At 45.7% G+C, this 72,089-nt stretch overlaps 1 long non-coding RNA gene across 1 annotated transcript; it reads right to left on the reverse strand.

Moving 5' to 3' along the window:
* Positions 1 to 2,484: 2,484 nt before the first annotated feature.
* Positions 2,485 to 58,044, reverse strand: LOC146834760 (uncharacterized). The gene is made up of 3 exons (XR_014960651.1): positions 55,905 to 58,044; positions 55,722 to 55,786; positions 2,485 to 2,714 (listed from the first exon to the last, which is right to left on the reverse strand). It is a non-coding gene; the product is annotated as an uncharacterized LOC146834760 (long non-coding RNA).
* Positions 58,045 to 72,089: the final 14,045 nt, after the last annotated feature.

Raw genomic sequence — 72,089 nt, forward strand, 5'->3', positions numbered from 1 at the left:
ATCATCCCATCCCATACATGCCTCATATCGCTATAGAGGACGGAGACGCTCATTCTATTCCACTAAAAGCTATCCTTCCTCATCGGCGAGCCTGCATACATCCCAGCGCCATTAACACAATTGATTCGACAAATGCGGCCTGGCAAAAGATGGGGAAACTAGCCAATAAACTGCCACTTTATGCGCCGGTGATGCCACTACTGTGTCACCCAGAGTTATTGGTTACGCAAGAAAAAGTTGGAACAGACTTACTACAGCGGGCGGGTATTGATAAGATGGGAGACCCTATGCTAACGGCACATTTATAGAGCCTCAAGGGCTACAGTATACTAGTAACCAAACTCCTCTTTTTCGGTTCACCTACCACAGATTACAGGGTGCCATTAAGAAACTGTATCCCGGCTACCCTAGTGAGCCAAAGCCACTTCATACATTGCAAATGCTTATTACAACGTCAAGTAACTCCCATATGGTAACACATCTGTACACACACCTTCAAGAGGATATAGATGATAATACACACAAGGCATTGGCACAATGGAATAATACGCTTGATGTGCCTCTCACGGAAGAAGAATGGGCGATATGTTATAACATGACCAGCATGCTAACGCCAAATGGTAATCTACGTATCATTCCATTATAAATACCTGCACCAAACCTACTATACTCCAGCGCAGCTATATAAATATGGACTCCGTGCAGATTCTAGGTGCACAAGGTGTGGAGCAGAAGATGCTGGATTAATTCACTTAGCATGGGCCTGCCATTCTATTAGAGCATACTGGAACGAGGTTATACAAATCTTGAGTATAATGCTGGAGGTGCCTATTTACTGTTCAATTCGTACATGCTTACTAGGCCTAGTCACTACTGTTAAATCCATGAAACATAAATTATGTAACGTTGCACTCCTTCTGGCCAAACGCAGAATATCGTTATGTTGGGGCAGCAGGGGTACTCCACAGGTTAAATTATGGATTAAGGATATGGCTTACTGTAAAGACACTCTAAAGACATATGAGGAGGAGCTGCCAACGGGGTCTAAACCCAGAGACTACTGGATGTATCTGGTCAATTATCTCCGAACACACCCACCTGTATAGAAGGTGAGATTAACTATTTGTTGTTAATGTATGGTCACTACTACGATGGTTGTTGGAACTGCAATATGTGTCTATATTCTGTAAATGGAAGCTTGTACTTTTTTCTGTATTTTGTACATTGTATGACTTCAATAAAACCTTTATAAATAAAAACTAAAAGTGAGAAAAAAAACTGTGTGGAGATGGGAACATAGGGAGTATGTCAACTTACCTCAAATGCGGTTACTGAATTGGCTCTCAGTGGTGGGAATGAGATATAGATGTTCTGGCAACTGTTAGTTGTACTTTTAATTGGTGTTTCATAGTTAGCTAGGCAGACTTCATCCTAGCTTCCAGAGGGAAAAGCTCTCTCTCTGCTGGGCTTCTAAGAGTGTAAAGCTTTATGCTGAGCACTCTTTCCATTTCTTCGACTGAAGCTAAAACTCATGCTAGAACCTTTATATGCTCGCCCTTCAGACTTCTCCTTTTAGAGTTTTCCGCCTCAGCTTATGACTAGATTAGAAACTTAAAGTTTCTGTATGGAACACCTGATTGAGGCAATTTGTTTCCTCTGCATTGTGGCTATTGCTATCTTGTACCTCATTTTATTATGACTTAACTTACTGGTACACTTTGGTCTTCAGACTGTATTGCAATTTTTTGTATTCTGTTCCTGCTTTGCAAATATGCTGGCTGGATTGATGTTTTAAAATAAACCTTTATGGTTAAAATAACTGTTTCTTAGTCTTCATTGTGGAGTCATATTGGCTTCACAGAAATGGAAATGTATTTCTGAGATTTGCTCCCTTACAACGTTTCAAGTTGACTACTAAAGGTCCATATGACCAATGGGTAAATTTGATGATTTCACTAAGAGATTGATGTTCAGATATTCACACTCCATCGAGTGGTAGCAGTCGGATGGTTAATCACTGAAGGGTAGGGAGCTAAAATACTTTTGGATAAATCCAGAGTTGCACAAGCCCAGTTCAAGCCTTTAAAAGTTGATGACCCAGTTTGGAGGATCACAGCGTTCCAGCGGTTCGGAAGTAGTGGTGGTAGCTGAGGAGAGTGAGTATTAATAGGGTTGCGCATTGAAATTGTATCTGTACAGCTTGCAGGGGTGTTGTGCTGAGATTGTGTGTTGCAGTGTGATGGTGTTTTGAGTTGTTGTGCAGATGTAGGTGCGCTTATTGTTGAGCAGCTGAAGTTGTTATCGGGCTCGTCGAGGTCCAAGATCTCGGGATCGATAAGAATATGCTGTGGTGTCATTTATCTGATAATTTTTGTGGGGTCAGTCATGCGTACCATCGACCATACAATTGAGATAGAGAATGAAAAAATGTCCTAGCTATCATAACGTAAAGTTTCAGTTCGATTAAGGACATGGAGGTGAGGATTAGGCTTTACTTTCTCCGCTTTATTGTGCCAGCAGCCATCAATTTCAACTTTGTGTAAATCAACATCAAACTAAATTTCCCATAGTTCCTTGAGAATAGAAACAAAAAACATCCAATCTGGACACTGCAGGTCCTCTTTATATCCTCTGGAGACTCTCTATCCCCCTCTTTCTTCGTGCAAACACAGGCGCCTTTTACAAAGATCACTCCTCTTTGTTTGAATCTGTCCCTGAGGAGATAAAATCATAACGTAAGTCTTCTTTTCTCATGACTACGATATTGCAAGATCAGTTAATCAGGGAAACATTTACTTAGACATGTTCAACAGAATAAGGATTCTCCATCATTTATGTACATTATATACTTTAAATTGAACTACGTCACATTGGAACAGCATATGCCATTGGGAGGGTTTCCTAACACAGTTTAAGGAAAGGGTGGGCTAATCTTCACCTCCATGTCCTTAAAAGCATTGAAACTTTCTGTTATGATAGCCAGGACATTTTTCATTCTATGTCAGGACCTGGAGGCAAGGATTAGTCTAGTTTAAAGCTTTCCCACCAATAAGGATACCAGATTTGAGAGTGATTTAAAATAAAACTTTTTAAAAGTAGAGTTTGAGGACCAGTACGCTGCATTAAGATTGTCCTCCAATCTAGCCCCCAAAGAGAAAGCATTAGAAGCCATGGCCCCTCTCATAGAATGAGCCCCAAACCGGGAAATATCAATACCAGCCTCTTGCATAGCCCATCTGACCCATCTGGCAATGGTAGGGGAAGAAACTGATTTGTGAGGTTTCGTGACAGCAATCAACAGTTAGCTTTCATCATGAGGGCGAAGATCTTCTGTCATAGACTCATAGGCTTTTATCGCTCTAACAGCACATAGTTTTGGAATATCCGGAAATGCTGGATATGACACCATTTTTTTTATTTCTTTTTGACTGTCTAGAAATATGAAAAGTTACCCCCTCCGGGGTGAATACCCTGCCTATTACATCCAGTGCTCTGACATCCGAGACTCTTCGGCAAGAGACCAAGATGGCTAATTTTGCCAACATCTGTTTTCCACGACAGGTGCTGATTCGAGGGCCAGGACTTGAACAGACCAAGAACTTTGTTGACATCCCATCATGTAGAGTATCTATGTTTGGGTGGAAGCGATAACCTAATGTCTCGTAGTAGTTTGCAAACCAAAGAATGTTCCGCAACCGGGTGCCCATCTAATGGCAAATGACGAGCTGAATAAGCGAACAAAGGGCCAGATGTACGACGCTTACATTTTGCGACTTGCAAATTGCGTTGCTTTGCGACTCGCAAAATGCAATGTACAACTTTGTCTCACACACTGTTTGCGATTCCCAATGGGGTAGCAAATTGCATGCCTCATCAATATTCATGGGGCAAGCGCAATTTGCGACCCTGTTGGGAATGGCTAGCACTCATAGGGATGGTGGCCTGCTGGGGTCAGCAGACCACCATATCTGTGACTGCTTTTTCAATAAAGCAGTTTTTTTAAAAAAATGCAGCCAGTTTTCCTTAAAGGAAAATGTGATGCATTTAAAAAAGAAAAATGAAACTTTTCAGTTTCATTTTTTAAGGGGAGGCAGTGGTCCCTGAGACCACTGCCTGCTCTTAGAAAATATTTTCGCACCCATTCACAAAGGAGAAGGGGTCCCCTGGGGATCCCTTCCCGTTTGCTAATGGTTTATCACCTACTTGAAGTAGATGATAAACTGCAAATGTTTTGCAAACGCAAATGGCACTGCAAAACAATAGTACATGGCAGAGAGTCTCGCTATTAGTCAGTGACTTGCAAAATAGCGTTTGTACATGCCATGACCCTTTTTTGTGGTCGCAAAAAGGCCGATCTCCTGTTTGCAAGCACAAAAAAGGGTCGTACATCTGGACCAAAATGTATTAATTGACCTATAAGTCAGATCTTCAGAGGCTAGGGCCACCAGGAAATTCAAGACGTGGATAATGTCTGCCTCCAAGAGAGCCAATTGGCGTTAGAGGCACCAACTCAACCATCGAGACCAGGCGGAACGGTATTGTTTATTTGTGCTGTCTGCCCAGTCTCTAGCAAGTAGTGAGGCAGCCTCCCTGAAATGCCTGGAACTTTCCACATCCCATTAATCCTCCATGCCATGAGGTAATGAAAAGCCTGCTAGGACCAGGTGGTAAGGATTCCCTTGGGGATCCTGGAGGAGACCCGGAAACAGGGGTAGAGGGATTTGAAAATCCCCAAAAAGCTCCATCAGAGTTGGAACCCAGGCTTGAAACTCCAAACTGGGTGATCACCTCCAGATCTGCCCGCTGTCTCCAAACTTGTGTGGACAATCTCGTGATCATCGTGAATGGTGGAAACGCATACCCTCTCTCTGTACTCCAATCCCGGAGAAACGCATCAGTTGATACCGCACTGGGACATCAACTGCAGTATATGTCCATCTGGAAGTCCAACCAAGAGGCAAACAGATCTATCGTGAAGGGATTCAGCTATCCTGAATCTGTTGAAACATCCGTGGATGTAGTTTCCAGAAACTGACATTCTTCCAATGTTGGGAATGTCAATCTGCCACCTGATTGGATTTCCCCTGAAGATGTTCTGCTTACACTGAAATTTGGTTGACCAGGCAATAGTTCCAAAAGACTCGTCCCGGATGGTTTACGCAACAAACTGCCGCCAATTGTCCATCTTGAGAAGGACACAGCATTGGACCTTGTCCTTGATCCAGCATTTGACTTCGAAGGAACATGCCATTAGTTCCAGGCAGTTTATGTGCAGGGCCTGTTCTGCGAAAGATCATTGTCCTCCTGTGGAGAAGTTTCCACAGCGTGCCCCTTAACCCGAGCCGCTGGCATCCAACTCTGTTACGAGATCGGGTTGAAAATCGAAGATTGCTCGGCCATTCCAGGCATTCATATGGGAAACCCACCATTGTAGTCGCTCCTTTGCCTTTACCAAGAAAGGAACGTGATGCGAATAGGTAAGACCCCTTTGAAGATGGGAACTTTTTAGGCATTGTAATGCCCGATAATGTAGAGGGCCTGGTAAAATGGCCTGTATGGATGAGGAGAGAAGACACACGATGCATGCTAACTGGCGCAGCGACACCAAAGGTTTGGCCAGCGTCTTCCTGAGCTTGTGTTTTATCTTGGTAAGTGTGCGAGATGGAAGACTCAGGGTGACCTTGACCGAGTCCACCACAAATCCCAGGAATTGCAGAGTTTGGATGGGAGTGAGCGAAGACTTCTTCTCGCTGACCACAAGCCAGAGGAATCCAGCAGTTCAATAGTCATCTGCAGATAATTGGACAGACTGACCTGTGCACTGATTCATAAGACTGTTGTCCAAGTAGACGATCAGTCTGACACCCCGACCTCTCAAATGCTTGACCACCGGTTTCAACATCTTGGTGATACACAACGGAGAGGATGATAGACCGAAAGGAAGTGAAGTGAATTTGAATATTTGTGATTTCAATTGGAAATGCAAGAAACGTCTGCCAGGGGGAAGATGGATATTGCAAGGTAGGCATCCTTCAAGTCCAGGTGGAACATCCAGTCCCCTACCTGTAACAAGTCCCTGAGAAGATGGATACCCTCCATCTTAAAAGTGGCGGTAAACAAGCCACTCGTTGAATTCTTTGAGATTGAGAACTGGGCGTTGACCACCATCCCTCTTTTCTACCAGGAAAATGTTGCTGAGGAAACCATTGGGATGTAACATTGTTGGGATGACTGCGCCTTTCTCTAAGAGTTGTGCAATTTCAAGATCCGCCAACTCTAACGGAGGTCTTGGTCTTGCTGATTGAGAGGGCATCACATTGAATTCTATCCAAAATCTGAAGAACCCAAACATTTAAGGAAAGAGCCTCCCAATTGTGCAAAAATCCCCTAACCGGCCCCCAAGTTTTAGCCTATTGAAATCTGTACGCTCACCTTGGGAATTACCATAGGTGCTGTTATCTCTGGAACTGCTTGTAACACCTAAGTGATATCTAGAAAATTAAACTTGTTTACAAACTTTGCCCCGGTCTTGAATGAATGGGCCCCCTAAGAGGCTTCCCTGGACTATGGAATCTGCCACTGAAGTAGATAGCTCCCCCAGCTTCACGTCTATCTTTATCAGCAGAGATCAACGCTGTTCTGTTGAAATTGTGCAGTTGGCATTTCCATGGAAAATTATGGCTCTTTGGGCCTAGCTAGATAGGGCATCCAAGGAGACTATGGAGCCGGATGCCTTAGCATCCTCTGACATATCTAGTATTTTGGATAGGGATCCTGCCATGTCCAGTAGTTTCTCCAGGCATGAACTCCAAGAATAATTTAACCCCTTCTTGGAGTTGCGGACAAACTTTGCTAGTAACGTTCCCATCTTGGCATCTATCTCAGAGCTGAGGGCCACTTTACCCTCCAATGGAAGGCCTAGAGCACTCTGCCCAGAGGCAACTGCATCCCTCTTTGTCCAGAGGTTTTTGCAGTCTGCCTACTATATAGGAGGCTACCTTGGGTGCTGGGACCCATTCCACAGAATGCAGATGCAAAAGGTGGTCTGGATCCAACATATCAGAGTCTGGGGCTTGGGGAGCAGTATCCAGCTTAGGGTCACTCTCAGAGGGGAAGGGGTTGCCAGACGGATGCCGTTGTCTGCCGGGGTCCCCATCCCCATCAAAGGTGTTTGGAGAATATTCTCCATCTCCCGGATCAGTGGGGAATGGGGGAAAGGAGGAATCTTCCGAGATACTTGGGATCTCATTGTCCGTAGGGAGGGGCTGAGAATCCATGAAGGCCTTTTTAAGGTGCACAAAGGCATTGAGATCAACTCCTGCCTTTGTGCTTGTTGTCTGTGGTTAGTTTTGACGGCTGCCCTTGAGGTACTGAGGCCAGGGGACAACAGATGTCTTCCCGCTGCACGAGGAGTCTTTGGCTTTGAGCCTGGAGCTGCATAATTTTCTTCTCCAAGGGCGCCACATCCTGGGAGACTTCTTTAGATATGCAGGTCTCCATGACCTGGCAAAATTGGTCATCAATACAAAGGTAGATAATGCCTTCCTCCTCCATATATTCCTCAGAGTCCTCCTTGATATCCATAAAGATGAGGATAGCCTGCAATAAGGGAAGCAAGTATTATTGTAGGGCAAGGCCTGTGAATGATTCACAAATTCTTTAAATGAATCAAGAATTTAGGTTTCAAAGAGGTCTTGGGACAGTACACCCTTTGGTATATATAAGGCCAATATCTGATTCAGTGCTGCCTGCGACATGTCCCAACATATCTCTCCAACTGAGGTCACTCTTAACCGCAACACGGGTGTTTTTCTCCAGGTGGTGGCTCTGTTAAATTATACTGTGCCGATATTTTGAAAGAGTCAGACCCCGTACAAATAATGCAGTCAGATACACTTCGCTCTTGACAGGTAATGAGTGAAATTGACGTGCCGGCTGTCGAGAGGTAAAGCGCGCTGAGCGTGAATGCAAAATGTGCGTGTATCCTCTGGCTGACAACACCATGCACCAGAGCCTGGTACCACTGAGGCAGGCGTGCAGGAGCAACAACGTTCCCACAGCCACGCTGGAAAGAATAATGTAGTTAAAATGCTCAAGCATACAGCAATTCAATCACTACTTGGCACACTTCCCAGCAGGAATTTAACATTCCACCGTCGTAACAGCTGCAAATTTACACTATACAGGTTAGAAGTGTACGGAGAACAAAAATTTCTTATCTGAGGCTGCTGGAGCAGAGATGTAAAAAGAGGATAGAACGTCTCCAGAGGATATAGCCAGATTCTGCAGCGTCTGGATTGGATGGGCTGTGGGAAATGTAGTTTGATGTTGATTTACACAAAGTTAAAGTTAATGGCTGCTGATACAATAAAGTGGGCAAAGTAAAGCCTAATCTTCCCCTCTGGGTCCAGTCGTATAATTATAACTCTGTTGTGAGAGTGATAACAGTGATTGGTGGATATGTAACAGTTCCTGTTCAAAAAGGTGAGGAGGCACCACTGGAAGGCACAGCAGGTCATTGTATGGCCCTAAATGTGGGGCTCCATGCATTTATTTGGTTGAGCCTTTGGCATAAGATCATAAAGAATGATGGTGCATTGAGATTTCCTCAATATGGTACATTTAACTTGAAAATTATTGAGAATTTGAGAAGGGTGTTGTATGAGACGAAGCCATCATCAAGACCCGCACAATATAAAGTACTTAATGCTTAGGAGCATGCTGCCCTTCCTGCAGATAGAGAGAAATATCCAGCTAAACTAAGAAAGCAGTACCTAGCTACGCTGATGCTAAGTGATATGCAGAGCAACAAAAGTGGCAAACAGAAATAATTGAGGGAACTAGGCTGCACCCTGTATTGACAGATGAGGAACCACAGAAGAAGAAGAAAAAAAAGCAAAAGCAAAGGAAAAAACATGAAGCTGAGGGTTCTGGAGATAATAGTGCTTTTAGTGATGACTTTTTGGACATATTGCTGTCATCTAGTCCTTATAATGTTGCACCATCTGACAGTTTGAATGGTGCTGGTATGGATGGAAGCCCTGAAGATGCCACAGCCTCTATGAATCCAAATCAGACAGGAGAAATTTCAGGCATTCGTGCCCCTAGGAATCCCTCAGTTGAGAGCGCTCCAGATTTAATAACTGTCCATGTAACTATTGATCCTGCCGTTCTTGTGAATAACTCTTCTGGGGGAACAACGTATTGTTTGACAGTACCTACCGGAGTGTTTGCTCCAAACAAAGTCCCTGAGCAACTGACTTGGGAAGTGAAGGGAAAAACTCCTTTAGTCCCGGCTAACACAGCCCCACTGTGTAATACCTCTGTGTCTTCAACGTAGGTAGATCAGGACTCACTCCTATGGAGGATTCTGCTCCAGTACCTCAAACATCTCCTGTGTCCATTTAGAACTCACCACAGCATATTTCAAGCAGTAACCCAAGAGACGGAATAACATTTAATACACCTGGAACCAAAACGGTACTAGCACACAGAAAACAGGTGATTTGGTCCTATTCTTTAATGGATCCCCTGGAGTTTGTGATATTTTGGGATTGCGAGGGAAAATTCAACTATCGGAGAAAGAGAAACCTATAGATGTGGTCTGATGGATGTTGGAATTAGACAAATAGATTTCAAGAAATCTTGATTTGTCCTGCATAGACACTTATCAAGAGAATGAACTTGTGTATCTATGTAAAGACATTACATGACGTCCAGGACAAGCTTAATACAAACTCTCCGAATTAGCCTGAGTCCATGACATAGACCTTAACAAGGTTAAGTCCCTACAAAGGAGTTACCATGTGTATTTTGATGATGAAGCCATAATGAGAATGAGAGTCTCGGGGATGAAACTGCAAATCAGAGAACTGATAGGCAGTATACAGAAATGGAGTGAGTTGAAAAAGGAAGTTCAGAAGAAATTGAAGGTAGTACCAACTCTAGGGTAAAAAGGAGAATCAACCCCAGTTTTCCAAGACAAAGAGGGAATGCAGAATTTCCCATTGAGGGAAGTGCCAGGTGGAGGTTATGCACATGAGCTTTGGAGTTGGAGTGATCTTGCATCAATTAGGAATGATATCCCAGAGTTAAGAAAGAATTCTGTTCAGTGGTACACTCAGGTTGAAAGGTTTGTTAAAATCTCACAGGTGTTTTGGGTTAATTTGAATACCTTTTTTGACATTGTGGTACCATGTGATCTATGTGCCGAATGTAAAGTGGCTATTCAGAGGCCGGAAAAGGAGCCTCACCGGATTCTGATATCTCACACCCATCACCTGAGGCGATGAAAAAGTATCAACAGGTGATTACGTTTCTGAAAGGAAAAGTGCCAGTGAAGGATATTGATTGAGAAATGATCGACAGAACCACACAGGAACCTAAGGAAACAGTGCATGCTCACTATGAATGGCTGTTGCAAGAGTTTAAGCAGCACAGGGGGATGGACAACCCAGAAGGGAAAAACATGCAAGGGGTTGTGTCTAGGTTCATGATGGGACTTGTAGCTAGAACAAGTCTATTGATGAAATATTTAGTTATGCTATATATTGCAGCAATGACTTGAACATAAAACAGAAGCAATTGAAAGAAAAGTTAATGTTGGGCCAGATGAAGGTGGCACAAAGGGGAGGTCAAAATCAGCCGTATGTAGGGAATGTGAGTGGAATGCAAGTAGTTGCATACCTACAGGGAGGATCTATGATGAAATAGGGAAATTGTGTTTCATAGGGTACAGGTCGTGGTATTGCGACACTAATCCTTGACATTATTTTAACAAGTTGGGGAATTGGAAGCATGATTGTCATCTAAATCCTACTAGGGGAAAGAATGAAAATCAGTTCAGAACTTGATGTTTGTACAGACTCAAAATGGTAATTCAGCTACAGAATGTGCCAATGCAGAGTGCAAGGTCCTAACATGCCACAAGTTTCGGAAATGCAAGTTCCTCAAGCCTCAATGCCTCAGTAGAATATGAATGGTCCTAGGTTATAACATTGAATCAGAACTCTTTCCAGAGTCAAAACCCATTCCAGCAGTTCCCCATGTTTGACTCATTAGATGGCTGCAGCTCTTTACTCACAAGTGGCTGAGGTGGATATTGGGCAGATCAATAGTATGAATTATTAGTTAATGCAGAAATGTGGGGCATTTAACCTCATATTGAAATTCAGGATTATGAATTGCTAAATTTTAAGTTCTTTAAGTTAATTGGTGAATAAAGCTTTGAGAAAGCATTGGATTCTTGTAAAAGTAGTATATAGAGTCTTTTTATAATCAGCTTGTTTTGGAAGGATTAATGAGATGGTGGAACTTAAAGAGTACTTTTGCAGTTTTGGAAGGGTATTCCTAATCTATTAGCTTGTGAGGAGATTTGATTAAGTCCTAGTTCATTTTAAGCCGCAAAACATTTGTTGGCTGTACAACATCAAAGAAACCAATTATTGCACTTGATATGATTGGAACGTGACTCTTTTGAAATTTGAAGTTGTTTGGCTTTAGCACATCAATAACATTTATACAAGCAAAACTGAAATTTTGGAAGTATTGTTACACGAGTAAAGATATGAATTTGTAAAATGAAAATGAAGAACGAATTACATTAATATTGTATTGATATGGTCAAGAAATAATTAAATTGTTTCTTGATTTAAAAAGTCTTATTAGGTGTTTCTTTTTTGGACTGTCCACCAATTTGTAACATTTATTGTTACAGTAGTGCGTGAAGTTCTGGCTCTGACCAGTCACAATGATGGTGCCTGAGAAGGAGGAACATTGAGTACTTGGTGCAGTGTTAGAGGTAGCTCATAGTGGTCCATTTGTTGAAGGTGAGGTTAATGGCCATCCCGTGTCATTCTTGATTGACGCATACGCTACCTATTCCACTGTTAGAACAGTGAAAGTTCCAAAACTACCCATCTTGGGAAAAAGAATCCAAGTTGTAAAGGTTGCTAATAAACAAATGACAAACCCTGTTACAAAAACAATAGAATAAGGTCATTTGAAGAGAGCCATCAGTTCATGGCGTATGATTTCTATCCCATAAATCTCTTGGGATGCGATCTGTTGTGTAATTTAAACTGCATTATTTATTGCCTGGTCAGAATTTTAGGATCATTATGAAGATGTTGACTTCAAATTGGCAAGCCAAGGAATAGCCGCTGGACTGTACACCTTGATGACTACAGATGATCTACCACCAGATCTTAAGAATGCAGTAAAGCCTGAAGTCTGGAATTTTTCAGGAAAGGAGATAGGTCTTATGAAAGGAGATGAACCTGTCTGAATAAGAGTGAAAACTAACGCTGAGTACCCTAGAATGACTCACTATAATTTAACACCTGAAACGATAGCTGGGATTACCCAGTGATTGAGTTAATGATACAGCAAGGCATTTTGCAAGAGATAATGGTGAGTTCATGTAACTCACTCATTATGTGCCTGCAGAAACCATGCAGTAAATACCAGAGCGTGCAGGACCTTAAAAACATTAGGAACATTGTTATCTCTTGTTGTCCTGTGATACCAAATCCAGCTGTGATACTGTTTCAAATTCCATTTAAGGCCGAGTGGTTCACTTTGGTCAATTTGTGTCATGCCTCCTTCCCTATACCCATGTATGAGGACAGTTAGTACCTTTTCACCTTCTGATTCCAAAGCTGTGTGTTTGGCATGGTGCCGAGTCCCACACAGGTATACGGAAAGCCCCTCAATCTTTAATGAGTTTGTCAAAAACAATCTTGAGTCCCTGCTAATGCATTATAATTCTGTCCTAGTCCGATACGTCGCTGATTTTTATTTTTTAATGACAATATTTTATTGAGTTTTGCACAGTTGATACTCAGACATACCATACAGGATCACATGTAACAACAGAAAAGTAACTAACAGAGCCCACAATTGTACATTACAAATTAGCGAGGATCTCCATGTTTGCGGGCCCATTGCAGCACCCCATCTCAATCCTTATAATTAAGAGGCTTTGCAATGATCACTCTCAGGGGAGCACCAAGAGGAAGGAGTAGGATCAGCGCCAGGTGGACTCGCTCAGTCCTAAAAAAAAGGGCGATAAGGGTTGCGGGTCTACTACCTCCTTAAGCCATGTCTCCAAGAAAGCCAATGGCCTGTCACCCTTCTTTCACTCTGGGAAGCCCATAAATCGGAGGTTACAACTCCTCGCCCAGCCCTCTGCATCCTCTAAGTGGGTGTCCAGGAATTGCACCTTCTCCAACAGCATATGAAATGTAGTCTGTAAGTCACACACCTCTTTAGTGAGGTTCTCCACCTTTTCCTCCATCTCCAGTGATCACCCACAACTTTCCCCAAGTCTGTTTGCAGCAGATTCACCTCAATTGAAATGGAATCCATTTTGTGCTCCAGCGCCTGCTTTGAGCTTTCAATAGCAGCCAAGATCTGTGCACCAGATGGTTCCAGTTGAGTTCGTGTTGAACAATCATTCCCCTGCTCAGTCTGCCGGGCCACGCCCTTAACTGCCCTTGTAAATTGGTCCAAGTGGGTCTGCTGCGGGTGCTTGCCGCTCCTATCAAACCCTATTCTGTTCCAAACACCCTTCTACCAGTCTGACTGCAGCCCGCCAGGGTGGGAATCTCCACTCTAGCGAGATGTCCAGCAGGCCTTGCGTTGCTCTCCACCAGGCTTAGTTAATCTGCCCTCACTGGGCAACAATGTTAATACTCCACAATCCCCAAAGCAAGGAAATGCGGGGGTACCTCTCGGGTGCACAACAGGGGGAGGACCCTCCAGCACAACACTTAAGTTGACCTCAGAGCTTCCTCCACCCAAGTACCAGGCCCTTCACCACGCCACTAACCGTTCTGTGTAGAGTAGGAACACAGTTCGCAAGGTGGGGCTCAGAAACAAGAATACCCAGTTGCCCCCCCTGCAGCAGTTTCCACTTACTTTGGCTCTCTCAATCAGGGGCCCGTGGGCCGCTCCTCCCCAGCCCCCAAGGAGATCCAGCTAAGTGAGGATCTTCACTGGGGGGGCAGTCACCACACTGGGCGAGAGCCTCGATCCAGGCAGCTCCCACCGTTTCAGGCCAGAGGGCACCTTCCCAGTCAGCAAGCTTTGAAGCCCCAGCAGCCGGCTGCTTCACCCACAACACTCATCATGAAGGAGCCAGGCTGCTCTGTGCCGCCTGCCCTCTGGCGGCTCCAGTGCTCAGGTCAGCCTCAGTTCGGTCTGGACTGTTCCCATGGGGCACAGGGTCAAGACTGATGTGCATGTGGCTGGGTCCAAACTGGGGTGGCGTAGTGGGCAAAAGAACGATGGATTTAACCCAGATCTTTTGACTGGGGGAGAATGTTTGCATTGTCAGCATTCCGTCCATCATTTGTGTGCTGTAACACTTTTCGCCCTAAGTGGGATGGGTATGCCCAGACATGGGTCCCTTGCTCACTGTGCCACTGGATTCAAGCTAGCCTGGCTGAAGAAGGGTGACATACCCTGAAACCGGTCCAAAGATGCTTGTTTCCGGTCCAGGGAGGACCTGGCCTGGCAGTTCAGTCTGGATTGTTCCCATGGGGAACAGGGTCAAGACTGATTTGAATATGGCTGGGTCCAAACTGGGATGGTGTAGTGGGCAAAAGAACAATGGATTTAACCCAGATCTTTTGACTGGGGGAGAATGTTTGCATTGTCAGCATTCCGAATAGGTAAAGGGAGGGAAAGGATGATTAAAACAAAGTGTGCAAAAATATATAGACTCTAGATAATATACCACTGATATATTATTGAACTTCAAAATACATGTAAAAGCATAAAAGAAGCTACCAATTTAACTTTAAAAAATATTTTTTCTTTTTATTTGTAGTATTTGCTATAGATAAATAAATGTTCTTATTATCTCTTTCTTTGTTGATACAAAAATATGTACAAGAACAATAAAGATTACAAAAATGACTGAATTATCTAAAGATTAAACAAAATTATATACATGTACTGGCAAGTAACAATGACACATGACACATGCATATATGTGCATGGAACAAGACAACACCCTATTGATGATAACTTTCTTGTCAGCATTCCGTCCATCATTTGTTTGCTGTAACACAGGTCAGCCTCTATGGCACCAGCCACCAGCCGTCAGCACGCTGCCCATCGCTCGCAGTCAAGGACTCCGACGGGCTCCTCCATGTGCTCGGGCATGGCTCGTGGCTCACTTCATCTCATAACAGCGCCCGTGCCCCACTCCGTCATCTTTTTGTCACTTCACAAGTCTCAGGCGGAGCTCCCTTGACCCCCTCTGGCCGCCAGCTTGCAGTAGGGGACCAGGATGATGACGGGGGAACTGCTGGGCTCTCCCCTAAAGCGTGTGGTTGGCCATCTTGCATGGCCATGTCCCTAACTGTGCAGACTACAGGGCGACTATGTCTATCAAAAATAAATGCGTGCATGGCACATTCTCGCATTAGGGGAAAACATGTGCAAACCACCATTAGAGAAAGATAAGAAGGTAAAAAGGAAAGCTAAAATGGAGACTAGCTGAAATCTCTACAATACCAGATAGCTGAGCGTATAGTGATGTGTAGTAGGTGGCAGTCCACTGGGTAATGGCTGTATCCCCGGCGTAGTTGACTCCCTACCCATCGGTAATGTATGCAATATGTGTATGATGTGCTGTAACAAAGCAGGACCAGTGCAGGGTCTTATAGTCTTATCACCCCAATGATAGATGTGCCTGTGTGTAGGGAGACAGGCCATTCTGGCCTGGTCCAGAAGCAATTGCTGCTGTACCTCATGTTGATGTAGGGAGTATCAAAGTACAGTGGAAGAGCTGGCTGCCTCTAAATCTAAGATGTGGGTCTCCAAGTCGGTCATTTCTGTCTGTGCCTCTTATGCCTGCCTGAGGCATAGCCAATAATGTCACCCACTGGTGGCCTTTAAGGCCTACCAGAGGGTCTCTGGGGACTCCACTGTGTCAGTGTTTGTGTCCACATATATTTTATGGTTGTGTGAATAGGTACTGGCCTTGGCATCCTGCTGCCACCAGGCATTTAGGAGCCAGCCCAACCGTGAATGCCATGGGCTAATTTGCAGCCATAGTTTCAAGGGAGAGTGGCCAGAGAGACCACGAGCATGAATGTGAGTGTCCTGCTGTCTATGGGATTCTGAGACAGGTTTGAGGAAATGGTCCAGCCAGGAGAGGACCTTGTGATCCCGAAGTAAAAGGTATAGCCCAGTTCGCCTGGGAGTAAAGGTCGTCACCTGTCAATCAAGCCCATGGCTTTGAGATATCAGGCAAGGGGGTACAGCTGCAGTTCGGCATTCCCTGCTGAGGAGGTCTGGTCCATTCCCCAGTCCACCACCCCATTGAAATCTACCCCATGAGTCCAGGGTGCCTTCAGAAATTGTGTCACCGGGGCCCCCAAGAGTCTGCAAAAACTCACCTGTAAGTGGTGGAAGGATGTAGATGCTATCTTGAGCAATGGGGTGTCCATGGATGGGATCGGTATACCCTGGTTGTCATTCCAAATCTAGTCGACTATTAGAACAATGTCGATATATCAAAATGGCGGTCCCGGTGACCCCCGGACGAAGCCTGCGTGCAACACCTGCATGTACCCCATATGGGCAAGGAAAGGGCATCTAGTACCCACCAAGTGGGTCTCTTGCAGAAGGAGCACGTCAGCTAAGTATTGTTCGGCTCATTTCAACACTGCGCCTCACTTGACGGGTTCCAGTTCCCATTAACATTTCAGGTCAAGAGACGAACAGTGCCCGGAGCATTGGCGTCAACCTGCTTGGTCATTGAGTATGCCAGGATCATATCAGTAATCAAGTAGAAGAGGCAATCTGGGCTCAAAGTCAGACCTATCCAAGTGAAGCAATGGCTGGTGTAAGTCTGCAGAAAACAAAGAAACAAAACTGTAACCAAAACCTCCCACACACCTCCTCAAACATCGTAATCATAAAGTACCTGTTCTGGAATAAACTAGGAACCGTCGCCAACTGGGCAACCATACTCTAATATTGTTCCTCTGTACTGTTCCCCTAACCACCCTAAAAACCACCCACAAAAGAAAGAAGCGAACAACCAAGAAAGAGAGGGTCCATGTGATCAGCAGCATGCCCATCCGCTCTAACAAGGTAATAGTTCCAGGGTAATCCCAAGTACGAAAATAGTATGTCATGGGTCCAGGACTCCCACTGCCATCACTGAGAGAGAAGCACTTTCATGTGTTAAATCTGGATCCAAGGACCTAGAGCTGCGGGGCTATAGGGCATCCGCCGAACCAGCAACAGGGTGATGTCTTCTCCACGTGCGCTGAGATCAACACGGCGGCTGTCTCCATCCCTGGCACGGCCCGCAGCATCAGGATGTGTGGGTGAGGAAAGCATGGCATGGTACGGCACATCGGGAGGCGGTCTCTCTTCTAGCCATATCCCAGCTGCTTCTGGTGTGTCGAAGAAAAGTGTCTTGTCCTGATATATCACTTTCAGCCGTGCAGGAAAGAGCAACATGTATAGAATCTGATGCGCTAGTAGCTTCTGCTTAACTGACAGGATTTGATTTGATTTGATTTATTTCTATAAAGCTTTACGTATGCCTGAAGGCGTATCCTCTGCAACTGTTTTGACATCCCTCGCTGCAAGCCCAACTAAAGGGCATTGCAATAATCCTGTTTCGAAGAAACCAAAGCAATAATGACTGTTTTCCTAAGATCATAGAGTATAAAGGGCAGAATTCTCTTTTGTGTTTTTAGCAGCAAAAAGCAAGCCGACATAAGCTGATTGGTCTGATCAAGGAAGGTGAGTTTGAAATCAAAAATGAGTTCAAAATGTCTCACTTTCATCACAGGAGAAGGCAGAGGGCCCAAAGACTGAGGACACCATACATTATTCCAAAAGGAAATATAATTTACATGATAAGCACCTCTGTCTTTTCAGAATTTGGCTTCAGACAGTGGTTGTTCATCCAATTCACTATGGCTCTCATGCAATTATTAAATCGATCAGCCACTTCCTCTATGCCATTAGTAATAGATACCACTAGTTGAGTATCATCAGTATCATCAGCATATGCTGACGATACTCAACATTTGATAAGACAAATGTTCTTATCAGTTTTGCTAATGGAGCCAGTTTAGGTTGAATAATGTGGGACTTATCGATGACCATTGCTTGACACCACACGGGAAAGAAAATGGTTTGGAGGTGAAATCACCTTGGGCCATTGAGTGTTCTCTATCATCAAGAAAGGAACAACGAATGTTAAGAGCAGCACCACCAACCCAACTCCTGCCATCAGATGTTTAAAGATTGGGTGACTGACAGTGTCAAAGGTCGAAAAGGACTACTACAGTCTTCCCACCATTATACATAATATCCTGAATATCCTCAGTGACTTATATCAGAGTCATTTCTGTGCTGTGGGCTTTCCTAAACCCAAACTGGACATCATCTAGAATCTCACTTGGTCCATAAATTCTGAGATCGAGATGTTTAAGTGCCTCTCGAAAATATTTGCTGATATAGGAAGCCAAGAAATTGGGAGATAGTTCTTGTCTTCGTTCTGATTTTTTTTTAAGTAGTGGGAGAATAGATACCTCTTTCCACTTTTTAGGACAACTTCCTGCCAAAATGGTGTTATTCAGCAGCATGATGAGAGTTTTAGCAATACATTCCGCAATCTCTTGCAGCAGTTTAGGGCGATCCAGGTCTGCTGAAGCGTCTGATTTAGTGATCCCTATTAACTCTACTATTCGTTCAGTTGTTAAGAGTGGGAAATTATGAAAGCCAAGATTGTTAGTAGCTCAGGGAATATCCTCCACCAATGGGCAGATAGCCTTTTGACTGACACTGAGTTCTTCATAAACAGCCTTCACCTTTAGACAGAAAAAGTCATCCAAACCATCTCATGGTTGTTGACTGGGGGTTATCGAGCTAGCAATGGGTGGGTGCGAGAGCAATTGCACCATATGGAATATAACTTCCTTGGGGAGTTGGTGGCTAATTTGATTTTTTCAGTAAAATAATTGGCCTTTATCACCTTAATCATAGATTTATACTCCTGAATGACCAATTTGTATTTCTTTCTCTCTTCAGACTTTTTCTTTATCGCCGACAGACATTTTTCAACTCCTTAAGCAAATGTGAGTACAAGGGGCAATTGAACAAGTTATGTGGTTTTTCACCATCTCAATGGGGCCAGCAGATTTGATGCCTTATTGATCCAATTAAATTATCTATGGCTTCATTAGGGTCACCGCATAAAGATAGTTTTGAGGCCTTTAAGATCTCAGATGGTGCTTTCTTGTTAATTTTACTCCAAGCCCTAATGGCTTTTAGCTGCCTGGCATTTTTTATTCATCGTCATAGGTTTAAAATGAATACTAAATTGCACTATTGTGCGATCGGAACAGGTAACGAGGAATGTATCCTCCTATTGTAGGTCTGGTTTATTTGAAAAAAATTCCTTCAAGCGTATTACCTGCAGTATGGTTAGGTGTATTTGTCAGAAATTTAAAGTCAAACCCATTCAGATTATCAATAAGCATTTTAGAATCTTTGTTAGCTAAATCTTCCAGATAAAAATGTAAGTCCTCTATTATTGTAACATTTGGATAGTGTATGCTTGCGTCGAGGAAGTCACTAATTGCTTGCAAACATTTCATTTTAGGGCCAGTGGGTGTGTAGACCAGTAAGCTGTAAAACCTTTAATTACAATCAAAATTGCAATTAAAGAAAAGAGCTTTGTAGTCCGTAATTTTAACTGGTTCACAAGTCACCTCAAAACAGTCCCTATATATTATTGCTAGTTCTCCTCCCTGTTTTCCATCAGGGTCTGGTCTATTAATAACATAACCAGCCGGAAGTGCAACAGCTAGATCGGGGTCAGAAAACTTGTTCACCCAGGTTTCCGTTAATAGGAGATATCAGGGGTATGTAAATCCAAATACTCAAAAAGTTCATATCTATGTTTAATAGCATAATGTGTTTAGCAGTATGCAATTAAGCTTACAATTCAGAGAAGGCCCAGAAATGGTGCCTACTCAACTTGGAGCACCTCGTCTTAGTTCTAGCTGGCACGCAACCATCCCAGGCAAAATGCATCTCTCCTGCTAAACATTAAGCGTGTAATCAGGGAAGACCATCACACAGGCAGAGTCTCATGCCAAGTTCTCCTGCCGCCGGGAGGCCCTAGGGATCTTGTCACGATTAACAAAGTTAAAGTAGTGGGCAATCATGGGGCAGGGCCCCCGAGGGTGGCCTCTGTGCCATGAATATGTGCGCCCTATCTCTGCGAAATAAGGAGACAGCTCATCTCCCACCACCCAGGTCTTCAGCTATGTGGTCACAAATTGACTGGGGGACGTCCCCTCCGTGCCCTTTGGGACCTCCACTATTTGCATGTTATTACATCATGAGTGATCCTCGGCATTGTCCACATGGGCTTCAAGATGGTGCTCAGTTTTCTGGAGGCCGGAGGGAGTGGTTTGTAACATATGGAGTGCCTCTCCCACGGTCATATTGCGTAAATCTTTCCGCAACAGAGAATCATTCACTTTTATGTTTAAATGTGTTTATTAGCATTTTCAATAAAAACAAAACAAAACACAGACATAGGCAATAACTTGCAACATGGTTTACAATTCGCACATGCTCTTGTGCTAGATTGGACATAGTACCATTGCCGTAGATCAAGTGATGCGACCAGTTCTGAAACGGCATGTGAGTTGCGTTGTTGAAGAGAAAGCCTAGTCTGTGAAACAAAAATTGGAGATCCCCCCAACCCCCTCCCTGTCCGATGATCGGTGATTCATGCCCATCCCGTCCCTGGCTCGTATGTTTAACTTTGTTTTGGTGAGTTTCAGGCAATGAAAGAGGCACAGGACCGGCTCCTTGGATCCCGTAGTGAACAGTGAGGACCCTCTCTGACTCGAACCCACACACCTGGCCTCGATGCGATTCAAAACAAGAGTTTGTCACTGACTCAAGTGTTCAAAGCTGCCAGGCGGGACAAAGGCCCTGCTAAATAAGCAATTTACCAATTCAGAAAGACAAGGAGAAAAGGAAAAGAAAATAACCCGTACCCCCTTATCCTCCCCCCCCGATACCGGTGTGCCATGGTCTCATCGGATTTGGGTAGCGTATGTAGGAGCTGGGACGCTTCTACCCTTCGGAGGTTTCTTCTGGAGTCGAGGTGTCTGTGAGTCTTAGGAGGCGAAGATATTTCGGGCATGTGATATCGTTGAATTCCAACGTCAATAGGGATAGTAAAGGGTGCCATATAGTGTTGAATGAGGCCATAAATTGGGTAAGATTGGCTTGTATACGCTCCATACCAACTAAGTACCATAGCTCGTGCAGCCAACCTGTGTGCATAGGGCGAGTCTGTGTACCCCAAAGCGATAGAACGTGCTGAACAGCCGCTCCCATTGCCAGTCCCATCTGTCTCCCCCTAGGTGATTTCAGTGGGAATGTAAGTCCGTTGGGCAGCCCTAAGAGTGTATAGGCTGGGAATCGAGGTATTTCATTGTCAAATTGTTTGTCGATGTCGTTAAGAACTGTCGTCCAATATCCCGTTACTTCCGGACAATCCCATAATAGATGAGTTAAAGTGCCCTCTTCGTCACAGCCTCTCCAGCAGGTCGGGCTACAGTTAGGATTACCCCTATTCAGTCTGACTGATGTTAAGTACCAATACATTGCGACTTTGACCGCTGCTTCTCTACTAGCCGTGTTCCTGGCCGTGTGGTTTGCCCTATAGTATATGGCCTGCCATTCTTTTTCTGAGAGAACTCTCCTCAGCTCTCTCTCCCAACGTTTCTGACCAGCTGAGGGCCGGGGTGGAGCTGGAGGACAGATCATCTTATAGAGTTCTGTGATCATCTTTCGGTCTGAGTGCTTGGTAATAAGCCATTTCTCATAGGTCGTCAGCTTTCTGCCCACTAGTGGGCATATCTCCGGATGCGTCAACCAGTGCCTAATTTGGAAGTATTGAAATTGTTTCGGGTCTTTGATGTCATATAGCTGTGGTAGATCAGAGAACTTAAGGAACCCTTCGAGGTCGAATAAATGGCCCGCGGATCTGCATTCCGAAGTACGCCATTGCGGGAACGTTCGCCTCTCCATCTCCGGTATAAATTCAGGGTTGTCGAATAAGGGCGTGAGCGGCAAGGGAAAGGAGGTGAGCCCCCTCTTGGTCGCAACCGTGTCCTAGACGCACAGCACTGTGCGGGTGATTGGGGATTTGTTAAGGTATGTCGGTCTGTCAGGTCGCCTCAGAAAGGGTATCTGCCAGAGAGATGACTGCGCCATCGCTCTGTCTTGAAAGAGCCACCTCTTCTCTGACTCGGGTCGGCTCCACTCCATCAGGTAGCGGAGTTGCGCCGCTTGATAGTATCTTAGTATGTTAGGGATCCCCAGTCCTCCCTCGTCTGGAGGTCGGTGTGATAGGTCTCTACGCATCCTTGGCCGCTTCCCGGCCCATATGAATTGTTGCACTGCTTCCTGCAGCTTGCGTATAGTTCCCAAGGGGGGCTCAACCAGGATGGTTTGAAATATGTATAGTATTTTAGGTAAAAGAGACATCTTGACCGCAGCGATGCGCCTGAGAAGTGATAGTGGTTGTTTCTGCCATCTCCTCAAATCTCCGTGTATTTGGGATGTGAGATTTGTGTAGTTCAGGGTAACTGTCTGTTCGGTCGATGGGGTTAGGACTATCCCCAGGTATGGGATCGTATCGTGGGATTGTAGACCCCCATATTCGGGAGATGCGCTTCGTGGCATGTTCGCTTTGCAACCTAGAGGTAGGAGCATCGATTTCCCCATATTTATTTTGAAGCCGGACACCCTCCCAAAGGTCTCCAACTCTCGCAAGAAGACTGGCACCGAATGCCTGGGTGAGTCTAGCGCTGCTAGAATGTTGTCTGCGTATAGACTGATTGTGCGTTGTTCCCCGCCGAAGGGTATGCCTGCGATGTCAGGGTTGTCTCAGATCCTCTGTGCCAGGGGTTCTACGTAGAGCGCAAAGAGGAGGGGCAACAGCGGGCACCCCTGCCTCATGCCCCGTCGAATGTCAAACGGCCGTGAGCTTATACCATTAACTCGAATCGTTGCCCTCTGTGTATCATAGCAGCTCGCGACCCAGGCCCTGAAACGGTCCCCTATGCCAAAATGTGCCATTGTTTTATCAAAAAACCCCCCAATCTACCCTGTCGAACGCCTTTTCTGAGTCTACCGACAGGAGCATGCCATCCATCCCTGTATAATGGGCCTTGTCCATCAAGTGCATGAGGCGTTTAGTGTTGTCGCTGCATTGCCTGTTCGGAATGAAGCCAGATTGATCTGGTTCGATGATGCCGGGTAACCGCGCTCCAAGTCTAGTCGCCAGGATCCCTGTAAAAAGTTTGAGATCTAGATTAAGTAGGGATATCGGTCGGTAAGCGGCACACTGGGTAGTGTCCTTCCCAGGTTTTGGCAATACGATTATGTCTGCTTCCAGCATATCTGGGGGTATAGAACCAGGTCCCTGAAAGGAGTTAAAAAGTCAGGTTAGAATCGGTGCTAGGAGCGGGCAAAAAGTCTTGTAAAAACCGGCCGAAAAGCCATCTGGCCCAGGAGATTTCAAGGATTTGAGGTGGGAGATCACCCCGATCACCTCCTCTATCCTAATAGGCGCATTCAGTATCGCGGCTCCGGTTGCATTGATAGCGGTCGTCGCCGCCCGTCGTAGGTAGGCCTCCCTGTCTGTGTCAATATTCAAGTCCTGGCTATAGAGAGAGGCATAGAAGTACCTAAAGGCCTCAGCTATCTGGTCGTCATTACCCACTTTCTCCCCCTGAGCGTTGTGGAGGGTTGTGATTTTAGACCGTTGAACGCACGCTCTGAGTTTGCTTGCGAGGAGACGCCCTGTTTTATCACCTCCTACATAGTATGTGTGCTTGAGCCGCAGGGCCGTATACTCGGCTCTGTCGATGTCAAGGCCTGCGAGCTGCTCCCTGGCAGCCTTCAATTGCCTCCATATCCTGGGAGCACCCGTGCGGCTATGTACTCTCTAGTTCAACCACCTTAGCCATGAGTGCTTCCCTCTTTACTTTACGCTCTCTGGATTCGGCCACCGAGATGGCTATCAGTTCCCCCCTCACCACTGCTTTGAGTGCCCCCCACAGCGTGGACAAGGGCATGTCGGACTTGTCATTGATAGTGAGGTAGTCAGTGATGCTGTTGTGTAGCTGTTGGGCCACCCCCTTTCTTTGTAGTAGGGACTCTCGCAGTCGCCACCTCCCCCTATGTGTTTTAGTCTGGGGGATTGCTATAGTCACTAACACAGCACCGTCATCAGATAGTGCGGCTGGGGTGATGTCCACCTCGTCAACTAGTGTGTTGAGTTCCGAGGAGCCAATAAAGTGGTCTAGCCTAGCATATGTGTGGTGCACATGCGAGTAGAAAGAGTATTGTGTGTTCTGGGGGTGGCCCTTCCGCCAAATATCCACTAGTCCTCTGCGATTCAACCAATTCCTCCCCTCAGTCAATATTGCTCCTGTGGAGCCCAGGCGATGGCCCGACCTGTCCGTCCCCGGGTCCATGACCAGATTGAGATCGCCTCCCACTAGAACGTGCCTGTCTTGGGGACGTAGAATCTCTGACAAGGCTTCCATTAGAAACATTTCTTGACCCGAATTGGGGACATAGAGGGATCCTATGATCATGGAAGCACCTCCCACCCTTACCCTATATGCCAGCAGCCTGCCTTTGATCTCTGCCACCTTATCGCCCACCGTGCCCTGGAAGTGCCTAGCAATCAGTAGAGCTACCCCCGCTTTCTTATCAGTAGTAGAGGAGTAAAACTGTTGAGGAAAGGCCCGGGACCTCATTCTGTGCCAATCTTTGGACAGTAAGTGCGTTTCTTGCAGGAGACAGATCGAGGCACCAGAGTTCTCGAAATATGACAATATAGCTTGTCTTTTAATGGGGTTATTTAACCCCTTTACATTAGGGGCGATAACTTTTATGGTCGGTCCCGTCATAGTGTCTTTGTGAAGCGAGGCGGACTTGTCAGCGGGGATCTGCCCATGTTAGACGCCTCTCGCGGATCACCTCCATAAGTGGCACACCAGTTCCTTCCCCCCACCCCTCCGCCCCGCCCCCTCCCCCCAAACATTCACTTTTAATTCAGCCATTGTCCACTCAGGGTGGATCATAAGTCTTGGTGCCACCTTGTCGGCCGCCCCAGTCGTTCTTGTGCACTTATCGATGCAGCCCTAGGAAGTCTGGGCCCAGGTTGTCCTTTTCCATAATGAGTTCAGCAGGTTCCCGGCGGGCAGAAAAGGCCTCTGGCCACAACAAGTCCCTACAGCAAGAGGGCAAAGCAGGACAAAGCCTGTCCACAATAAAGTCTAATGCCTGGCAAGCGCGCTCTTTATGCTGCATCCCAGGGGAAGAGAATAGTCCATTGCAGTGACCCTCCTGGGGACTCCAACCAGATAGCTGCCCTCAACCATACCAGTCCAAGATCAGGGGCACACTCACTCCACCAGCCAAACTCCTGTAGCATCCCAAGGATCCCGAATGGAGCCAGGGTCCGACACCCCCACACCCTCGGGGCACACTCTGCTACATGCTGGCCCACTGGGGTGTAAACCCCCCTGAGGAGTCTGGACGGCTGTGTATGCCCCTTCAATGCCAGCCCTTACTCAGTCACTGGCACCCCCGGAGGGCTTGGTCACTCCACAACACCTCCCAGTTGCAGTCTCCTGGTCGGAGCTAGGGGGCCTACACCAACTGCCACTTCAGGGGTGCCTTTCAGCCCCAACAGCCGTCCAGACAGGTCACACCTGCTGAACCCCGGATCTCTAGAGCATCGGCTATGGCCTTCTCTGGGGCCTCCCAGATGCAACGGTCTGACTGGTGCCAAAGGTCGACGCCCGCATGTACCTTATTCCAGGGGAAGGTCCCCTTCTAGTCTCTGGGCCCCACAAGCAGCTCGAGGCGGTTAGCATGGCAGGCCCCAGTACGCGGCCTACTGTGTGGCTTTCCACCACCTTCAGCCCTAAGGGGCGGTTCGAACCATCCTCCCGTCAATACCCCTCCAGGTTAGGCCGCGCTGCCAATGTCCTGGACGCCTCAGCTGCACGAGTTGAAACCGGCCCGCAGTACTCACTTCCTATGCTGGGCGGGGGGGGGGGCAAGGGTTATCAAGCAAGCAGGAAACCTCCTCCAGGGACTGCAGCGCCTCCTGGGTGCTGCCCCCGGCTGGAGCTGCAGGGCCGACGCCTGCTAGTGCCGCTCACCCATGGGAGGCCCCCCTCAACTCAGCGCTCCGCAGGGGTGTCTGGCTTCACACCTTGACTGGGCTTAAGCCACCACCAGCACATCCTCCAGGTCTCCTCCTTCATACGTAGGCCACCGGATCCACGCAGCCACAGGAGGAGAACCCGATCCGATTCCCCGGCTCAGCCCTCAGCACACTGGAGCAGGTGGCACAGTCTCTCCCCCCCCCGCAGCACAGCCCACGGCGATGCATCTGCGGAGACTCCAGGCCCCCTCCACAGCACCTGACCACTAGCACCAGGGCTATGGAACTCCCCAAGGGTCTCCCAGCCTAGCAGAAATATCTTCTGGATGCGGAGTGGCTTCAGAGCTCAAAGAAGTGCGGCCCCCATGCTTTGCATCCCGACCACGCCCCCCCATTGAAGATTTGTTGGGGGCGTCAGATACCCAAGACACTATTGTGTTATTGAACCACTTAGCTGAGAATGGGCATAAGTGTCCCCAAGTGAGTTTCAATATTGCCAAAGGTAGGTCCTCTACCTGGGACACCAAATTGAGAAAGGAGCAAGAAAGGTGTCACAAGAAAGAATCTCTGTGATTCTAAAAATGAATCCGCCAACTACACAAAGAAAAGTCCGGATGTTTTTGGGAATGATGGGCTACTGTCGACAGTGGATGCCCAACTTTTCCCTAATGGCAAAGCCTTTACAGAGGCGGCTGACACACAATGATGTGCCTGATCTGCTACCTTAGGACAACAACTGTTTGGTTGCTTTCATAGAGCTAAGAGAGAGTCTCTGTCATGGCTTGACTATAGGAAGGCCTGATTACATTAAAACTTTTAAACTTTTCTGCATGAGAGGGAGGGCTGCCCTCTCTCAGTGCTTACACAAATTCATGGGGATACTCAAAGACCTGTAGCTTATTTCTCTGCTACTCTTGATCCCGCAGTCGCAAGACTGTCCAATTGCCTTGGAGGTGTAGTGGCAGTAGGTGTTAGCATTGAAATATGTGAGAGCATAGTTATGAGACATCCCCTTACCATGCTGGTGCACCACTCCTTTGAGATTGTCTTGACTTGTACACGCACACATCATCTGACGAATAGCTGGTTGATTAAATATGAAAAGGATCATACTCAATATAATCCTGAAGAAGTGAGCCTCCCTGAATCCTGCTACCTTGTTGCTATTGTCCGAAAATGAGAATGATGATGGGGAGGTGGAACATGACTTTTTAGATGTCACAGAACTATGCACCATGCAGAGATCAGATATTTGGGATGAGCCCCTGGCAGAGTTGGATTATATACTGTCTGTGGTTAGCTCTTGCCTGAGGGATGACGGGGGAACTCTCATAGCCGTGTATGCGATCTGTACTGTGGGAGGAGTGATGGAATCCTCCTTTCTCCGAAGTGTAGCCACTGCACAGGTGGCTGAACTGGTCACTCTTACTAGAGCCTGCTTTGTTTAAGATCAACTAAGTGTGACTATTTTTACTGTCAGTCAGTATGACTTTTGTGTGTCATTATTTTTTTTACAGTTATGGTCGCAAACGGAATTTATGACCTAATTGGCGTCCCCAATAATAAATTGGGAATGTAATTGTTGGAAGTATTGCAAATGCTTAAATAAATTGCGGTTGTAAAGTGTTCGGCACACAGGAGTAGAAGTGACTATATTGAGGAAATATGAATTTTGTGATCAGTTATGTCCCCTATCGTAGACCCCAACGGCTCCATGTGCATGCTATAAGTACATATATGTTCCCTCCTGCTCCAGTTTTGAAGACGCAAATATATGTGTGCCCACCGTCAACATGTCCTCTTTCAGATCAGCCATGAATGGGTCAGATATTCCATTCCTAAGTATGAAAGGCCACCGACTTTATGTGGTTCACTTTCCACATCTCACAGATTCAGGCGAGTAGGCCCGAATTCTGTCATCGAGCCTTTTTCTGCCTTCTGCCTCTGAAAGCTCCAGTCTGAGCCTGCATCCGTGACCATGAACTTTGTCTTACTCCCTGCGCGGCTAACGGTGCCTGATCCAGCCTGTCGCATGCCAAAAACTGTATTTCACCTTCGAGATTATCTCCTTCGCTCCTCATCCGATGCATTCCTGTCTAGTAGTTTAGGTAAACATTCTTCCAGCTCCCGTGCAAAGGGCCAGGCCTCGCTGCCCTCATGCAAATAATTCATAGCCCCGTTACCATGGAATATTCCTACCCCCTCGCATCTAGTGTAGACACTTAGACGCTTGTACACGCACTAACAGTCAGTATAGTCAGTATAGAATAAGATTCTATCCTAAGAGACCTTTCCTTTTGGATAACACAGTTCTTTAAACATAGGATATTAGATATGATTTGGAATTAGGTTGACATAACCCCAGACTTCTGTCTCCATCTGTAAAGCTAAATGTCAAGTCCCCTTCACCCTCTAGTTGCACGTCAATCACACGTCATGCGGCTGCGTGCGCATCTTTGCCAAACATTTCTGCTGACATTACAGGATTCTTTTATGGATCCACCCACTTATGACATCATGTTTAGTGACGTTTCTTGAATTACGCCCTCTATTAGCTACGTATGCACCTTTTATCAGCTGTTACGCCTCTTGCATCTGTTTCACTGTAATGTATTTTCTATAAAACTGCCTATCTGTCAATAATATATGTTCCTTCCTTCCTGAACTCTCGTGGTGATGGAATAGAAGGCCAACAATTCGAATTGTTTCCCTTTTTATAAGAATAAAGCCTTTTAAACCTCTAATATCACGGATTCTGCCTCTTATATTTACTGAGTTATTCTTGATAGATTTTACCGCATAAAAAATAGTACCGGTAACGAAATATTTACCACATAAATTGGCGCCCGAATAGGGACACTTTCTCATCTCACGCGCCGGCGGTGCGTTGCAGGCCCGGTCTCCTGCCACAGCTGAACGGACAACAAAAACGCGTATCTGCAGGATTTCCTGTGTCTCCTTCCGGCCAAGCGGGGACGACTGAGGCTGCGATCAACACCCAGACGAGGCGGTGAGAAGTGCGAAGTATCCCGACCAGAGCCTAGCTGAGAGAGCAAGATCCGAGGTATACAGAGACCCGCCAGGTTCCGAAGTTCCAAGTACAGTCGAGTCGAATCCAGTCCGGTCCAGTTCCAAGTTCCGTTCCGAGGCCTTCCGTTCCGAGCTACCCGGTGAGTACCATTACCGGGGAGGCATTTAACGTGCACATAGTCTGTGCCGGTCAAGACGGGTTTGGGTACACAAATCCGGTCTGCACTGTTCTAGCAGTGTATCTGTACTGTTTAGCAGTATATATAGTAGTATAGTATGTCTTGCATATAAATAAGTATTATCCAGTGTCAGTATAATGTCAGTAACCAGTTTTCTATTAGTTATCATTGTTCATAAAAACTGTTAAATGTTAAATGTTTTAAAAACGTTCTATATATTGTGGTGTGAATGACTGTTCATTATTGTGTTTTCTTGTATAAAGTGTGTTCTAGTAATAAGATCTAAAAATGCCGCTCTTTTCGAAACTAAGACAAATCAAAACTAGAAAAAGTGTACTCGAAGAAGCTGTTCCCATCCCACCGAGGGACACTCCAGGGTACTTCATGTATCATAAGCATGGCCTAGATGCCGTATTATTTCTTGATTTATGGGTAGATTACACCAAAGAATTACCAGAGAGTCAGAGATGGCCCGCAGCGGGGACCTGGGATGCAGATTGCATCATGAGAGTAGAAGAAGAATTATGGAAAAAGAAAGCCAGACAGTCACAGAAAGATGCCATTGAATTATGGCGTAAAGAATCATATAGACGTACAGAAAAAGCACTTAGACAGGAAGATAAGAGTAAAGAGAATTCAAATAAAGTCCGAGAAAATCTATTACTTGAGGAAGGTACTCGAGTAAACTCAGAACAAGTAGATAGACAAAGAAACGCCCTTATGAATGGTATGTATCCACTTCTGGCCGAAGGGTTACCTAAGGCTACTCCGGAAATACCAAAAGACTTGGCAACCCCATTGTTTCCGATAAAAGCACATCCCAAGGGACATCCCAGAACCGCAGAAGATGTTTTCCTCTCCCGCTATTTAGATGACGCAGCTCCCGAGTATGCTAATACCGCACCACATAGACCGCTTGCCGGTGATGCTCATCACCAAGATCTTTCGTCTGTACCTCCGCAACAACACGCTTCGACACACATTCCGACAAGCACATCTGTTTCTACAGCTTTTCCCACAACGACGGTTGCTGTCTCACCCTCAACAAATCCTTTCACGTCCAGCACCCCAGACGGTGCTACAGGAGGTACGACAGACCTTTTTTCTACACCACCCAGAGGAAATAAATTTTCCCTTAGAGATTTAGCCCTCCAACGTACGCCCAAACTAGCCACTCCTGACATGCTTAAGGAACTTCTAGTAGATTGTAGATATGACCCTGTGCCCGGTAAACGGGACGAAATGCTGCTGTCATCATTACGTATCCGACGAGCTGCAATATATTTAACGAAGTTACCAGGAATGAATACACATTTAGAAAATATATATCACTTTGTCCAGTCAGGGCGAGGCCCTGAAAGTATTAGCAGAGCCATGGAGTACCAGAAAGCGGAGGTACAGGGACAACTGTTACGTTTCCTCATAAACTGTGTAATTAGAAATCAAGACCGGCCTGGGGTAAATCCGGAAGAAATGCAAACACTTGTCACTTGGGGCCGGAATATATCAGAAGGAAGACATGATAAACAGTTATGTATAGTAGCTATGTACCGAAAGATCCGCAAAGAGGTAGAACGAATACACGAAGAAAGATTAGAGGTAGACGCCGCTGATCTAAACAGAGAGGAGGAGGAGCAAGAATCAGAGCAAGTAGACACGATAGCTTATGTAGGTAAAGGAAGACCCCATAATAATACCAGAGGTTTTAACGACCCAATACGTCCAATACGTCCAGAATATAATAGACATTTTCCAAACACTATGCTAAATACAAAATCCCCTGAACACCTATTCCAAGCCGCTGATAAATTACTCCGAGATCGAAGGGGGTACCACGTGCTCGATTCCATGGACGAACAAGAATTAGCCAGGTCAGCAGTACAGTGGGCTGACAGCCCCGGCGAATACAATGATGATGTACTTGCACACACGTTTCTGAATCTAGACCCATATGAACAGCGTTTGGCTAGTATATACATGATTCAACACCTCCTTATATTATATAAAAGCCAACACTCCGATCCAGGACCCTTACCTGACATATTGACAGAACTACTCACGAACATATGGAGAGGGTCAGGTACTGATTTGATTAAGGAAATACTAGAATCCCGAAACCAATATTTAAATTTCGTATGCCCAGAACACGTCTCAGTTCCCATAATGGGAAGAAAAATGTATCACATAGATAGACAGAACCCGTTACGCGAAGTGCACCCGATCAGAGGTGCCGACGATAATTTCACACGTGTGTTTGTGTACACGCCTATAACTAAACTGGAATTATTAGAAATGAAGAAAGTAGTACCCAGTCATGATAAAGATCCAGCAGGTTTCCACCGTGAGATAAAAGACATGTTACTCATGGGAGAGTATACCTACCCCGACATTATGAAAATATTAAAAGTCCTATTACCCGCAGGAGTTTATGAAAAACTCAAAGAAAAAGAATGGGAGGTAGGAGACCAAAAGATAGATTGGACAGCATTAGAAAACGAAGAAAAGGCCCGAGCTGCAGGAGCAGGGCTTGGGGATAAGACTACAGCACTAGCAGGATTACTAATACAGGTATTGCCACGTTTATTAACTACGAAAAAGGAAGACTGGGGTGCAATCTCAGCCTGTAAACAAAAACCAGATGAAGACACTAGTGATTTCTATTCCCGATTTGAAAAATGTTTCAGTATAAATAGTGGTATAAAAGCCAGTAGTGAGTCATATCCACATCTGTTTGTGACAAAATTAGTTGAAAATTCTCTGCTACAAGTCAAGAATAGAGTATTGAAATTCGAAAGTACCTGGCAAGGTAATACCCCATCACAGATGCTACAGATGTTACAATATCATCACAATAGAATTAGAGAAGAACAAGAACACGAACAAAGACGTATGAAAGATACGAAAATGAAAATGCTTGTTGCACAGTCAGTTCCAGCCGATAGTCATCAAAAGGGTGATTCCGCAGGCCCTGCGAAAGGGACATGCAACTATTGTAAACAACCAGGTCATTATATACACGATTGTCCAGTCCTGAAACATAATATTGCTACAGGTAGAACACATGAGAGACCACGTCCACCTAGACAGGATCAGAATCAACAACAGACGCCTCAGCAGGCACAACCTAGGTTAGCTCCGCAACAATTAGCCCCGCAACAGGCAGCTCCACAACAAATTGTAGTACCACCACAAGCGCAGCCTACTGCTGCAACTCAAGCAACAACACAACAAATGTATCAGTATGCACAAACAGATTATCCCGATTATCAGCGATACTCATGAGATAGCCTAGAGAGGGAAGTTGGCTTACCCCTTATTGAGGTTCCTGTAGACCAAGAGGGACCTTATGTACATAGTGAACTATTAGGGGAAGACAGAAAGTTTTTACTTGATACAGGGGCAAGCAGAACAACTATAAGACGTAGTGAAGTTCCAGGGGCACCCCTCTCAGGCTCACAGAATATTTCCCTTGGATTTTCAGGAAAACCTATAATTAATGACGTAACACAACCTCTTGCACTCACAGTAGGTCCATTAACACGTACAACAGATTTATTGCTTACTAAATCATGTCCAGAAAACTTGTTAGGTATAAAAACATTGAAAGCTCTAGGAGCCATAATATGTTGTTCTCCGGAAGGAGTACGACTATTTTTACGTGACTTTAAAGGTCACTACGTATCCAGAGACATGGATCACCGACTGCAGAATTTACCTACACATTTATGGGCACAAGGCCCCACTGATGTTGGTTGCATGAACATTACACCATATCGAGTTACACTGAAATCAGGAATAGTACTACCACGAATACGACAATACAAGTTACCACCAGATGCTGTAGTGGCTTTACTGCAAATCATTGACGAGCTCATTGCACAAGGAGTGGTTGTCGAAACAGACTCCAATGTATGTAATTCTCCGATAATTCCGATTCTTAAAAGAACAGATCCAAAAGCTCCACCAGTATATCGATTAGTTATTGATCTGCGCGAATTAAATAAATGTATTGTGCCACAATACCCCGTGGTCCCAGATATCTCTTCATTACTCACAGCTATTGACTCAGAAGCAACGTTCTTCACTGTAATTGATCTCAAGAATGCTTTCTTTAGTGTCCCAATTGATCCGGAAAGTCAATATTTATTCGGATTTAGTTTAAATGGACGAAGTTTTAAATTCACACGCGCACCTCAAGGATTTACAGAAAGCCCCAGCATCTATAGCCAAGCACTGAAACGAGAACTTGACAGTATCCATATGCCAGTTAACACTGCCTTGCTTCAATATGTCGATGATCTGCTGATCACCGCCCGAAGCGAACCTGAATGTGAAAAAGCGTCACTGACGGTTTTAAAATTTTTGGCTGACAAGGGGCACAAGGTGTCCCCCTCTAAGCTGCAATTCTGTGTCCAGCGAGTTGTTTACCTTGGGCACTCGCTGTCCAAGGAGGGAAGGCAGCTTACATCCGACCGCATCCAGTTAATCGCTAACATGCCACCACCCAAGACACAAAAGGAGGTACGGGCTTTTATAGGCCTCACTTCATACTGTAGGCAGTGGATCCCTCAATATGCATTCCTAGCAAAACCACTCATCCAGTTGACAACACAGGAGGCAGCCACATCGACTGTCCTCCCTTGGACTCCAGAACATACACACGCCTTTGAAAGCTTAAAGAAAGCTTTATGCCAAGCACCAGTCCTAGCAACACCATGTTACAGTAAACAGTTTACACTCTTCGTTACAGAACGCGAAGGTACTGCTTTGTCAGTACTCACTCAGGAACAAGCAGGATCACATAAACCATGTGCTTATTTCTCTAGTACATTAGATCCAGTAGCTCAGGCACTTCCAGCGTGCCTGAAATCAGTGGCAGCAACAGCTTTAGCAATCAGACAAAGCGATGCCATAGTGTTAGGACATCAATTAACAGTACAAGTACCACACGCAGTAGAGGTTCTCTTGAACCGCACACAAACACAACACTTGACGATAGCAAGACTCACTGGTTACGAATTAACATTGTTTCAGCCACATATAGAAATCAGACGTTGTAATACGTTAAATCCTGCCACACTGTTACCAGTGGGCGGAACAGATCCATTGGCACATGATTGTGTCGAAGTCATTACTATCACGACGAAACCCAGACAAGACTTGACAGATATCCCTTTGACAGATCCAGACTTGACATTGTATGTAGATGGGTCATGTATGAGAACAAGTACAGGAGAGTTAGTGGCCGCTTACGCAGTCACAACAGACACTGAAGTCATTGAAACAAATTGTATTAACACTTTGTCAGCTCAAGCAGCAGAGCTCACCGCTCTGACACAAGCCTGTATTCAAGCTAAAAATAAAAAAGTCAACATATACACAGATTCACGTTATGCCTTTGGAGTTGTCCATGACTTCGGCGTACTGTGGCGAGAGAGAGGTTATTTAACTTCTCACGGTGCCCACATTCAACACGGACCCCTCATTCAAGCCCTATTAGACGCGATTCATCTACCTACTGCAATATCGATTATGAAATGCAAAGCCCACACAAAAGTTACCGATATCATTTCTCAGGGTAATGACCTAGCTGACAGAACAGCTAAACAGACTGCTCAGAATCAGACTCACACAACTGACATGACAAAGACAATAGTTCCGACACCAACCCATTGCATGACAGTTAAGGATCCCGCCCTTGATGTAATTGATATACAGACACACGCTACACCAGAAGAAATAAAGAAATGGACTGAATTAGGAGGGATCCAAACAGATCAGGGATGGATGACGAAGGAAAAATCTATATGGTTTCTTCCCGACTCAATGGTCCAAGTCATCATTAACACTATACATAGTCCAGCGCACCTAGGAGAAAAAGCTATGCTAGACAGCATTCAACACATTTGGTTCAACAAACATTTACGAGCCGCAGCTAAACAAAAAGTTCGTACCTGTATGATATGTTGTCAGTTTAATCCAGGTAAAAGCATCCCCGTAGAACAGGGTGGATTCCAAACTCCCGATCATGCTTTTGAAGTCCTCCAGATGGATTATATCCAGATGGAACGATGTCGAGGATTCAAATATGTTCTCGTAGTTGTCTGTGCTCTTTCCCGTTGGACAGAAGCATACCCAGTTTCAGATTACACTGCCCCGACTACTGCCAAACAGTTAGTTCGAGAATTCTTCCCACGGTACGGTTTACCACGTGTTGTCTATTCAGATAACGGCCAGCCGTTCTCATCCGAACTAATGAAACACGTTTCCCTTCTATTAGGGTATCAATGGAAATTTCACTGTGTCCGACATCCCGAGGCAGCAGGTCTCGTAGAACGCCATAATCAAACTTTGAAAATTAGATTGTCCAAAATATGTAGAGAAAAAGGAGTCGATTGGATAGTAGCCTTACCAGTTGCGCTCTTTTACATGAGAATGGTAGCACATTCTCGAACAGGGCTATCCCCGTATGAGGTGATCTTCGGTAGACCACCAAATATGTGGGGGACGCCTATACCTCGTAAAATCACTGACGTTGACTGTAATATGCTGACAGATTACCTGGCTTCCTTGATGTCTGCACTACAATCTTGTCGTTCACAGGTATCCGCAGCTTTTCCCGACAATACTGAGGTGAAGCCCCATGACGTGGTTCCTGGGGACTTGGTGCTGGTCAGGAACTTTGACCGGAAGACCCAACTGGATCCTAGGTGGAAGTCACCGAAGTTAGTTTTACTTACCACCAGGACAGCCGTGAAAATAGAGGGAAGAAAAGGATGGTTGCACTCGAGTCATATCAAGAAATTTTATGGACTACCATCCAATATAGAGACTAAACCCTGTATTCCCTCAAAGACAGACTCAAAGCTCCCCTTGGTTGAGCAATCGAACTCAGAAATCTATAAACTAAAATTGAGGTCTAATAAGTCAGACAATTTGATTGTTTAAGTCCTCTCCAAGGTGAATCGGTTGAATTTGTCTCTGACATGTATCCTCTAGACCGAAATAGAGAAAGAAATCAGCGAAAGCAGCTGAAAAGGCATGCGTATTGTAAATCACTTCGTAGCCACTGTACAGTAACATTATTAATTTTGTTTTTTCTAAGTCTTCTGATTATTATTTTTAGCATACTATTGCACATGTATTACCCTATTCTTAAACGTGCTTACAATATAACTGCAGAACATTCTTTTAGTGAATTTCCTCCGCATGAGTTGTCCTATAGATTTGCGCTGCGCAACAACACTTTCATTAGTATGTTACATCATTCCCATCAAACCAGCAATGCCACAAATTGTTGGATATGTGGCCGACTCCCTCCCTATCAGAACTATAAGGGAGTCTTGCCCCTCTTTCCCTATCCGTTCACACACAATGGCTCCTGTGGAGCATGGTTTAGTTTGATTAATACCCTAGATTCAAATTCCGCAGTTTATCAAGACAACTGGGTATGGGGAAACCTGAACCTAGCTTTACTTAAAGTCTGCTACCGTAACAAGGAGGGACTTCCCAAAAGAACAGGAACTGATCTAGAAAATGAAGTATATGGATTAGGTAATTTTACACTTAACCTCATGATCCTGAACGTTGAATCTGAAGCTACACCAATCTTGCCCGCCATGTCAGTATTCCCAGTAAAAGGGGAATTATGTATAAGAAAGAATGGTTCCATACATATAGCCCATAGTAAATGCACCACTGTAATAAAATTCAGTGATCAAGGCAAGTCTACATTTAGAGCTTCCCATCATTCCTACTTCATATGTGGCCAGACCGCATATATATGTCTACCTTTAGATTGGGATGGTACCTGTTACATAGCATTCCTTCTGCCACCTGTTTTCCTAGCTCCTCCTGATTATCACAGAAATACCCATTTAGTACACAATAGACGGCAGAGAGATCTCCCAATTGTCGATTACACTGAAACAGCATGGGAGAAATACACAGATTTCAATAAAGGTTTCTTTCCCTATATAGGTACAGTCACTAATAGTAAGCTGATACGTAGATTAACCAGAACCCTTGAAGCAGTAGTGAACGAAACTATTTCCGCCTTAGGCAATTTAACAGAAGAGCAGTCTGCTATGCGGATTGTTGTGCTTCAAAACCGTCTTGTCCTTGACGTCATCCTGGCCGATAGGGGCGGAGCTTGTAGGATCATCGGATCAAGTTGTTGCATTTTCATACCAGAAAATTCACCGTCAGTATATAAAGCCATAACTCGCCTTCATAAGATTGTAAGCCAGATACACCAGAGTCCAGGCACCTGGACTTGGTCCGGTTGGTTCTGGGGCGTGTTGTCAGCCTGGGGATGGAGAATTCTATCCTTCCTAGGTATTGGCTTTCTCATACTATTCAGTTGCTGCTTATGTCTACAATGCGGGCCAGCGATTTGTGGTCTGTGTGCCACCTCGTGTATCCCACATCCAAGTTTTCGTTCGAGATCCCGGAAGAAGAAAGAAGAACAAATGATGCTATATGAACAGATCGATGGATTGATGAAGATCGATATCTCCTAAGGGTCCGAAGGGGACAAGGAGGGAATGAGGAAATATGAATTTTGTGATCAGTTATGTCCCCTATCGTAGACCCCAACGGCTCCATGTGCATGCTATAAGTACATATATGTTCCCTCCTGCTCCAGTTTTGAAGACGCAAATATATGTGTGTCCACCGTCAACATGTCCTCTTTCAGATCAGCCATGAATGGGTCAGATATTCCATTCCTAAGTATGAAAGGCCACCGACTTTATGTGGTTCACTTTCCACATCTCACAGATTCAGGCGAGTAGGCCCGAATTCTGTCATCGAGCCTTTTTCTGCCTTCTGCCTCTGAAAGCTCCAGTCTGAGCCTGCATCCGTGACCATGAACTTTGTCTTACTCCCTGCGCGGCTAACGGTGCCTGATCCAGCCTGTCGCATGCCAAAAACTGTATTTCACCTTCGAGATTATCTCCTTCGCTCCTCATCCGATGCATTCCTGTCTAGTAGTTTAGGTAAACATTCTTCCAGCTCCCGTGCAAAGGGCCAGGCCTCGCTGCCCTCATGCAAATAATTCATAGCCCCGTTACCATGGAATATTCCTACCCCCTCGCATCTAGTGTAGACACTTAGACGCTTGTACACGCACTAACAGTCAGTATAGTCAGTATAGAATAAGATTCTATCCTAAGAGACCTTTCCTTTTGGATAACACAGTTCTTTAAACATAGGATATTAGATATGATTTGGAATTAGGTTGACATAACCCCAGACTTCTGTCTCCATCTGTAAAGCTAAATGTCAAGTCCCCTTCACCCTCTAGTTGCACGTCAATCACACGTCATGCGGCTGCGTGCGCATCTTTGCCAAACATTTCTGCTGACATTACAGGATTCTTTTATGGATCCACCCACTTATGACATCATGTTTAGTGACGTTTCTTGAATTACGCCCTCTATTAGCTACGTATGCACCTTTTATCAGCTGTTACGCCTCTTGCATCTGTTTCACTGTAATGTATTTTCTATAAAACTGCCTATCTGTCAATAATATATGTTCCTTCCTTCCTGAACTCTCGTGGTGATGGAATAGAAGGCCAACAATTCGAATTGTTTCCCTTTTTATAAGAATAAAGCCTTTTAAACCTCTAATATCACGGATTCTGCCTCTTATATTTACTGAGTTATTCTTGATAGATTTTACTGCATAAAAAATAGTACCGGTAACGAAATATTTACCACATAAATTGGCGCCCGAATAGGGACACTTTCTCATCTCACGCGCCGGCGGTGCGTTGCAGGCCCGGTCTCCTGCCACAGCTGAACGGACAACAAAAACGCGTATCTGCAGGATTTCCTGTGTCTCCTTCCGGCCAAGCGGGGACGACTGAGGCTGCGATCAACACCCAGACGAGGCGGTGAGAAGTGCGAAGTATCCCGACCAGAGCCTAGCTGAGAGAGCAAGATCCGAGGTATACAGAGACCCGCCAGGTTCCGAAGTTCCAAGTACAGTCGAGTCGAATCCAGTCCGGTCCAGTTCCAAGTTCCGTTCCGAGGCCTTCCGTTCCGAGCTACCCGGTGAGTACCATTACCGGGGAGGCATTTAACGTGCACATAGTATGTGCCGGTCAAGACGGGTTTGGGTACAAAAATCCGGTCTGCACTGTTCTAGCAGTGTATCTGTACTGTTTAGCAGTATATATAGTAATATAGTATGTCTTGCATATAAATAAGTATTATCCAGTGTCAGTATAATGTCAGTAACCAGTTTTCTATTAGTTATCATTGTTCATAAAAACTGTTAAATGTTAAATGTTAAATGTTTTAAAAACGTTCTATATATTGTGGTGTGAATGACTGTTCATTATTGTGTTTTCTTGTATAAAGTGTGTTCTAGTAATAAGATCTAAAAATGCCGCTCTTTTCGAAACTAAGACAAATCAAAACTAGAAAAAGTGTACTCGAAGAAGCTGTTCCCATCCCACCGAGGGACACTCCAGGGTACTTCATGTATCATAAGCATGGCCTAGATGCCGTATTATTTCTTGATTTATGGGTAGATTACACCAAAGAATTACCAGAGAGTCAGAGATGGCCCGCAGCGGGGACCTGGGATGCAGATTGCATCATGAGAGTAGAAGAAGAATTATGGAAAAAGAAAGCCAGACAGTCACAGAAAGATGCCATTGAATTATGGCGTAAAGAATCATATAGACGTACAGAAAAAGCACTTAGACAGGAAGATAAGAGTAAAGAGAATTCAAATAAAGTCCGAGAAAATCTATTACTTGAGGAAGGTACTCGAGTAAACTCAGAACAAGTAGATAGACAAAGAAACGCCCTTATGAATGGTATGTATCCACTTCTGGCCGAAGGGTTACCTAAGGCTACTCCGGAAATACCAAAAGACTTTTATCAGCTGTTACGCCTCTTGCATCTGTTTCACTGTAATGTATTTTCTATAAAACTGCCTATCTGTCAATAATATATGTTCCTTCCTTCCTGAACTCTCGTGGTGATGGAATAGAAGGCCAACAATTCGAATTGTTTCCCTTTTTATAAGAATAAAGCCTTTTAAACCTCTAATATCACGGATTCTGCCTCTTATATTTACTGAGTTATTCTTGATAGATTTTACCGCATAAAAAATAGTACCGGTAACGAAATATTTACCACAATATGACAGTCTACAACCATTTTGCTGATGAGGTTCCATAGTATTGAGCTCATGGGTCCCCAGCCTTCAATCGAGAATATGTGAATGAATATGAAAATGAGACCTGTTTCAACATTTTAATGACAGTGGCTATAGTTGGGAAAAAGTTAAGAGGTTGCAAGAAGATGTACAAGAGGCAGAACAGTAGGACAGGGTCAGAGCAAGTTGTTTCAAGAGGAATGATGACATTTGGGTATTGACAGACAGGAGACCTGTGTTGTCTGATGGGTTGCTGACCTCTATAGCTAGGCATTGTCATGGTCCCCCATACGTTGGGAGGGATGTCATGGTGAATCCCCGGTTCAGGCTGATAGTTTGTGTCACAGATGAACAAGTTACTTACCTTCGGTAACGCTTTTTCTGGTGGATACAGTATCTGCCTGTGGATTCCTCACCTTGTGAATATCCCCTGCGCCAGCAACATTCGGAAACTTTTGTAGCTCTCCACGCCGATGAGGATGAGGACGACGTCACAGAGGCACGGCTCCGCGCACGGCTCCGCTGACGTTACTGGATCAATAAGAAGCCCTCGTCGGTGTGATGACATCAGTTCCACCCTTTTTTCCATGCCTTCGTGGCACACTGACGGACTGACCGCAATATATATACAGTATACACAGTACATAATATACAAAACAACACACACAGTGTGAAGATAATATAGGAAGGCAAAAGAAATAACACACTGCCTTTGACAGTAACAAATAAAAATGTTAAACATCATCAGTATTGTAGGTATACATGGGTGGACAACAGGGAGATGTGTCGGTCAGTGAGGAATCCACAGGCAGATACTGTATCCACCAGAAAAAGCGTTACCAAAGGTAAGTAACTTGTTCTTCTGATGGATACATCTGCCAGTGGATTCCTCACCTTGTGAAAAGATTCCCACAGCAGTCCCACTCCCGGAGGAGGGTGTCCACCCTTCTATACCAGAAAGTCCTGAAGGACGGAACAAGCAAAGCGTCCGTCCCTCCTCACCTCGGAATCCAAGCAGTAATGCTTCGCGAAAGTGTGGAGGGAGGCCCAAGTTGCCGCCCTACAAATGTCCTCCACAGGAACACCTCTAGATAAGGCAGAAGTAGTAGACTTAGCCCTAGTAGAATGAGCCCTTATACCCTCTGGAGGCTCCTTACCGGCCAAAGAGTAACATATATTGATGCACTAGATAATCCATCTGGAAAGGGTGCGCTTGTGCACCGCTCTGCCTTTCCTGCAGCCAACAAAGCCCACGAAGAGCTGGTTGTCCACTCGAAAGTCCTTAGTCCTATCGAGGTAGAAGCTCACTGCCCTCTTAGGGTCCAAGCGGTGAAGCCGCTCCTCCTCCTTGGAAGGGTGAGGGGGAGGATAGAAGGAAGGAAGGGTAATGGATTGCCCCAGATGGAAAGAAGTTACCAACTTAGGCAGAAAAGCAGACCTGGTCCTGAGTACCATTCTATCAGCATGAATGGTCAAAAACGGGGGTTTTGAACTCAGAGCTTGAATCTCACTTACCCTCCTTGCCGAGGTAATGGCAACGAGAAAGACCATTTTAAAAGATAACAGCCTTAAGGGACACTTGTGCAAAGGCTCGAAAGGAGAACCCATCAGGTAAGTTAAGACAAGATTTAAGTCCCATTGAGGCACAATAAAAGGAGTAGGCGGAAACTTATTGGTAAGGCCCTTAAGAAATCGTAAAACAATAGGTGACTTAAACAATGACGGCTGATCTGGTAAGCAAAGGAAAGCCGACAAAGCCGATACATATCCCTTCACAGTAGCTACAGCAAAGCCTTGCTGAGCAAGAGAAAGAGCAAACTGAAGGATGTTGGATAAACAAGCCCTCAAAGGGACTTCTCCCCACACCAAAGAACACATTTAGACCACCTATTAGAATAGATAGATTTAGGGGAATGACATCTGACAGACAATATTACATCTACCACATCAGGCGGGAGAGAAAAAGAATTCAGGTTGCCCCGTTCAATCTCCAGGCATGAAGGTGTAAGCTCTGGAGGTGGGGGTGTAGAACCTGCCCCTCTGACTGCGAGAGGAGGTCTGCCCTCAGAGGGAGACGGAGCGGAGGGCACAAGGAGAGGTGGAGAAGATCTGTGTACCACACCCTTCTTGGCCAATCCGGGGCGATCAATATGACTTGGGCCCGGTCATGGCGAATCTTCCTCAGTACCCGAGGAATCAAGGGTATGGGAGGAAACGCGTAAAGGAGTTGTGAGCTCCAAATCAACTGAAACGTGTCCCCCAAAGCTCCCTGCGTCGGAAACTGGAGACTGCAGAATGACGGGCAGTGAGGGTTCTCGTGAGTGGCAAACAGGTCCACCCGAGGAGTTCCCCACATCCGAAAGACGTGACGAACCACCTCCGGATGGAGCCTCCACTCGTGGTCGGCGGAGAACTGCCGACTGAGACTGTCTGCACGCACGATCAGAATTCCAGCCAGCTGATTTGCCATCAGACAAATCTGTTGACCCTGAGCCCAGGACCAGAGACGCAGTGCCTCTCTGCGGAGACAATGCGATCCCACTCCTCCCTGCTTGTTGACATACCACATCGCGGTAGTTTGGTTCATCAAGACTTGAACCGACTGACCGCGAAGGGAAGGGAGGAAGGCCTTGAGTGCCAAACGTATCACCCGCAACTCCAAAAAGTTGATGTGAAACAACCTTTCCTCTGGAGACCAAAGACCCTTGATCTCCAGATCCCCCAGATGAGCACCCCACCCTAAAGTGGATGCATCCGTTATCACCATGGCCACCGATGGAGGAAGATGGAAAGGCTTTCCTTGAGACAGATTGCCCTCCACACTACACCAAGACAGATCCGCTACAGCTTCTCTGGAGATCCTCACAGACTCCCTGAGATCTCCCTTGTGCTGATACCACTGCCTGCGGAGGCACCACTGGAGGGCCCTCATGTGCCAGCGTGCATGGTTGACCAACAGAATGCAGGAAGCAAACAGACCGAGCAGACGAAGGACCTTCAGGACTGGAAAGACCGCTCCATTGTAAAACAAGGGAATCATTTCCTGTATGTCGAGAATCCTTTGTGGAGGTGGGAATGCCCGACACACAGTAGTGTCCAGTACCGCCCCTATGAACAAGTTGCGCTGAGAGGGCACCAGGTTAGATTTGGGCACGTTTATCGAGAAACCCAATTTGTACAACAGCTGGGTTGTAACTTGCAGATGATGAAGCACCTTCTCTGGCAACTCCGCTTTGATCCGCCAGTCGTCCAGGTAGGGGAAAACTGGATTCCCCGACCTTCTGAGATGGGCTGCCACCACTGCCATCACCTTGGTCAAGACTCGAGGTGCAGTAGTAAGACCAAAAGGAAGATCCATCGACACCATCGAGTCCTCCTGTTGCAGCGCTTGAAGAACCTTGATCTTCTCTTGCTTCAGAAAAAGATTCAAGATCCTGAGGTCCTGGATTGGACGCAGCCTGCCATCCTTCTTCGGAATCAGGAAATACCGAGAGTAGCATCCCTGACCCCTTTCCTGCTCTGGAACCACCTCTATCATACCTTTTTTTAGTAACGTTAGGACCTCCTCCTGCAGGAGAAGAAGATGGTCCTCCGAGCAAGCACCTTGGCAAGGAGGGTAATTCGGAGGAAATTCCCGAAAGGGAAGGGCGTACCCATTTTCTACAAGATCTAGAACCCAAAGGTCTGTAGTAACCGATTCCCAATCTTGTAGAAAATGGGTAAGCCGGCCCCCCACAGGACCAACATGATCCAGAATGGTGGATCTAGGGCTGCTTTGCAGTGGTGGGAGGGACGGAGGAAGAGGAAGAGGAGGAGGAGAGCTGCCGACCTCGAGCACGACCTCTGATTCTGCCCCTGTAGCTCTTATACAGGGTGTTCTGTTGCTGTTGTTGCTGCTGCTGCTGGGGCTGCCTGTAGGTCCGAAAGGACGATCTTCCAAAGCCTCTGTATCTCCTAAAAGAACCCCTAGGTTGTGTCTGCAGACCCAGAGATTTGGCAGTGGCTTTGCTTTCTCTCCAATGCAGCATCAGCCTTTTTAACAAAAAGGCCAGAGCCGTCAAAAGGCAAGTCCAGAAGAGTTGCCTGCACATCAGGGGAGAACTCAGATGACTTCAGCCACGCACTCCTCCTTGTGGTAACAGAAGAGCCCATAATTCTAGCGACAGAGTCCACAGTATCCAGGCCACTCTGGATAACCTGACGTGCAGCCGCCTGAGTGTCTGATAGCACCTCACTAAAGTTCTGTCAGTCCTCCTCTGCCAATTTAGGGGCCAGTTGTTTCGCTGAATCCATAAGAGCATGGATATATCGGCCCAAAAGACAGGTGGCATTTGTTGATTTTAAGGCCATACTGGCAGAGGAGAAGACTTTCTTGGCTGATTGGTCAAGTTTTTTAGCATCCCTGTCACTAGAGACCTGAGGAAAGGCACCTGAAGATCTTTTAGAACAAGCAGCCTGAACCACCAGACTCTCCGGAGAAGGATGGGAAGTAAGAAAGTCTGGGTCCCCTGGAGCTACCCTGTATCTTCTAGCCACAGTTTTAGAGACCGCAGGAGCTGAAAAGGGCTTACGCCATACCTCCATGACCGGTTCAATGATGGCGTCATTAAATGGAAGTAAGGGTTCTGACACAGAGGAGGGAGAATGTAAAACCTCTGTGAGGATGTTTGGCTTGAACTCAGCAGATGGTAGCTGCAGATCCAAAAGCTCCGCTGCTTTTTTTAATAACCGAGTGATAGGGAGCCACATCTTTAGAAGGAGTATCAGCTGGAGGAGTAATCTCCCACTCTGGTGACAAATCCAAGCCACTAGCTTCTTTCAACTCCTCAAACAAATCATCAGACTCCATGAGCTCACCCTCTTCCATCTCCTCAACCTGGTACCTTTGTTCCTCCAGGACTCTTTGAGCTTCTCTCCTGGATCTAATCCTCACAACAGGCGTCGGTGGAGCTGTAACCGACTCAGACGGTGCCGCAGCCGGCGTCGAACCCGGATCCAGAGGAGCAGCTGGAGTCAAACGAGGTCGAGCCGGAGAAGATGGAAGCGGCGTCGATGTCCTCGGCGCCAGGAAATGCCAAGACGGTGTCGCCGGGAAAAAAGGCATAAAAGGAGCCTGAATGTAGGCTTGAGGAACCCCCAAGTTGAAAGCCACTGGACCCATGGGACCCGAAGGCGCTCCAGAGGGGTACATCGCTCTAGTGAAGACCCCATACATTGCATTTAAATAATGCGTTGGATCTTGACCCGGGCCTGGAAAGGGAGGATATGGCTCAGACTGAGGCATAACCGAACTTGGGCCGATCGGCACCGACGGTGGAGCCAGCGGAGTTGAAGACTCATTAGGAGCCGGATCTTCCTCAACTGGAGCTGGAAAATGAGCCGGCGTCTGAGATGGAGCCGGAGCCGGAGAATGCTCCGGTGAAGCCGCAGACGAGGTCAGGCCAACAGGAGAGGCAGGAACAGAGACAGGAGAAGGATACACAAAGTCCTTATGACGTCGAGAAGGTGAGGTCGACCTCAGAGCCGCTTCTACATCCGAACGATGTCGAGAACCATGCCTCTTCTTCTTTTTGTGCTTCTTGGATTTCGAAGCATGCCCCGACGCCGTCCTCGACCTTGACCTCGATCTGGATCGCCTTCGACCTCTCTTCTCCTTTTTCATTCTGGCAATAAACAACTTGGCCTCTCTTTCCTTTAAAGCTTTCGTACTGATCTTGCGGCAGCAAGAGCATCCCTCGATGTCGTGATCCGACGACAGGCACCAGACACAGTCCTCGTGCGGATCCGTGATTGACATGTGCTTACCGCACTCCCTGCACGGCTTGAATCCGGACTTCTTAGTCGACATTTTCTAACAGGAAGCAAGAAGAAAGAGAAACACCAGCAGAAAAACAAAGTAACTAGCCAAACCTATGGAGAGTCCCAGAAAACCGTTAGCATTGACGGCACGGAAAAAAGGGAACTGACGTCATCATGCCGACGAGGTCTTCTTATGGATCCAGTGACGTCAGCGGAGCCGCGAGTGGAGCCGTGCCTCTGTGACGTCGTCCTCATCCTCGTCGGCGTGGAGAGCTACAAGTTTCCGAATGTTGCTGGCGCAGGGGATATTCACAAGGTGAGTAATCCACTGGCAGATTTATCCATCAGAAGTGTTGTGTGCAAGCAAATGAATGTAAGAAGGTGGACTCCAGTGACATGAGTCAAATAGGGAGATTAGGAGGTCCACTGGACCGCATCGAAATGCCTGTGTGTAACAAGCTGAGATGTGCTGATGGTTGTGTGTATTTTCTCACGTTGAGTTAAAACTTACCTGACAAGGAAAAATGAGAGTCTTACTGTTGCCAAGCTGTTGTGAGGTTTCCAGACTTCCCTGGAGTCAGACCGAGGAATTTATATTTATAATGAGATCCTGAAAATGTTCTGTGCAGCATTGTAAGTTGAACAAAGACTGCACTGTAGCTATCAAACTGAGGCTCCTGGCATCGTGGAGCAGGTTAATGGCATGGTCAAGTCCTGTTTAACCAAAGAGTGGCGTCTACGTCTTTGAAGTAGCCACATCCTTGGCCTTCGGTGGTGATGAGCATTTGCAGTGTTCCTAATCGGAGGACAGGACTGTCTCTCCATGAGATCATCATGCATCATGGTCTGAACAATGAGGTTGACTACAGTGCCTGCAATTACACTTGAGAATATTACAGATGATATGATTCTCAACTGCTGCAATATGGTTGATATGGTGATTTATGTGTTTCATCAGGTTGGAGCTACTGTTGCTCTCCCGCATCAGGAGTAGTGCCATGACCTCAGTCCCGGAGACTGGGTCTTGGTAAAGAAGCAGGTTTGGAAGATGTGCCTGGAACCTCACTGGAAAGGTCCTTTTTAAGTTATTTTGTGACCAATGCTGCTGTTAAGTGTGGAGGCTTACTGAACTGGGTGCATGATTCTCACCCTCAGAGGGTGGAGTGCCCCCTTGATGATGTAACGGTACCTCTCCCTGAGGAGCAGGCTGCAACCATAGAGCAACAGGAAGAACCAGCGTGGAACATGGAACGAGCGAGAGACTAGAGACCTATTGGCGTTTTGCAATCTGCAGTTTCACACCCTCGTTTCAAGCGGGGTCTTGATGTGGCGGCATCTGGTGTCGAGACAGTTGAAGGGTCCTCGCTGGTGGTGCAGGTGGAGACAGACTTTGATCCTGGCGAAGGGCCGAGTGGTGTGACCAGTTGGGTTGGAGCTGGAGACAAATGGCTCAGAAGACAAGGGAGTGTGAGACCAAGCCTGTCTGTTTAATGTATCCTACATACTGTCACGGAAGAAACTGAAGCTAATGATTTAAGTGGCAGTGAAGACGAACAGCCAACACTCAGGAGATCGAAAAGAGCATGGGTGCCTTGTCAGAGGTACTCAGCCAGAGTGGATTTATTTCCTGGCCTATAACAGAGACAGGGTGTTCTATTATTTGAATGATGACAGTACAGTGTCAATTGAACCTCTGTGAACTTGAACCCACTCTTTTGAAATTATCCAATCACTGGAAAAACTGAAACAAACTGTGTCTTTGCTTGATTCCCAGAACTGAAATTTTAGATTTCTTTTAAGCTTTGACAATTTGATCAACTTTGTTTCAAGAATTAAGAAGAGTCCCTAGGCCTCAGGCTGCTGAAGAAGCGTAAGGGTGTCATTTTAGAAGATGATGGAGTAGGGATAGGAATGACTCACGAAGATTGGTGCAACTAAGTTAATCACATTCCATTGTTAAACTCAGTATTACAATTTGCACAAGAAGAAACACGCAGAGAAAATCTGTTTGCTACTATTTCTACTCAAAAGGTCTGATTGTAGTGAAATCATGGAAACCAATAACCCAAAGAGGTATATATTTATAGTAGCGTGTGTGTTAATAATGGTTGTTGTAGTGTTAGTCATTTTGCTTGTAGGATTACACTCACCAACCCCTTCAAGTCCAATTAGACCTAAACCTAGACCATTCCCTCGCACCACTCGTAGTGCTGTGGGGGATTTATGTACTTTTAATTTTAAGTTGGTTACACACAGTTGCTTGAAATGAGGACTTTTCTTCCAATGCTTTTTTTAGATTGCTCTATGAATATATAGACACTATGCATGCTAAATATTGCTACGTATGTACACAATTACCTGCTTCAGTAGCTGAAGCTATTACATACCACCATATTCCTCTCACTTATAGTATTTCCTGTAGTATTTTGCCTAGCCTTTTATATAGACGAGGCCATTTTCAGTATTTGTTTGAATTATTATATGTTTTTCTCAAAGCCCCATGTACAAATACTTGAATCCAAATCCAAATGCTACAGAAATGGACAATGTTTGTAGTTTATTTGAGCCTTCAAAGAAGATTAATGCTGCCTATGCCCATAAGCACAATTTGACTTGTTCTATGACTGATGTTGAGAAGAAATTCATAGATGAGTTAGAAGGTAGAAGACTGCTGATTGAGAAAAGGAATAAAACAAGACATGATTTAGGGAAAGAGAAGTGGGCTAAAGAAGAACTTGAGCATACGGAATTAGGGGCCTGATTTATATCTTGGCAGTACTACTGCCATCTCTTAGTGGTTGCGGTTTCAAATACTTAATCGAATTGATGGAGTCTCGGCTGCCGTATTCAGATGTGTTCTGGCTATGCTGGCTCTGTCGTCGTCAGACTGTAGGTATTCCGCTGAGCCTATTTAGATGTCCCTGTTGTACTGGTGCTGTCCTAGTGGCGGTTTGCTGACGAAGGGAGTCCCTGGTGGAGTGGAGACTGGTTGTCACGATGTGGGACCCTGGGCTGGTTTGGTTTTGTGGGTCTATGTTTCGAGGGGGACCGTTCTAAAGGCAGACACGTGGAGGCAGGTTGGGCGATCTTAAAGGTGTTTTTATTTCTCTAAGTAGCGTCTGGGCGGCCAGCAATTTATATGGCTCAGTCATGCGGTATACACAAGTAACGACAGAGTCTTTCTGTGGGTGTTCTTCCTTGTGGTTCCTTGGACGGGTTGGTATGCTGCTATAGTTCCTGGAGGGTTCTCTGGGCTCCGGATTCAAGGGCCGGCCATCAGTGGAGCATGGAAGGCAAGAGAAACAAGAAGAGCGCTGTAATTGCCTGTCTCTGTATGTATCATCGGGGAAAGGGAGTGAGGGACACCGGTGCGCTTATGTACAGAACGTGCAGTGATCCCGGGTAGGACGCCAACACACAGAAGGGGGAGCCGACTACACCTTCCCCCGCCTCCCGAACCACCCTGCCATACGCCCGCGTACCTGGGTGAGCCACGCGCCTCCAGGTACGTGGCTGGGCGAGACACCTTCCGGATGGCCTCCTGGCTTTCGTCCTCTGCCTCCGCCTTCGTCCTTGGGACTCCTCGGTTCTCCGTCCTCCGTGGCGTCTCCCAAGCTCTCCGACTCCTCAGTGTTCAACGCAAGGTCCTTCCCGTCTGCTTCTCGTCCTCGAGGATTGGTTCCCCCGATGTAGAGAGTCCGCTCCCCTTTCAGTGGTAGAGGGCAGGTCACATGGTAGTTGGGGGGCGGGTTCAGCCTCAGTCCCGGGAATCTTAAAGGCGCCTGTCCTGCTTATTGGCTCTCCGGATCCAAAGTGGCCGTAATGCTCCTCGTGAGTCTGTTGGAAAAAGACAGGTGAATGGATATCGGACGTCACAGGGGACCCCGTGGCCCCGTGACATTCCTCCCCCCTAGGATTCTCCCGATCGGGGAGAGGTAAAATGCGAGATAAAAAGTCCGCATTCCCATTCTCACTGCCTTTTTTATGTTTGACGGTAAAGGAGAAGGGTTGTAAGGTCAGGAACCATCTAAAGACCCTAGGATTGTGTCCTTGGTTTCGGCTTAACCATTGGAGAGGGGCATGGTCCGTATAGAGAGTGAAGTGGGTCCCCTCTAAATAGAATCTCAATTTATCTACAGCCCATTTTACTGCTAGGCACTCTTTTTCGATGGTCGGGTATTTCATTTCCCTAGGGAACAGTTTTCGACTTATAAAGAGAACTGGATGTTCTATCCCCTCTCTCGATAATTGGGACAGTACGGCTCCAATCCCACACCCGGAGGCATCGGTTTGTAACATGAAGGGCCTAGTGAAGTCGGGTGATACCAGTACTGGGCTAGACGTGATGGCGAGTTTGAGGCTTTCGAAGGCTCGTTTTAGGGTCTCAGAAGGTTGCTGTAGAGCTTTGGCCTTTACATCCTTTTTTAACACATCAGTGAGAGGTCCGGCTATCTCTGAATATGAGGGGATAAACCGTCTATAGTATCCGAGGAGACCCAGGAAGGCGCGTACCTCCCTTTTAGTGCTAGGAAAGGGGGTCTCTCGGATAGCCCGGACCTTCTCTTCTTGGGGAGCGATCATCCCGTGACCCAACACATATCCTAGATATTTGACAGAGTGGTACCCTACTCGGGACTTCTTGGCATTGATATGTAAGCCCGCCTCCCGTAAAGCTCCCAAGACCAATGTGAGGTGCTGTAGGTGTTCCTCCCACGTGGAGCTAAACACGACAATGTCGTCGAGGTAAGCTGATGCGCAATGGTGGACGTCTTTCAACACCTCATTCATGAGGCGTTGAAATGTTGCCGGTGCCCCATGAAGTCCAAAGGGTAGTACCAGAAACTCATACAACCCGTCTGGGGTGGAGAAGGCGGTCTTTTCTCTGTCTGCGGGATGTAAGGGGACCTGCCAATAGCCTTTTGTAAGGTCCAAGGTCGTAATAAAGCGTGCCTCTCCTAGTTTTTCAATTAAGTCGTCCACCCTGGGTATGGGATATGAATCAAATTTCGATATTTCATTGAGGGCCCTGAAGTCCATGCAGAAGCGAATGGATCCATCGGGTTTCGGAACCATCACGATGGGTGAATTCCATTCGCTTCTGGAGGGCTGTATGACCCCCATCTTTAACATGTCCCTCACCTCCTGCCGTACAGCTTCCTGTCTGGCAGCAGGAATCCTATACGGTCTCTTTTTAACCACCCGACCCGGGAGAGTGTGTATCCTATGCTCGGTGAGTGTGGTTCTACCCGGCAAGTCAGAGAACAGCTGGGCATACTGCTGTAGAAGGGTATTGAGCTCTTCCCTGTGTAGGCTGTCTAGCTCTGCGTTGACTACCAAGTGCTCTAGTGTAGTGTCGGTTGCCTTTAGAGAGGGTAAGGTAAAACCCACCGTTTGGGGAATCGGGCCTAACCACTTGCGAAGGAGGTTAATGTGGTACGTTTGTACTCTATTGGTCTTTATTTGGAGTTTATAGCTGGTTTTCCCCACTGTCCCTATGATTTTATAGGGACCCTGTTTTTCGGCCCTGAACTTGCATGAGGAGGAAGGCAACAGGACGAGTACCCAGTCTCCTACCTTTAGGAGTCTCCACTTTTTCCCTTTGTTATAGTGGTACGACTGTTCCTTCTGTTTTCTTTCTAGATGGGAGTATGCCAGGTCTCGCAACTTCCCTAAGCGGGATTTGAGATCCCGTGTGTACTCCAGCATTTCCTTGGTGCCTATCTCCTCTTCTTTCTCCCATGCCTCCCTTGTCATGTCCAACAGCGACGAGGTTGTCGTCCATAGAGCAGCTCGAAGGACGAGCAACCGAGGCTACTCTGGTATTGGCTCCGGATAACATAGAGAGCAAGGGGTAGGAGACGGTCCCATTCCCTACCCTCTACAGACAGCATTTTTTGGAGGATGAGTTTTAACGTCCCATTGTATCTCTCAACCATACCATCCGTTTGTGGATGGTATACTGAGGTACGAATGTGAGACATATCAAGGAGGGTACACACCTCCTTCATAGTACGGGCCATAAAAGGAGCGCCCTGATCCGTAAGGATCTCCTTGGGAAATCCGACTCTCGAAAACAATTCCACAAGGCAATTAGCTATGTTTTGGGTGGTCGTACTTCTTAAGGGAAATGCTTCGGGGAACCGGGTGGCGTAATCGACCACCACGAGTACATATTCGTGTCCTTTTCGGGTCTTCGGTAAAGGACCTATTATATCCATCCCCATCCTGGTGAAAGGTGTACCAACAATCGGAAGAGGTTGCAACGGTACATGGGGTGGTTGATAGGGGTTGCGTTTCTGGCATATGGCACACTCCTGACAGTATTGTTTCATTTCTTGGTATATCCCGGGCCAGAAGAAATGACGTAATACGTTTTTTAAGGTTTTCTCCACCCCAGTATGCCCAGCAGTTAGGTGAGAGTGTGAGAAGAACATAATCTGTGCACGGAAGGCCCTAGGTACCAACAATTGAGCCTCTTCTTCTGGAGCCGGCTTTCTGTACAACATGTCCCTATCAATAAAAAAATAGGGGTGGCTGGTATTGTCAGTTTTGTTCCTTCTCCTAGCGCACTCCCAGGCATTACGTAGAGTATCACAACGAAGTTGTGCAAACTTGAAGCTTCTGTCCAGAAGCCATGGTTCTTGGGTAAGTAAGTTGGGAGTGACTGTCGACCCTGCTGAGGTTCTGTCTGGGTGTAGAGCCTGTGCCCGGAGGATGTGTTGAAATTGGTCGAGGAAGTCGGGGTTATCTGTACCTATTATTAACGCTTCCGGGAGCCCTGACATGACACCCACCCTGATGGCGTGAGGGGTTTTCCCGGGGTATGCGATATCCAAGAGGGCTACCGGGTATGGCTTGATATCCCCGTGTACACATCTAATGTGTACCTGTTCCCCGGTCACTAGCTGGTTGGGCCTCACTAATTCCCTTTGCACCACTGACTGCCTACACCCGGAATCCAACAAGGCCTTTACCGTTAGATCATTCACCAGGACACTCACATAAAAAGCATTCCCGAGCTCGGCCGTGTATAGCACTGTCTTCGGTAAATACCCAACCTCCATGGGTTCTTCCTGAGTACGTTTCTTGGGGCATGCTCTCGCAATGTGACCCCAGTCACCGCAGTCATAGCACTGCGGCCCCTTCGGCGGTCCCGCTTCCACACGACGTGAAGGTAATCTAATATATTCCGGAGGGGGTTTCCCTGTTTTTTTTTCGGTTTTTTGGCTTTGTAGTCGTGACCCACGCTCCGCTTCCAGTTGGGGTATTCGTGGCTGGGCTCGGGCGAACGTAGAGGCCATCTCGATGGCCTCAGCAGTGGTGAGACCAGAGTGTTGGCGTAGCCACCGTTGAGTATTATAGGGGAGGGCCTCTAAGAATTGTTCTAGGTATATTTTATCAAGAATTTCTTCTTTCGTGCTCTCTTGTGAGCGCAGCCATTTATCTGCCTCGTTCTTCAAACGATAGAAAAGGGTCTTGGGGTTCTCTCCCGGGACTCCCTTCTCTTTACGGAAACGTAGGCGATATGCTTCGCAGTCCATGCCAAGGTGGTCAAGGATAACATTTTTGATGGTTTCATACGGTGTGATCCCGTTCGGGTTTGCCACCTGATATGCCGCCTGAGCATTTCCCGTGAGCAGGGGAGCTAGTATAAAAGGCCACTGCTCCACTGGCCACTTACAAGCCCTTGCGGCTCTCTCGAAGTTCAATAGATACGAGTCGGGGTCTTCACCCGGTATATACTTCTGGAGGGCGATGCCTGTGGGGCCTGTAGGAAAGGACCGGGGTACCTCTGTCCCCCCACCTGTTTTGTCACTGGAGGACTTTACTAAATGATCCAGTTGCGCCGCAAAGGAATCCTTAAAGACGTCCCTATCTGCCTGAGCAGACGCCATCTGCCGTTCCACTGCCCATTTGAGTTCATCCTGCCCTTTTATTAGATGCTGGATGACGGTTTCCATTATTGCGGTGCTAATGGCGGCTATGCCCGCATTCTCCACCAAATGTCACGATGTGGGACCCTGGGCTGGTTTGGTTTTGTGGGTCTATGTTTCGAGGGGGACCGTTCTAAAGGCAGACACGTGGAGGCAGGTTGGGCGATCTTAAAGGTGTTTTTATTTCTCTAAGTAGCGTCTGGGCGGCCAGCAATTTATATGGCTCAGTCATGCGGTATACACAAGTAACGACAGAGTCTTTCTGTGGGTGTTCTTCCTTGTGGTTCCTTGGACGGGTTGGTATGCTGCTATAGTTCCTGGAGGGTTCTCTGGGCTCCGGATTCAAGGGCCGGCCATCAGTGGAGCATGGAAGGCAAGAGAAACAAGAAGAGCGCTGTAATTGCCTGTCTCTGTATGTATCATCGGGGAAAGGGAGTGAGGGACACCGGTGCGCTTATGTACAGAACGTGCAGTGATCCCGGGTAGGACGCCAACACACAGAAGGGGGAGCCGACTACACCTTCCCCCGCCTCCCGAACCACCCTGCCATACGCCCGCGTACCTGGGTGAGCCACGCGCCTCCAGGTACGTGGCTGGGCGAGACACCTTCCGGATGGCCTCCTGGCTTTCGTCCTCTGCCTCCGCCTTCGTCCTTGGGACTCCTCGGTTCTCCGTCCTCCGTGGCGTCTCCCAAGATCTCCGACTCCTCAGTGTTCAACGCAAGGTCCTTCCCGTCTGCTTCTCGTCCTCGAGGATTGGTTCCCCCGACGTAGAGAGTCCGCTCCCCTTTCAGTGGTAGAGGGCAGGTCACATGGTAGTTGGGGGCGGGTTCAGCCTCAGCCCCGGGAATCTTAAAGGCGCCTGTCCTGCTTATTGGCTCTCCGGATCCAAAGTGGCCGTAATGCTCCTCGTGAGTCTGTTGGAAAAAGACAGGTGAATGGATATCGGACGTCACAGGGGACCCCGTGGCCCCGTGACACTGGTAAGTACAACTTTTTTTTTTGTCCATACACATAGATGTTGTGTTTGCCTCAAAAACATATGTAGGCAATATGTCATGCCCCTAATTATTACATAGTGCATGCCTGCCAAACAACATACACATCATTGAAAGCACACCCATTAGGCACCACAAGTACAACATGCCCAAGCAACACATTTTTTTTTTTGAAGTGTCAACGCAGTTGTGTTAATTTTACCTTGATAAGTTGGAAAATGAACACTACTGCATTACACATAAGAAAACATTGTACGTAGGAGCAAAGCAAAAATACACAAGGCTACAGCAATTGTCAACACACGAATCATAGTAAGATAATTGTAAAAGCTACTTACCTTAGATCCTGGTGACAACTGAGTCATTTGGCATCATGGTGGAGTCGGAGCTGCACAGAAGGTACCTGGACGATGGGGTTCAAGACAGAAACAGAAGTGGTAAACAGTTTTAAAAAGTAGGTTTTTATCTAATTTCCTTCGATTCCACCAACTCAAAGTAGGAGGTATTCCCACAACAGTTACCTCGATGGATAAGTCAAATCGTGATTACTCGGCGGTCATCTTGGCTGGACTTCCGCCGACGGTGCTTCTGCCAATGACGCCGTTGATGCAGGTCAGAATTCCTGGCGGAGACGGCAGGACTTCGGCGGTCTTTTGGCCATGGAACCGCAATCATCAAAATCGAGTGGGAGGACCGCCAAATATGCGGGTGGTGAATCTGTCAAAAAGTGACGGTGGGACCATCACCGCCAACATCTAACTCAGGCCTAGGGGTCCAACCCACATTGACTTTATATTGGCACCATAAAAGCAAGTTACGTGTATATAGAGGTATGAATGTAGTTCACAATAAACATATGGGAAAGAGTGAGTGTGAATACACCTACGAATTGGAAGGAAACACAGAGTAAATTATGGGAGGAGAAGATCCCATGATTCTGGAGTCTATTATGTATGCGGAACTCATGCTTATTTTAAGTTGCCTAGAAATTGGGCTGGGGCTTGCTATTTGGCTATTGTCTTTCCGAAATTCACTCATGTACAGAATTTAGGTGACCATGCTTTGGGATTTTCTGGTAGATCAAAATGTAGTAATAGTGCTTCTGAACTAGTAGGATATATTTTTGGGGTGATGATTCCTTCTGCTAAGTTAGTTTTGAATGATCTCAAGATTAGAAAGCTTTCTTCTATAGTTGATAAATTAGCTACTTGTACAGCTGGATCATTGTTAGCTGTTGATACTGAGATAATAGCTATTAGGTCTATGGTTCTACAAAACTGCCTTGCGTTAGATTTCCTTCTCGTGAAGGAGGGTGGAGTCTGTAAGATGTTGAAGGTTAAACAATGTTGCACCTATATCCCTGACAATTGTGAGGAGATAAAGACACTTATTTAGAACATTACTGAATTGAAGAAGGATTTGGGAGAGTTGGAAACTACAGGTGCCTGGGAAGCAATTGGAAAGGGATTTGCTGCTGTAGGCAGTTGGTGTGGAAATATAGGTAGTGGGCTTTTGGTGCTATATTGAGACCTATCAGAGTCATAGCGATATGCTTTATTTGTTTGTTTGTCATGTTTAAAGAGTACAAGTGCATAAGCTCAAGGAAGGGAGGAGTACATTAAAAGGGAAAAAAAGGAAGAGAAGGGATGTAGAACTGGAGGAAAGTCCGTATAGGTTTTATGATGAGAGGAAGCACCTGGAAAACATAAGGCGTAAAATGATTAAGACTAAGTTTTGAGCTGGTCTCAAGAGAACGATTCATGTGATGTTGTGATGGCTATCATAGCTATCAGAAATGGTATCAGAGCAGGGTAGTTTTAGGCTCCACCCTATTTACATTATGTATATACATAAATTACATGCTTTTAGATGACATTTTTATTCAAAATGTGGCTTAACTTCATTAACATGTGTAGCACATCTAAATGAATTAATAGTATGTAAACATTACGACCACATATACGCGTATTAGGTTGATCAATAGACTGATGAAATCATGTTCATTACTTATTGATGTTTAATAATGATTGTTTGCTTTCTACTGATACAATACTGTAGCATGCATCCATTTTGATTCTCGAGTTAACTTAGTGCAACGTTTGGCCTTAGCTGAAAAAAGTTTGCTTTAACACTTCCAGTTTGCTATTTTCTTTCCTCTTCAGGTGCAATATTGTGCTTCTTGTTAGCTACAGAAAGGCTCATTGTTATGTATTAGACTACTGGTAGTGAGGCCTGGGGGAAGAAAGTTGGCATCGAACAGGGAGCAATTATGGTGAGAGAAAGCCTTCTGTTCATGATGTTCCAGGAGGATGCAACATACAAGAACATCAGATATATAACTAACTGTGTGGAGAGGGGAACATAGGGAGTATGTCTACTCAAATGCAGTTACTGGATTGGCTCTCAGTGGTGGGAATGAGATGTGGATGTTCTGGCAACTGTTAGTTGTACTTTTGATTTGTGTTCCATAGTCAGTTAGGCAGAATTCATCCTGACTTTGAGAGGGAACATTTCTCTCTCTGCTGGGCTTCTCTGAGTGTAAAGCTTTATGTTGAGCATGGTTTTCATTTCCTTCAAACGTCAACTGAAACTCGAACTAATGCTGGCACTTTCTATGCTCCCTCTTTGGAATTTTCCTTTTAGAATTTTCCGCCTTAGCTTAGGGTTTAGTTAGAAATTCATTATTGAATACCTGATTGCATCAATGTGTTTCATCTGCATTGTGGCTGTTACTATCTTGTACCTCATTTTATTATGACTTAACTAACTGTCACACTTTGGTCTCCAAACTGTACTGCTATACCTTTTAAATCTGTTCCTGCTTTACATATACACTGGCTGGATTAATGTTTTAAAATAAACCTTTATGGTTGAAATAACTCATTCATGGTCTTCATTGTGGAGTCATATTAACTTCACAGAAATGGAAATGTAAATCTGATGTTAGCGCCCTTACAATACTTCAAGTAGACTATCAAAGGCCACATGGCCAACGGCGGAATTTGTTTGATTTCACTAAGAAATTGAGGTTCAGATAACCAAAGTCCATCAGGTCCAATTAAAGCTTCTGACTGGCGGGGGGATTTATGCAAAGGCATTCAAATTATCCTTTGGTTTTTATCTAACATCTGGAAATACTCCTCTTCATACAACAGCTATAACTTGGGCAGAAACAGTGCAAGCATCTCTCCTTCAGAGGACAGTTGCCATTGGCACAAATAGATACAAATTGGGCAACAGCTGGCCAATCTTTAGTTCTTCACAGAATAAGGACAGTATGGCATTAGCAAAGAAAGCTTCCCTCTCTCAAAGAAGGCAATAAGTGTGTTAGAAATGGGATTTCTGGTTGGCTAAGACTTGCGCCAAAGCCAGGCAGAAACCACCACTCTAGTCAGGGCAAGGGAGTTACACGCCAAAGATAACCCCTGCTCAACCCCTTGGTAGCTTGGCACAAGCAGTCAGGCTTATCCCGGAGGCAATGTGTAAAGCGTTTGGGCAACATACACACACAGGAGCAATACACTAGGCACACCACAAAAGGCCTCCACACATAAAAATAGCCGTTGTATTTTCATAAACACATAGAAAAGTAATCACACAATGTACACTGTGCCAACTGGCACCAGGCAGTATTTACAGGGGATTATTTACACCTGGCCGGGCCAATCGGGCCACGGTCAGAACCGTCCGAAATGCACAAGTAAACCATACATAACGCACAACCAGTAACTACTGGCGAAATACTGTACTGAGAACTAGATCCTGTAACATAAAACATAGGATGCACAAATCATCTTGCGCATGAATCATATTAGGCATAAAAATACATTAGGCCCAAACCTCATTAGCATAAACACATTACGCATTAGGCCTCACCAGCATAACCACATTATGCATAAATCATGGTAGGGATCACATTAGGCATATACATCACCTAAATCACATTAGGGCCCTGCGCCCTACCAACCTACAACTGACCCCCAGGCCAACTGGCCTTCTCTAGGGCTCCAATGCCCTATGTCCAAAATGTCAGGGCTGGAAGATGCCCAAGCAGCAGACATAAAGTGCGCAATTGCGCTGGGGCAGGGCAGGGTTGTATCTCACCCCTTTCTCATGGTGCAGGCAAAAAGAATGCCCCCCAAAGGAATAATAAAATAACTCTGGCACTAACGGTGCCTCTGGGGTCCCCACTGGGACTTTTCAAGCAGTCATGCCCAACGTTGCAGATGACCGCAACAGCGGTGCCGCTGTGGCAAAATTAGCCCTGGCACACTGTTCCAACTGCCCTCAAAAAGAAATGCCCCCAAGTCCCACTCCGGGACTCCTAAAAGAAAATGATGTGACACCCAAACGTTGCAGCTGCCCGCTACGGCGGTGCAGCTGGAGGAAACAAACAAGCACTGGCACCATCCGTGCCTCTGGAGAGCGTCCCCAGGGGGGAGGCACCGACAATGTGCCTTGATCAAACCCCCCCAGATACACAAGACAGCCCTACTCACCGGGGCTTTTCAGGACACCTCTGATCTCCCCTGGTGCCGCCTCTGTCACCTGAAATACTTTTAGAGTCAGCCCTACTCACCGGGCTTGTTCAGGACTCCGGCGTTTCTCCTTGCTTCCCCGGGGATCTCTGTGACCTTCCTTCCCCTCTGCCAGGAGGGGGAAGGCTGAAGACGCTGCCACTGGAGCCCGGGAGGCTCCGTCACATCTCACCGGGCTTCCTCTTCCCAGTACCGCGGGGCACTCCCATGCTCACGGGAGCCCCGCTTAGACTTCCGGTGATACCTTTAGGGCCCGCCCACAATCAGGATTTCCGGATGCCTGACTTCCTGTTTCGCCACCCGGTCGCAGCGGCTGGCGGCTTCACTCCCGCTCAATATCCAAAATGCGGGGTGGGCTCCTGCAAGGTCTTCTCAGTGACAACGCGGGGTGGGCACCCGCCAACTAGCGTCGCATGCGGGGTGGGCACCCACTATTTTCAATTACCATAAAGCGGGTAGGCTTCCGCTCGTCACCTCAGTGCGAGGTGGGCTCCCGCTCCTCTCGGCACTTGGGAGGGGAATCCCCACATCGGGATTCCCTCAGGGCGCTCCGGCAGCAAAGCGCAGCAGCGCCCCCACGCTCCGCTCTGGGTGGAATTTAAATAAAACGCTCCTCTCTGGCCATTAAAACAAAACGCTCCGCTCTGGAAATTAAGATCAGAGTGCTCACGAGGCGCTAGGAGCCTCAGCCCCAGCAGTGGCCCCAGAAAGTCCAGAATAAAGAGTCCTTGGTGTGGGGGGGGCCACAGCACAGGGCAACCAGGCAGGCCAGCACGCAGGGGCCCCCATGAAACAGCAGCTGGGTCACGCGGCAGTTTCTCCTGGCAGAGTGTCCCCCCAAAGCCAGCACAAGTACAACCACAGGAACCACATCATGGGGTCACAGCCCCTACATTTATAGGACATTTTCCTTTGTCTGTAGAGTACAGGTCTTGGGGAAACCAGTTGCAACTGGTTCAGGGGAGAATTGGAACACTTTGTTTACAAGGCTCCTCTTCCCCTTTGTCAGGTGGGGGCTCATCATCAGACACACCACAGGGGGGTGGAGCCAGCATTCACTAGGGCAGGCACACTCCTATTCAGGGACCAGGGACTTCTCCTCCCATTCCTCAAAATGTAGATGTCCCATTCAGCCTAGCGCTGACTCACCCTGCCCCTCCTGGAGCGACCCACACCTCACCAGCCCCTGTCACTCAAAAGCCAGACATGCAATTCACATCAGGCAGGCAGACACATAGCACACAGAAATGCCAACTTCTAAAAGTGGCATTTCTCCACCAGTCACCATAAATCTGCGCACACCATTGCGCAGCATTTATCCTCACGAGTTCATACATACTAAACTCGACCCTGCACTCCTCTCATACCAGGAATTACCATGGACACACTTATACCCCATACATTCCTATGGGAAGGCAGGCCAACCTTTCAAATGTAGCACAGAGAGCGCATACACTTTACACTGGACCACAGTGCTAGAGTGCCTAGAGGCCTAAAACCACCAACACTACACAGGGAAAAGGCTAGGAGACAGGCAAAAAGTTTAGGGGTAACCCGGCCAAAAAGGGCCAAGTCCAACAAAGTGCAATCTTCCATTTCTTCAGAACAGATCCAAAACCTCAGAATTGTACAATTTATCTTTGCTCACAGAAAATGAACGATTAAGGGATGAGTGACAGATATGAAACAAAGTCCTGGGCACACCTCAGAATAATTAAACAGTGTAATTGTATCAACATAGTTACTGTTCAGTAAAAGATGCACCATGATAATGGTGATCCTGTTTTTAGGGCTGCCGTGAGTATTCAGAGATGATGACAGGTTCTTGTCTCCAGTTCCGATCTGCGGCGTGTGCGTTTTGTCTTCTCACGGTAGTGCGCAATGTTCCGAGTGCGGACAGTCCATTATTATAGGACCTTTACCTTAACCAGCCTGGTTGGAAATATCACTTGCAGAGCGACTACCAAGAGTGTATTCTCCTACGTACAGCCCTGAAACACGTGTTGGCTGGTTTCTCGTATGTTGCCTAAATAAGAAATGGAATAAAGACTAAGCCTGGGCGGTGAACTCCGCTCCGCTCGCGGAGTTTGCGAAGTTTCGGTAACTTCGCGGTTCGCTTAGAGCACGAAGTTGCCGAATACTACGCAATCTACAGCGTAGCATAGTTGTTTTTCTTCCTCGCATGCTCAATATGCGTTCTCGCGCACTCGGTAACGTCTTACCGTGATTCTGCTTTTGCCGACTCGATATTCTATCCGTTCGCGTGCGCCACGAGATTTGTACTATGGCCGCCCGATCCCGCGAGAGTGTGCGAACGCGAACACGTCATTCGGACACGCGAGCTGACTTCCGGCGGCAGTCTTGGTTAGATCGCGATCCCGAACACGCAAAGACTACAATCTGGCAAAGAATATCTCTCGAGCATCATAAAACCTTCTACAAAATTATCATTTTGCTCAGATAAACTCCTCAGATTGTGATTTGGCTGTAGTCTTTTGTGCAAGGAGTCCTTTTTTTTTTTTACTCTTTTTTTCAAGAGGAAGGAAGTGCCTGAGTCTCCATCTTCCTGTTCCTGTCCAGCAGGCTCCTCCCAGTGCTTTGTCCAAGTGCTGTTCACTTTCATTTGGATTTGGAGCTGGAAGGATCACTTTTTGTGTCTGTCTGCTGCATCATATCATTGGATTGGATTTATTTGAGGACTTTTGGATTTGAGATTTAATTTTACAAGTAAGTTGGAAAATTGGTGTACATGTTTGTTTGATTGGGGCTTGTTTGTACCTACATTTTTTCTGGGATTTTCATTGTTTTTAAAAATTATTGTTGTGGGTGGCCTGTACTTTCAATAGGGGCCTAGTTGTTTTTCTTTGAAATTTCAGGCAGTAGGCCCAGAGGTACCCATGGGTCCATGTTTCTGTGGTGTCTGTTGAATTTAAACTAAGCCTTGGCGTTGAACTACACTCCGTTCGCGGAGCTTGTGAAGTTTAGGCAACTTCGCGATTCGCGTAGAGCGCGAAGTTGCAGATTGCTATGCAATCTACCGCGTAGCGTAGTAGTTTTGCTTCCTCGCGCGCTCAATATTCATTCTCGCGTGCGCGGTAACGTCTTACCGTGATTCTGCGTTCGCCAACTCGCTTTTCTGTCCGTTCGCGTGCACCACGAGATTTGTAATATGGCTGCCCAAGCCGGTGAGAGTGTGCGAGCGCAAACACGTCATTCGGGCGCGCTAGGTGACTTCCGGCGGCTGTCTTGGTAAGATCGCGATCCCGAACATCTCTCTTTTTTTTTTTTTTATTGAAATTGAATGGTGTCATACATATTCAAAATTCGAAATACAAACTATAGAATAATGAAACCCAAAGCTTTCTAAGAGAGCATACCCCGCTTTCAACGGCTGATATGGACAAAATAGTTAACTTACAATTTTCCATAATCAAAAGACAAAAAAAAGATTTTTACAGATTATTCAAAAAATGTCCCCCAAATTTTTTCAAATTTTCTTCCCCCCCCCAATCCTCAAAGCATAGCTTCGCTCACTTATCTTTACTCTGCGCATTTTGAATAGCCATTCATGCATGGATGAAGTCTGATTTGTACGCCAATTTTGAAGTAACAACGATCTGGCAACTGCCATGCAAATATAAACCAATTTAGCGAATGATTCAGATAAATTGAGGTACGGATCGAAACCATAAAGCATCAGTTTTACATTTGAAGATATCCGAATATGACAATTAGAACGTAAGAAAGCAAAAATGTCTTCCCAGAATGCTTTTACCATACAGCAATCAGTTATTACGTGAGTCCAATTAGCTGGGGCGAAGTTCAAACATCGGAAACAATTCGGTATATAGTTACTGTACATTTTGGCTATTGCCGCCGGGGTACGATACAAAAGCCATTTTCCGAAAAATAACATTCTGCGCCAGTCAGCTCCCCTTAATGTGGAAAAATTAAACTTATTAATGGTTCGCCACGTAGTCAATGCCAGAACATGATTTTCTTGTTCCCACCATTTTTTGACAGCTTTAGCGCCCAGATTGCTTTGTCTGGACTGAGCTAAGCAGCGCTTCCACTCTCCGGGTTTCCTTGTCAAAGTATTATTTAAAAAAATATCATTGTTTAAAGAAGAAATCTGAGTAAACGATGTGGGAGCATGCTGCTGCAGGGATTGATAAATGTTAGTATAAAACCCGGCTAACAAAAAATTTCCTGAAATTAATCATCGCATCTCCGGCGGGGTTATCCACCTTGTATGTTGCAGAAAATCGCCCACTTTGCTAAATCCAGCTTTAGTCCAATGACCCATTAAATCAGAGCCAGCCACCTGCCCACTAAATGAGAGTAAATTAATCAACAAAGAGGAAGAATTAAACATAGAGAGAGAATATCTTCTGAGCATGGCTGCACGCTTCCTGAAAAACCAGGCAATTATTTTATACCTAACCAGTTTGGGAGATTTAGGAACTTGAAGAGGGGAAGATATTTGACTTTCCGGAAAAATTAAATCACAGAAAAAACTAATGAATACGTTAGAGTTTGGAATTGGGAATTTAAATCGAGTCAGATACTGAGCAAAGTAAGCACTATAATAATCTGTTCAGAGTGTTCAGCGCAATACGAGGCGTTTTATGTGCCCACAAAAGGCGCGAAAATATAGATTCAATTTTAGTAAAAAATGTGCCCGAAAGAAAGCAGGGAATCGTTGAAAACAAAAAATTAAACAACGGTAAAATTGACATTTTTATCAAAGCAACTCGGCCCAAAATTGATATCGGTAGTTTATTCCAGTGAGTGAGCATTGAGCCAACTTTCTGAAGAAGGGGATCAAAATTAAGATTATAGAGATCTTTAACTGAAGCTGTAAAAAAAACCCCGAGATATCTTTTAGGTTTATTATTGATACAGCCCCGTAAATCCGGATATAATTCAGGATTATGATTGCCACAGACCAATATTTCTGTCTTCTTTTTGTTAATAAGGTAGCCCCCGAAAGTCTCAAATTCCTCAAAAAGCTGAAATGCTCGAACTTGTGACTGCAAATCGGATTTAATAAGAAGCATAATATCATCAGCGTAAAGTTTTATCTTTGACATTAATGGAATCGGAGGCGAGATCTCTGCACACTTCCGAATTGCGATTGCAAGGGGTTCGATAAAAAAGGCAAAAAGAATCGGTGATAAGGGACAACCCTGACGTGTACCACGATTAAATGACACTGATCCTACCGTTAGTGAATTAATAATAATATTTGCTTTGGCACCCGTGTAAAGATTCCGAATGAAATTAATAATAATTAACGGAATATGAAAATGTTGCAAAATAATAAAAAGTGTCTCCCAGACCACCAAATCAAAAGCTTTATCCGCATCAAATAACAAAATTAATGCTGGAATCCTCAGTGTCTGAAAGTAATCCAGGGCTTCCGACCGATAATGGGTATTAGTCATCAATTGTCTACCGGCAATCAATCCATTTTGATCTTCGTGAATCAAATCCGTGGCAATATGATTAAATCGAATAGCGAGTAGTTTAGTAACGATCTTATAGTCCGAGTTTAAAAGGGTGATGGGGCGATATGAATTAGGATCCCTAGCATCCTTCCCCTTCTTCAGAAAGCTGACCACGGTACCCTCGCGGAACGAGTCTGGGATAGAAGCTCCTGCCAACATAGAATTGAGGAGTTGTAGAAAAATGTCGGAAAAGGCAGGGAAAAAAACTTTTAAAAATTCCGTGGGTAATCCGTCTGGGCCGGAAGCTTTCCCTGATGGAAGTTCTTTCACTACCGACTGTACCTCTTTCAAAGAAAATCCACTTGCCATATTTAATTACTCGGATTGGGAAACGGAAGGGATCACATCCTTCCTCAAAAAAGCATTTAATTTTAGCTGGTCTATTTCATGCTGATGGCTATATTTTTTTTGATAATGGGAGTGCATTATCTTACCTATCCCACTCGAGTCAGTTATGTATTGATTAATAACGGGACAAATTAAACCCCAAATTCAATTGGAGGCTACTTGTTCTTTAGCCTGCCAGGCCAAAAATCTACCCGTAAAATTGCTTTCTTCGTAGACTTTCTGGTATTGACTACGAAAGAACGCCTCTCCTTGCTCAAATAAATATGTACTAAATTCACGTTTAGCTTCATTTAATTGATCTTTAATATTTCTAGAGGGATTTTGTTGTCTTAGAACACTAAGAACCTGTATATGATGTTCAAATGAGTTTTTTATAGCCCTAACAGCGATGGATGTGGCGGCATCTTTCCCAATAATGAGTCCACGAATAAAAGCCTTTAAGGCATCCCAAATAATACTGAGAGGGGCGGGGCCAGTATTGCGAATTATAAAATCTCTAATCATGACTTTTAATTCGGAGACCCATATTTCATCATTGAGATATAATTTATTAAAAACCCATCTTTTAGGAGACCTTCTAGTATCCCCAAAAATAAATTCCCTAATGAGCATAGCATGGTCGGAAAATACATTATGCACCGTGTTATAATAACCTAGCCTGAGATTACGTGAGGCGAGAAAAAAGTCAATGCGAGATGAAGATTTAAATCTACCCGACCAACAGGTATATTCTTTTTTAGAGGGATTATCTAGACGCCAATGATCAGAGAGATCCAATAATCTTTTATAGTTGGAAATAGTCTGGGAAACTTTGGGTTTAAGTTGTTTTTTTGATTGAGACGATGAGTCCAGTTTGGGATCCATCAAGTCGCCACCAATCACAATGTCCCCTGACACCATTAATAAGGATTGGAACATATCTTCAAACATATTGGAATCATCATTTAGTGGGCCATAACAACTTACAAAAATAAAAGGTCTCTGTCTACTTTTGACTCTACATGAGACCCAGCACCAACGCCCTAAGCCTCCTTCTTCTGAATAAATAATTTCAGCATGTATGTTCTTATTTAAAAATATCGCCACCCCTCATTTAGATTCGTTGCATGATGCAAAACACCGAAATGAAGCCCAAGATTTGAACATTGAGAACTCGTCTATCTTGAGAGAGGAAATATGAGTCTCCTGTAATAGGATTACGGAAGGATTTTCTGCCTTAATCCATATTTCCACAGCTCGCCTTTTCTTAATATTGTTTAAACCATTAACATTAAGAGAAAACAATTTCAAACTCTCCTTATTTGACATTGACATCTTAGATTAACTAATTGAAGGCAGTTATCATCATACCTCCCCTTACCCATTGTAGACATTCTGGCACTTTGAATCAAAACATAAGTAAATGAACAAGACCTGACACCATCAACTTCATTTTTTGTTATAACCCACCCATCACCACCCTCAACCCCCCAAACCCAACTCTCCAGTGGCCCTAATTCCTCACCCTCCTCCCACGCGGACCACAGGAACCTACCCCGCTTCGTTAGGGTGACCTGTTAGCACCCCCTGGCTCCCTGGGTCCCCGTACTCCTCATGCTCCATCCACCCCCCCCGACCATCCAAGCAATTGACCCCTATCGATGTAATACCTATAATAGCCTGTGGCCATAAAATAGACGTCATAAACCCCTCGATTCTAGTTTGATTGAGAAGCCGAGATCTCCTTAAGCAGATCATGTGCTGCTGCTATATCAGATATCATAAAGAATTTGCCTTTCACTAAGACTTTGAGCTTAGATTGTTGCGCTATCGTAGCGTGGGCCTCTTTGGCTTTAAACAACTGTAACATTTGGACAAACTCTTTTCTTGTCCGTGCAGCAGAGGCAGATATATCGGAGAAAATACAGCATTTAACAGTTTCGTTAACAAAGAATTGTCTTTGCTGAATCGCCATAGAAAGAATAATCTCTTTTATCCGTATGTCTGAGAAATTTAATAAAATTGTTCGAGGAAGAGAAGAATTCAGGAAAGGCTGGGCAGGAACTCGATTTGCTCGCGTAATTGTCAAGTCGCCCTCATGATTGGGGATCACTTTTTGTTTTAGAAAGGAAGTGGCCCATTGAAGCGTGCTGGATCCTTCAATGCCTTCCGGAACCCCCACGATGCGAAGGTTCGATCGACGATTATAGTTCTCCAAATCATCCAATTTAGTTTCTAATGAACGTGTTGTAAAAGAAATCCTACTCGCTTCTTTTTTAACCTCATTCATTTGGTCCTCCAAATTAGAAATACGAGTTTCGGCTTCTTGAAGACGGCCAGGGAATGTAGAGAAAAGGTCCTCCATTTTGTCCAGTCGCTGATTGATTAAAGCCAACTCGGATTTTTGAAACCTCTTTAATTCGCGGACCTCATCAAGAATTAGATTCAACATATTTTTTACTGACATCTGAATTTCCCCCACAGTCTCAGTATCAAGATCCAGCAGAGGACTAAAAAGTTTACCATTGGGGGCCAAGTCAGCAGAAGTATTTGATGGCATATCAGCCAAGGGTATAGCCATAACCGTGTTATCCGAAATCAGAACCTTTTCCTGAACAACGTCCGTATAATTCACAGAGGATGCCAGAGAATTTTCTTTGAGCAGAGATGTCGAAGTTGTTGGGGATGCCAAAGTGTTAGGCTTATACAGTAAGTCTGGGGGTTGAGTAGTTGAGGAAGAGGAAGATATTTGAACGGGGATGCCCTGACAGGGTACTGCATTTTTTTTACCAAACAGAGGAAATGGTTTAGCGCCTTTTAGCACATCCATAAATCTATCTTGCCGAGATATGGCATACTGAGTTAGGGGAGAGCGAACTACCTCTGCACTGTGAGAGTTCTCTAAATCCGGAATCGAAGTCGGAGTCGGAGATTCCGCAAAAGACTCCTCCAATTCCTCTGAGCTCCCAGTGCTATCACTTTTTCCCTTTACGTCACCTTTGTCGCCCTTATCGCTGTTATCATTTTCATTTAATAGTTTGGCAGCGTTTTTTGTTTCTCTAGCCTGTATGCGGAGGGCTTTTGCCTTACGAGTATTGAGTAACTTCCCCATACTGGAATTGGAGAGGCAGCAGTGAGTTAATTGATACCTGGAGTTACTGGAATTCAACCTTTCCTCCTTTTCTCCTTTTCTCCTTCCGCCCCGAAGCCTTTATGCCTCTATGCCTCTACGCCTCTGAGTGTTCACGTCCCAACAATTGACGACTTTCCGGAGCAAATCTCCCAACGCTGCGGGGTCTGTTAGTCTATAAATCTATAAGCCACCACAGCCAGCCATCCAGCAGTACTCCTTATCCAAAAAAGAAAAGGGAGGGGCGAGACTCACCAAGTACAGTTCACCGTGAGCTACAGCCCTGGTGTCCGAAAACCAACGTGGAGCCGATGCAGAGCCCCACTTGACCGGTACCTTCTCCAACGCCCCACGTACAGTTCACCGTGAGCTACAGCCCTGGCGTCCGAAAACCAACGCGGAGCCGATGCAGAGCCCCACTTGACCGGTACCTTCTCCAACGCCCGATCCCAGCTGCTACGAATTCGGGAATAGACAGAGGTGAATCCGCTCTGCTCCACTCCGGTGACAACTTGAGCCCGTAGAGATTGTCGCTACCAGGAAAGCCGCATATAATCAAGCGTGATCGAGTCCAGGAGCCGATTAAGTCAGCAAAAACGCTTAGCGTCCACAACGGCCGCCATCCGCATCAGCCGCCATCTACCTCGGCTTCACAACCTTGAGGGGGGGAGGAGCCAGCAGTCGGAACCTCAGGTGTGCACGGAGGCATGGAACTCCATGCGCCGAAGCTAGGAGATCCCGAACATCTCTCGAGCTTCATAAAACCTTCTCTAAAATGATCATTTTGCTCAGAAAAACTCTTCAGATTGTGATTTTGCTGTAGTCTTTTGTGTAAGGAGTCCTTTAATTTTTTTACTCTTTTTATCAAGAGGAAGGAAGTGCCACTGAGTCTCCAACTTCCTGTTCCTGTCCAGCAGGCTCCTCCCAGTGCTTTGTCCATGTGCTGTTCACTTGGATTTGGAGCTGGAAGGATCACTTTTTGTGTCTGTCTGCTGCATCATACCATTGGATTGGATTTATTTGAGGACTTTTTGATTTGAGATTTAATTTACTACAAGTAAGTTGGAGAATTGGTGTGTTTGTTTCATTGGGGCTTGTTTGTACCTATATTTTTCTGGGATTTTAAAAAAAAATATTGTTGTGGGTGGCCTGTACTTTCAATAGGGGCTTAGTTGTTTTTCTCTGCAATTTCAGCCAGTAGGGTACCCATGGGGTCCATGTTTCGTGGTGTCTGTTGAATTTCACGGTTTGTGTGTGGGTGTGTGTGTGTGTATGTGCGTGTGTGTGTGTGAAATACCTTTGTTGGATGTGTGTGCTTGATGTGTAACTTCTTTCCAATCCTTTCGTAGCCCTGTTGATTTTCATTTTTGTATTAAAGCTGTGTTGTTCAGCAGGCCTCCTTTGTCCGGTCATATATAGGCCTGCTTCAGTTCATTGTTTTCCATGGCCTGTTGTGACTGTGAGTGGCCATGTGGCTTGTGGCAATTTTGTGGTGGTAGTTTAGTAGTGTGTGCTTCTTTTTCCATAAAGGCCTGCATTTCTTTTCTTTGTTCCCCTTGGCTTATGCTTGTTGTTGTTGTGTCCTGGCCATGTGTGTGGCGGCCATTTTGTGAAGGCAGGCATTGTGCTTTTGCCATAGGCTTACATTGTCTGTCTTCCATTTCTTGTTGTTGTGGGTGTGTAGCGGACCTTTTGTGGCACCATCCAAGCAGTGTGCTTGCTTTTGCCGTTCTGTTCCAAGCTTGTGACCTAGTCTGCCAGTAGGCCCAGAGGTAGTCATCCTCAAATCTTTGGTGCATTATTTAAATTTACAGTTTATGTTGTCTGTTGAATTTTTTTTATACCATGGACGGCTTTGGATTGAATTGCAAAAGGTGTTTTTTGGGGTGGAATAGCAGTTTTTGGGTGTGTGTTAAATAAATAGGGCTTTTCAGCCAGTAGGTAACCCTAGGGATTCAGCTTGCGTACTTCCGGTAACTCTGCACAGCGCAACAACGTGGACTTACAGTTTTTGTCATTTTCGCGCTCTCAATATGCGTGTTTGCGCACGCGATAAAGCCTTTTTGTACAGTTCGCGATCCCGAACACGCACCATTTGCAATCTGGCAAACAATATCTCGCGAGCAACATAAATCCTTTTCGAAAACGCTGATTTTGTGCATTTTGCTAAAAAAACTCCTCAGGTTGTCATTCTGCTGTAGTTTTGGAGCACGGAGTCACTTTTTTTTTTTTTATATTTAGGAGAGGAAGTAAGTTCCACAGAGACTACAACTTCCTGTTCCTGTCCTTTGTAATCACTTTTTTTGTTATTATTGTGGTGGGTGGCCTGAGCATTTGTGGCGGCCATTTTGTGGAGGCAGGCATTGTGCTTTTGCAATAGGCCTGCATTGTCTGTCTTGTATTCCTGACCTTTTCTTGTTTTTGTGAGTGGCCTGGCCATGTGGTGGCGGCCATTTTGTGGGACCAGCCACTGTGCTTTTTCCATAGGCCTCCAAGCTTGTGGCCTAGTCGTACAGTAGGCCCAGGGGTACTACTCATCAATCATCATGGGTGCATGGAAGTTAAACAACTGTTTTTGTGTTGTGCGTTAAATTTCAACATCATGTATGGCTTTGGATTGAATTGTAAAATGTGGGCTTTACTTTTTTTCGGGGGTATATTTCTCTTTTTGGGTGTTGTAAATAAATGCCATTAGTTTTTATGTCCGTTGTTGTTGCTCCCTGATGCTGCATCCATCCCATAAGATGCACAAATTTTGATTTAGGGCAAACAGGCTACACTACATTAATGTTTTTGTTCTTTGCTATTCTTCTTCCTGAGTGTACACAGTACAAGTACACCAGGAGCCCTGGCCTTGTCAGTCTCATGAATGGCTATACTGTTGTTGTTCACTGACTTCATAAAATTTAATAATTGTGACCACCCACCAGACACTAAGAAGTTATATATTATTGGTCTTTTGACTGATGTTCTTCTGGCTTTTTTGCTTTTAGGTGCACAAAAGATGGAGGAGGTGTGTCATCATCATCGACCGTTGTGGTGCCAGACAGACGTCCTGCTGCTGTACACGACGTGACGTGTGAGTGATCTGACCAGGCATCTCTGCAACTTTTGCAACTGAGTGCTGTTTTGACATCTGAATAAGATGCCCTCAAAGAAAGCAGGTCGCAGGTCCTCCGTTACCAAGAAAGTTGCCATGGA

Source organism: Triturus cristatus, chromosome 4_2 (genome assembly GCF_964204655.1).
Source record: "Triturus cristatus chromosome 4_2, aTriCri1.1, whole genome shotgun sequence".
Lineage (NCBI taxonomy): Eukaryota > Metazoa > Chordata > Amphibia > Caudata > Salamandridae > Triturus > Triturus cristatus.